At 47.8% G+C, this 60498-nt stretch overlaps 1 protein-coding gene across 1 annotated transcript; it reads right to left on the bottom strand.

Moving 5' to 3' along the window:
* Positions 1-2665: 2665 nt before the first annotated feature.
* BTG4 (BTG anti-proliferation factor 4) lies at positions 2666-13539 on the bottom strand. The gene is made up of 4 exons (XM_038754689.1): positions 13234-13539; positions 5725-5862; positions 3187-3382; positions 2666-3025 (listed from the first exon to the last, which is right to left on the bottom strand). The coding sequence occupies exons 1-4, from the start codon at positions 13404-13406 to the stop codon at positions 2840-2842; spliced, it is 693 nt and encodes a 230-aa protein (XP_038610617.1). The 5' UTR covers positions 13407-13539; the 3' UTR covers positions 2666-2839.
* Positions 13540-60498: the final 46959 nt, after the last annotated feature.

The raw sequence follows: 60498 nt of genomic DNA on the forward strand, positions 1-60498 counted from the left end.
CCAAAGCCCGGGCTCTTTCCACTGAGCCACACTGCTTCAATAGTACTGATGGTATTTGTTAGGCGCTTACTCTGTGCCAAGCACTGTTCTAAGAGCTGGGGGTAGATACAAGGTAATCAGTTTGTCCCACGTGGGGCTCACGGCTTTACTCCCCATTTTGCAGTGAGGTGACAGGCCCAGAGAATAATAATAATAATAATAATAATGGCATTCGTTAAGCACTTACTATGTGCAAAGCACTGTCTGAGCGATGGGGAGGATACAAGGTGATCAGATTGTCCCACGTGAGGCTCACAGTATTCATCCCCATTCTACAGATGAGGTAACAGGCACAGAGAAGTTAAGTGACTTGCTCAAAGTCACACAGCTGATAGGTGGTGGGGCTGGGATTAGAACCCACAACCTCTGACTCCTCTGCGCTTGCCTCTTAGTCACGCTGCTTCTCTAAGAGGGCAGCCCACAGATCAGCACATGCCCCGCCATCCCCTCCCCGCAACCCGGAGGAGCCGGAGGGGTGGGGGAGAAAATGGGAGATAAGCACTGTGGCCTAGTGAATAGAGCATGAGCCGAGGGGTCTGAAGGACTTGGGCTCCAACATGGCATAGTGGACAGAGCACAGCTCTGGGCTCATATAGGTTCTAATCTCAGCTCCACCACTTTACTGTGTGGCCTTAGGCAAGTCACTTCACTTCTCTGAGCCTCGGTTACCTCATTTATAAAATGGGGATTGAGACTGTGAGCCCACTGTTGGGTAGGGACGGTCTCTATATGTTGCCAACTTGTACTTCCCAAGCGCTTAGTGTAGTGCTCTGCACACAGTAAGAGCTCAATGAATACGATTGAATGAATGAATGAATGAACAGCTACTGTATCAAACCCGATTTGCTTGTAATAATAATAATAATAGCATTTATTAAGTGCTTACTATGTGCAAAGCACTGTTCAAAGCGCTGGGGAGGCCACAAGGTGATCAGGTTGTCCCACGGTGGGCTCACAGTCTTCAACCCCATTTTACAGATGAGGGAACTGAGGCACCTCCCCAGAGCTTAGTAATAATAATAATAATAATAATAATGATGATGGCATTTATTAAGCGCTTACTATGTGCAAAGCACTGTTCTAAGCACTGGGGAGTTTACAAGGTGATCAGGTTGTCCCATGGAGGGCTCACAGTCTTAATCTCCATTTTACAGATGAGGGAAACTGAGGCCCAGAGAAGTGAAGTGACTTGCGGACAATTGGCAGAGTCGGGATTTGAACCCATGAACTCTGACTCCAGAGCCCGGGCTCTTTCCAGTGAGCCACGCTGCTTCTCCGTGGTGCTTCTCTCTCTTAGTACACTGCCTGGCACGTAGTAAACAATACCACATTTAAAGCAGTGTGGCTCAGTGGAAAGAACACGGGCTTTGGAGTCAGAGGTCATGGGTTCAAATCCCTGCTCCGCCAATTGTCAGCTGTGTGACTTTGGGTGAGTCACTTCACTTCTCTGGGCCTCAGTTCCCTCATCTGTAAAATGGGGATTAAGACTGTGAGCCCCCCGTGGGACAACCTGATCACCTTGTCTCCCCCTTCTAGACTGTGAGCCCACTGTTGGGTAGGGACCGTCTCTACGTTGCCAACTTGTACTTCCCAAGCGCTTAGTATAGTGCTCTGCACACAGTAAGTGCTCAATAAATATGATTGAATGAATGACCTCCCCAGTGCTTAGAACAGTGGTTGGCACATAGTAAGCGCTTAAATGCCATCACTATTCCAGCACTTAGAAAAGTGCTTTGCACATAGTAAGTGCTTAATAAATGCCATCGTTATCATTATTATCATTATTATCTCTACCACCTGACTGCTGGGTGTCCTTGGGCATGTCACTTCACATCTATGTACCTCAGTTACCACATCTGGAAAAGGGGGATTAAAACTATGAGACCCATAGGGGCCGTGGATCTCCCCCTCTAGACTGTAAATTCATTGCGGGCAGGGAATGGGTCTGCTTATTATAATGTACCCTCCTAAGTGCTCTGCACACAGTAAACACCCAAAAAAGCACTCGGAAGAGGCATGGCTTAGTGGAAAGAGCACGGGCTTGGGAGTCAGAGGTTGTGGGTTCTCATCCCGGCTCCGCCGCTTATTGGCGGTGTGACTCTGGGCAAGTCACTTCCCCATTTTACAGATGAGGCAACTGAGGCACAGAGAAGTGATTAAAACTGAGTCCCACGTGGGACAACCTGATAACCTTATATCTCCCCCAGCACTTAGAACAGTGCTTTGCACATAGTAAGTGCTTAATAAATGCCATCATTATTATTATTATTAACATACCATCATTATCATTAATAAATTTCACTGAATGAATGAATGACTATCAAACCTGATTGCTTTTTATCTACCGCAGCGGTTAGAACAGTTCTTGGCATGGAATATATGCTTAACAGTACAGGAAAAATAATAAAAAGTAAAAAAAGGAGGGGGAGGGCTCAATCTCCTCAATTCCCTGCTCCCGCACGAGTCCCTTTCGCCTTCCAGGGAGCAGAAACACGAGTGTCGGGCGATGATGGGGGCACAGCCCCCCATCCCAGGCCCATTAAGTCCTTGCCGGGATGAAGCCCCCCTCACCAGGCCCCAACCCATGACACCGGCTAAAAGTCACATGCCATTTATTAGTGTCCATTTTACTTTTCACCCGTAGCTGGGGTTGGGGGTAGGCCGCCCTCGCCCACTACCATACAAACATCGTACGTAAAATTTCATTTAAAAAAGCATCTCTTCAGTTTAAAACCGTCTCCCATCCCGCCAGGGCCCGATCTTCACCCCCCGCCCTAGGTGGGGAGGCTCGGCCACAGTCTCAGTGATTGGCGTTGACCCAATGGTACCGATCGAGCCGGGGTCCGGCCAGCGCAGGGGTCACTCGGTGGCCCTTGTAGCAGACGCAGCTGGGCCCAACCGAGGCATGCGGGTGGCCTTCGGGCAGTCCCTCCCGGCGGGAATACAGGAGCCACGGGTGCGGGGTGGGTAGGGCCAATGTGTTCACCTGGCAGACAATCGTATTTATTGAGCGCTTACTGTGTGCAGAGCACTGTACTAAGCGCTTGGGAAGTACAAGCAGAGGGGATTTGCCCAGGCCTCGGCGTCCCCCCCCCCCCCCCAGGGCCGGGCACCATCCAGGCACGTGGCAGAGCGGGCTGGTCTTACCTGGTACACGCTCTTGGGGTTGCGGACCTTGGGGATGACCCGCGGCTCCCTGCTGTACGTTTCCTCGTCCGAAGAGGAGCCGGAACCGTAGTCCGCCGTGGCCCTGTCGACGGCCCGGCTGATCTGCTGGGCTACCTGCCACCGGGCCCTGCCGGCCAGATCGGCCACCGGGAAGGGCGGGTTTTTCTCCCCGAACCTGGTGGACGGAAGGGAGGCGGTTCCAGGCCTCTTAACCACCCCCTTTCATTCCTTAAATTGCATTTGAGCGCTTCTGGTGTGCGGAGCACTGGACGAAGTACTTGGGAAGAGTACAATACGACGGCCTGGTGTAGCGGACAGAGCACGGGCCTGGGATTCGGAAGGTCATGAGTTCTAATCCCAGCTCCGCCCCTTGTCTGTTGTGTGACTTTGGGCAACTCACTTCACCGGGCCTCAATAACCTCATCTGTAAAAGGGGCTAGACACTGTTAGCTCCATGTGGGACGGGGACTGTATCCAACGGTATTTGCTTGTATCCACCCCAGCGCTTAGAACAGTGTTTAGCATAGGAGTCAGAGGTCACGGGTTTTAATCCCTCTTCTGCCACTTGTCGGCTGTGTGACTTTGGGCAAGTCACTTAACTTCTCTGGGCCTCAGTTCCCTCATCTGTAAAATGGGGATGAAGCCTGTGAGCCCTATATGGAACCCCCTGATTACCTTGTATCTAGACTGCAAGCCCACTGTTGGGTAGGGACCGCCTCTATATGTTGCCAACTTGTACTTCCCAAGCGCTTAGTACAGTGCTCTGCACACAGTAAGTGCTCAACAAATACAATTGATTGATTTCATCCACCCCAGTGCTTAGAACAGTGCTTTGCACATAGTAAGTGCTTTACAGACACCGTCATTATTATAGAGTTTGCACTTAATACCACAATCATCATGAACAGACACATTCCCTGCCCACAACAAGCTTAGAGTCCCTTCCCTTTGCTCCCCAACGAGGCAGGCAACTTGTACTTCCCAAGCGCTTAGTACAGTGCTCTGCACACAGTAAGCGCTCAATGAATATGACTGAATGAATGAATGAACTGTCCAGACCGGGACCCCTTAGGTAAGCGAGTGAGCGGCTGGGGATGAGGGCCTCAGTTACCTCATCTGTAAAATGGGATTAAGACTATGACCCCACGTGGGACAAATAATTTTGTATCTGCCCCAGTGTTCAGAACAGTGTTGGCACACAGTAAGTGCTTAATATTATTATTACGTCTCCTGGCTGCTAGGAAGTCAGCAGCACCAGAGGCTCCAACTTTCCTCCCAGCGCTGTTCATTCAATTTGTTCACCTGATTGTATCTGAGCACTCACTGTGCGCAAAGCACTGTAATAATAATAATAATAATGGTATTTATTAAGCACTTACTATGTGCAAAGCATTCATTCTTTCAATCGTATTTATTGAGCACTTACTGTGTGCAGAGCACTGCAGAACAGTGCTTTGCACATAGTAAGCGCTTAATAAATGCCATTATTATTATATTATTATAAGTACAAGTTGGCAACAGATAGAGAAGCAGCATGGCTCAGTGGAAAGAGCCCGGGCTTTGGAGTCAGAGGTCGTGGGTTCAAATCCCAGCTCCTCTAACTGTCGGCTGTGTGACTTTGGGCAAGTCACTTTACTTCTCTGGGCCTCAGTTACCTCATCTGTAAAATGGGGATGAAGACTGTGAGCCCCTCGTGGGTCAACCTGATCACCTTGTAGTCCCCCGTGCTTAGAACAGTGCTTTGCACATAGTAAGTGCTTAATAAATGCCATTATTATTATAGATATGGTCCCTACCCAACAACAGGCTCACAGCTTAGAAGGGGGAGACAAAAAAAAAAAAGACATGTGAACAGGTGTCTAGTCATCACAATAAATAGAAGTAAAGCTAGATGCACATCATTAACAAAATAAAATAGAATAGTAAATATGTACAAGTAAAATAGAGTAATAAATCTGTACAAACATATACAGGTGCTGTGAGGAGGGGAAGGAGGATGGGGAGGGGAAGGAGAAGGAGGGGGCCAAGCACTGTTCTAAGCACTGGGGAAGTTACAAGGTGATCAGGTTGTCCCACAGGGGACTCAAAGTCTTAATCCCCATTTTACAGATGAGGTAATTGAGGCCCAGAGAATAATAATAATAATGATGATGATGGCATTTAATAAGCACTTACTATGTGCAAAGCACTGTTCCAAGTGCTAGGGAGTTTACAAGGTAATCAGGTTGTCCCACATGGGGCTCACAGTCTTAATCCCCATTTTCCAGAGGAGGGAACTGAGGCCCAGAGAAGTGAAGTGACTTGCCCAAAGTCACCCAGCTGACAAGTGGCGGAGCTGGGATTTGAACCCCTGACCTCTGACTCCAAAGCCCGAGCTCTTTCCACTGAGCCATGCTGCTTCTCCTGTTGGCAGAGGCGGTATCTGAACCCATGACCTGTGACTCCAAAGCCCATGCTCTTTCCACCGAGCCACGACTAAGCCGTTGCCCTGCTTGGGGGTCGGTTTGGTGGGCTCACCTGCAGCACACCTGCAGTGGGTCCACCCAGATGGTCATCTCCCTCGGCAGGCCCAGGTGGGCAAAGTCCACGCGGCTCTCGGCACAGGCGCGCTCCAGGAGGGGGTCGACCTGCTGGTGGTGGTTAATCCGGATGCACCTGGAGGGGACAGCATGTTACTCCCCTCCTCAAAAATCACCAGTGGCTGCCTGTCAACCTAGGCATCAGGCAAAAACTCCTCACCCTGGGCTTCAAGGCTGTCCATCCCCTCGCCCCCTCCTACCTCACCTCCCTTCTCTCCTTATCATCAATCGTATTTATTGAGTGCTTACTATGTGCAGAGCACTGTACTAAGCGCTTGGGAAATACAAATTGGCAACATATAGAGACAGTCCCTACCCAACAGTGGGCCCAGCCCGCACCCTCCGCTCCTCTGCCCCTGCTCACCTCCTCACTAGGCCTCATCCTCACCTGTCCCACTGTTGACCCCTGGCCCACATCCTCCCCCTGGCCTGGAATAATAATAATAATAATAATAATAATAATAGCATTTATTAAGCACTTACTATGTGCAAAGCACAGTTCTAAGCGCACATCCTCCAAGCTAGCTCTCTTCCTCCCTTCGGAGCCCTACTAAGTGCTCACCTCCTCCAGGAGGCCTTCCCAGCCTGAGCCCCCTTTTTCCTCTCCTCCTCCCCACCTCCTTCCCCTCCCCACAGCACCCATATATATAATAATAATAATGGCATTTATTAAGCGCTTACTATGTGCAAAGCACTGTTCTAAGTGCTGGGGAGGATACAAGATGATCAGGTTGTCCCACTGGGGGCTCACAGTCTTAATCACCATTTTCCAGATGAGGTAACTGAGGCACAGAGAAGTTAAGTTGGAGAAGTTGGAGAAGCAGCGTGGCTCAGTGGAAAGAGCCTGGGTTTTGGAGTCAGAGGTCATGGGTTCAAATCCCTGCTCCACCACTTATCAGCTGTGTGACTTTAGGCAAGTCACTTCACTTCTCTGGGCCTCAGTTCCCTCATCTGTAAAATGGGGATGAAGACTGTGAGCCCCCCCGTGGGACAACCTGATCACCTTGTTAACCTCTCCAGCGCTTAGAACAGTGCTTTGCACATAGTAAGTGCTTAATAAATGCTATCATTATTATTATTATTCAGTGACTTGCCCAAAGTCGCACAGCTGCCAATTGGCGAAGCCGGGATTCAAACCCATGACCTCTGACTCCAAAGCCCGGGCTCTTCCTACTGAGCCACGCTGCTTCTCTATATGTTTGTACAGACTTATTACTCTATTTTACTTGTACATACTTACTATTCTATTTATTTTGTTAATGATGTGCATTTAGCTTTTCTTCTATTTTTTCTGACGACTTGACACCTGTCCACATGTTTTGTTGTCTGTCTCCCCGTTCTAGACTGTGAGCCCATTGTTGGATAGGGACCGTCTCTATATGTTGCCAACTTGGACTTCCCAAGTGCTTAGTACAGTGCTGTGCACACAGTAAGCGCTCAATAAATACAATTGAATGAATGAGTGAATGAGAGGGGCGAACGGGGGAGGGGGGCTGCCTCTGCTCAGACCCCACTCCTCCCCGACACCTTCATTCATTCAATCGTATTTATTGAGTGCTTACTGTGTGCACAGCACTGTACTAAGCGCTTGGGAAGTACAAATTGCATCACCCTCCGGCACCAGGCTCCACGCAATGAGACGCGCCTTACGTTGGGCAGGGCCGATGTTCATCACAACCCCGTCACCCTTACAACACCCTCCCACAACACCCCCTCACAACTCCCCGCTTAGAGAAGCAGCGTGGCATAGTGGAAAGAGCCCGGGCTCTGGAGTTAGGGGTCATGGGTTCAAATCCCAACTACGCCAATTGTCAGCTGTGTGACTTTGGCCAAGTCACTTAACTTCTCTGGGCCTCAGTTACCTCATCTGTAAAATGGGGATTAAGACTGTGAGCCCCCCGTGGGACAACCTGGTCACCTTGTAACCTCCCCAGCCCTTAGATCAGTGCTCTGCACTGTTGCACATAGTAAAGCGCTTAATAAATGCCATTATTCTTCTTCTTCTTATTATTATTACTTGTCTGCTGTGTGACCTTGGGCAAGTCACTTCACTTCTCTGGGCCGCAGTTACCTCATTTGTAAAATGGGGATGGAGACTGAGCCCCACGTGGGACAGCCTGATCACCTTGTATTCCCCCCAGCGCTTAGAACAGTGCTTCGCACATAGTAAGCGCTTAAATACCAACATTATTATTCTCTGGGCCTCAGTTCCCTCATCTGTAAAATGGGGATGGAGACTGATTCCCACGTAGGACAACCTGATCACCCTGTATGCCCCCCAGGGCTTAGAACAGTGCTTCTCACATAGTAAGCGCTTAAATACCAACATTATTATTCTCGACCTCAGTTCCCTCATCTGTAAAATGGGGATGGAGACTGATTCCCACGTGGGACAACCTGATCACCTTGTATCCCCCCACAGCGCTTAAAACATCAGTTCCCTCATCTGTAAAATGGGGATGGAGACTGATTCCCACGTGGGACAACCTGATCACCTTGTATTCCCCCCCCACCCCCCCAGGGCTTAAAACAGTGCTTCGCACATAGTAAGCGCTTAATAAACGACACTTATTATTAGTATTATTGTTATAACCCCCATCACAACCCCCCGCCCCCTCACAAACCCCGCCCTCCCCTCGCAACCCCCCCAAGACCCCGCCCCCTAAAAAAACCCTCCCAAACCCCGCCCCCTCACAAAACCCTATTTATTTTATTTGGACATATTTATTCTAGTCATTTTATTTTGTTCACATGTTTTGTTTTGTTGTCTGTCTCCCCCTTCTAGACTGCGAAGCCCACTGTTGGGTAGGGACCGTCTCTATATGTTGCCAACTTGTACTTCCCAAGCGCTTAGTACAGTGCTCTGCACACAGTAAGCACTCAATACGATTGAATCAATGAATGAAAGTCGGCAACATAGAGAGATGGTCCCTACCCAACAACGGGCTCATAGTCTAGAAGGGGGAGACAGAAAACAAAACAAAACATGTGGACAGGTGTCAAAGTCGTCAGAATAAATAGAAGTAAAGCTAGATGCACATCATTAACAAAATAGTATAGTAAATACGTACAAGTAAAATAGAGTAAAAAATCTGCACAAACATACAGGTGCTGTGGGGAGGGGAAGGAGGTAGGGCGGGGGATAGCTTAGAGTCTTGATGGGGAGATGAGTCGATAAATATATAAAAAAAGATATGGACATAAGTGCCTTGAGGTTGAAGGCAGGGTGAATATCAATCAATCGTATTTGAGCGCTTACTGTTTGCAGAGCACTGTACTAACCGCTTGGGAAGTACAAGTTGGCAACAGATAGAGACGGTCCCGACCCAACAGTGGGCTCACAGTCTAGAAGGGGGAGACAGAGAACAAAATGAAACATATTAACAATAGAATAGATATGTACAAATAAAATAGAGTAATAAATACGTACAAACACATACACATATATACAGGTGCTATGGGGAAGGGAAGGAGGTAAGGTGGGGGGAATGGAGAGGGGAAGGAGGGGGCTCAGTGTGGGAAGGCTTCCTGGAGGAGGTGAGCTCTCAGTAGGGCCTTGAAGGGAGGAAGAGAGCTAGCGCAGCGGATGGGCAGAGGGATTGGGGGCATTCCAGGCCCGGGGGAGGACGTGAGCCGGGGGTCGAGGGCGGGACGGGCGAGAACGAGGCCCAGTGAGGAGATTAGCGGCAGAGGAGCGGAGGGTGCGGGGTGGGCTGGAGAAGGAGAGAAGGGAGGTGAGGTAGGAGGGGGCGAGGTGATGGGCAGCCTTGAAGCCCAGGGTGAGGAGTTTCTGCCTGATGCGTAGGTTGATTGGTAGCCACTGGAGATTTTTGAGGAGGGGAGTAATATGCCCAGAGCGTTTCTGGACAAAGACAATCAGGGCAGCGGCGTGAAGTATGGATTGAAGTGGGGAGAGACACGAGGATGGGAGATCGGAGAGGAGGCTGATACAGTAGTCCAGACGGGATAGGATGAGAGATTGAACCAGCAGGGTAGCGGTGTGGATGGAGAGGAAAGGGCGGATCTTGGCAATGTTGCGGAGCTGAGACCGGCAGGTTTTGGTGATGGCTTGGATGTGAGGGGTGCAGGAGAGAGCGGAGTCGAGGATGACACCAAGGTTGCGGGCCTATGAGACAGGAAGGATGGTAGTGTCGTCAACAGTGATGGGAAAGTCAGGGAGAGGGCAGGGTTTGGGAGGGAAGACAAGAAGTTCAGTCTTGGACATGTTGAGTTTTAGGTGGTGGGCAGACATCCAGATGGAGATGTCCTGAAGGCAGGAGGAGATGCGAGCCTGGAGAGAGGGGGAGAGAGCAGGGGCGGAGATGTAGATCTGGGTTTCATCAGCGTAGAGATGATAGAGGAAGCCGTGGGAGCGAATGAGGTCACCAAGGGAGTGAGTGTAGATCGAGAACAGAAGGGGACCGAGAACTGAACCTTGAGGAACCCCCACAGTAAGGGGATGGGAAGGGGAGGAGGAGCCGATGCAGGCCCTTTTCAATCGGCGGTATTTTGTGAGCGCTTACAATAATAATGATGGCATTTATCAAGCGCTTACTTTGTGCAAAGCACTGTTCCAACCCCACCCTCAGGCCCCCAAAGCCCTCCCCCTCACAAACTCCCCCTCCCCTTCCAAAACCCCTCACAAGACCGTCCCCCTCACAACCCCCAAACCCCGCCCCCGCAGAAACCCCTCGCAAACCCCCCTCACAAGACCCCGCCCCTAACAAAACCTGACTGTGACACACACACACACACACACACACACACACACACACACCCCGTCCCGTGGGACAACCTGATCACCTTGTAACCTCCCCAGCGCTTAGTACAGTGCTTTGCACATAGTAAGCACTTAATAAATGCCATTATTCAATTCAATCGTATTTATTGAGCACTTACTGTGTGCAGAGCACTGTACTAAGCGCTTGGGAAGTCCAAGTTGGCAACATATATAGAGACAGTCCCTACCCAACAGTGGGCTCACAGTCTAGAAGGGGGAGACAGACATCATTATTATTATTATTATTATAGACTGTGAGCCCACTGTTGGGTAGAGACTGTCTCTATATGTTGCCAACTTGTATTCATTCATTCAGTCGTATTTATTGAGCTCTTACTGTGTGCAGAGCACTGTACTAAGCGCTTGGGAAGCACAAGTTGGCAACATATAGAGATGGTCCCTACCCAATAGTGGGCTCACCATCTAGAAGGGGGAGACAGACATCATCATCATTATTATTATTCTAGACTGTGAGCCCACTGTTGGGTAGGAACCGTTTCTATATGTTGCCAACTTGTATTCATTCATTCAATCGTATTTATTGATCGCTTACTGTGTGCAGAGCACTGTACTAAGCACTTGGGCAGTACAAGTTGGCAACATATAGAGACAGTCCCTACCCAACAGTGGGCTCACAGTCTAGAAAGGGGAGACAGAACAAAACATTAACAAAGTAAAATAAATAGAATAAATATGCACAAATAGAGTAATAAATTCATACAAACATATACATGACATGTACATTGTATTTCCCAAGCGCTTAATATAGTGCTCTGCACACAGTAAGCGCTCAATACGATTGAATGAATGCATGAATGAAAAGATGGGGGCGAGTGTGCCCCCCGGGCATCACAGCGTGGCTGGAAAGGGGCTGTCTGGGGGTCCGAAGGGGGCAGAGCTGTGAGCCTTCTAGACTGTGAGCCCACTGTTGGGTAGGGACCATCTCTATATGTTGCCCACTTGTACTTCCCAAGCGCTTAGTATAGTGCTCTGCATACAGTAAGAGCTCAATAAATACGATTGAATGAATGAATGACCATCTTTATATGTTGCCCATTTGTACTTCCCAAGCGCTTAGTACAGTGTTCTGCATACAGTAAGCGCTCAATACGATCGATTGAATGAATGACCATCTCTATGTGTTGCCCACTTGTACTTCCCAAGCACTCAGTACAGTGCTCTGCACATAGTAAGTGCTCAATAAATATGATTGAATGGCTTGGCTTAGTGGAAAGAGCCTTGGGAGCCAGAGGTCAGGGGTTCTAATCCCGGATCCACCACTTGTCAGTTGTGTGACTTTGGGCAAGTCACTTCACTTCTCTGTGCCTCAGTTCCCTAGTCCGTAAAATGGGGATAAAGACTGCAAGCACCACGTGGGACAACCTGATCACTGTTGGGTAGGGACTGTCTCTATATGTTGCCAACTTGTACTTCCCAAGAGCTTAGTACAGTGCTCTGTACACAGTAAGCACTCAATAAATATGATTGATTGATTGATAGTATCTATCCCAGTGCTTAGAACAGTGCTTGGCACAGACTTCTAGACTGTGAGCCCGTTGTTGGGTAGGGACCATCTCTATATGTTTCCTACTTGTACTTCCCAAGCGCTTAGTCAGTGCTCTGCACACTATTGATCAAGAAGCAGTGTGGCTCAGTGGAAAGAGCCCGGGCTTTGGAGTCAGAGGTCAGGGGTTCAAATCCCAGCTCCTCCAATTGTCAGCTGTGTGACTTTGGGCAAGTCACAACTTCTCTGGGCCTCAGTTCTCTCATCTGTAAAATGAGGATTAAGTCTGTGAGCCCCACGTGGGACAACCTGATCACCTTGTAACCTCCCCAGCGCTTAGAACAGTGCTTTGCACATAGTAAGTGCTTAATAAATGCCATTATTATTATTATTCATTCAGTTGTATTTATTGAGTGTTTACTGTGTGCAGAGCACTGTTCTAAACACTTGGGTAGTACAAGTTAGCAACATCTAGGGACGGTCCCTACCCAACAGCGGGCTCGCAGTCTAGAAGGGGGAGACAGACAACAAAACATATTAACAAAATAAAATAAATAGAATAAATATATACAAGTAAAATAGAGTAATAAATTATTATCTCTATACGTTGCCCACTTGTACTTCCCAAGCGCTTAGTACAGTGCTCTGCATACAGTAAGCACTCAATAAATACGATTGAATGAATGAATGACCATCTCTATACATTGCCCACTTGTACTTCCCAAGCGCTTAGTACAGTGCTCTGCACACAGTAAGTGCTCAATAAATACAATTGAATGAATGAATTAAAACCCCTCACGAAACCCCGCCCCTGAGCCCGGCCTCCTTCCCCCGAGGCGCGGATCAATCAAATTTATTGAGCACTTACTGTGTGCAGAGCACTGTACTAAGCGCTTGGGAAGTCCAAGTTGGCAACATACAGAGACAGTCCCTACCTAACAGTGGGCTCACAGTCTAGAAGGGGGAGACAGAGAACAAAACCAAACATATTAACAAAATAAAATAAATAGAATAGATATGTACAAGTAAAATAGATAAGTAAATAGTGTAAAACATATGTACAAACATATATACAGGTGCTGTGGGGAAGGAAAGGAGGTAAGACAGTGGGGTTAGAGGACGAGGGGGAGATCGTCGTCATCGGGTCCGGGTTCAAGTCCTACCTGAAGGCCTGTCCGCGGCAGGGCTGGTGGCGGTACCAGTGGGCTTGGTAGGCGTCCAGCAGTAGTCTGCTCAGCCGGCCGGCAAACTCATCCAGCCGCTCCTGGCTCAGCTGGCCGTGCCTCCTCGCCAGCCGCGTCACGAAGAACACGGTGGCGGCAATCTCGTCCCTCATGCCCACGGGACCCACGGACACAGTGACCCTCACACTCCAGCTGCTCTTCTGGGGCTCGGCCACCAAGTCCCCACAATCGATTGATCGATCAATCAATCAATTGATCCCCTCCACACACACACAGGGGTCACACGAACTAGGCCCAAAGCCCTCTTTGACCACCCCCTCTCCCTCTGGCAGAACCACAACCCTTCCTCCCCCAGCCCCCAAACCTGGGCTTTATAGAAACCAAACCCTTAAGGCTTGAAGTCGCCGACCAGCTGCCAACCATTGACATTCAATCATTCAATCCTATTTATTAAGCGCTTATGAGGTGGGGGTGGCCAACCAGCTGCCAACCATTGACATTCAATCATTCAATCCACTGTTGGGTAGGGACTGTCTCTATATGTTGCCAACTTGTACTTCCCAAGCGCTTAGTACAGTGCTCTGCACACAGTAAGCGCTCAATAAATACGATTGATGATGATGATGATTTATTAAGCGCTTATGAGGTGGGGGTCGCCAACCAGCTGCCAACCATTGACATTCAATCATTCAATCCACTGTTGGGTAGGGACTGTCTCTAGATGTTGCCAACTTGTACTTCCCAAGCGCTTAGTACAGTGCTCTGCACACAGTAAGCACTCAATAAATATGATTGATTGATTGATTAAGCGCTTCTGAGGTGGGGAAGCAACGTGGCATTCTGGTGGTATTGACAGCTGTCTACTTTCATTCATTCGTCCAATCGTATTTAGTCATTCGTTCATTCAATCGTATTTATTGAGCGCTTACTGTGTGCAGAGCACTGGACTAAGCGCTTGGGAAGTACAGGTTGGCAACCTAGAGAGACGGTCCCTACCCAACAGTGGGCTCACAGTCTAGAAGTCTAGTCGACTTGTACTTCCCAAGTGCTTAGTACAGTGCTCTGCACACAGTAAGTGCTCAATAAATATGATTGAATTGAATTGAATAGAAGGGGGAGACAGAGAAAAAAACAAAGCTTATTAACAAAATAAAATAAATAGAATCAATAAGTACAAATAAAATAGAGTCGTCCATTCAATCGTATTTATTGAGCGCTTACTGTGTGCAGAGCACTGGACTAAGCGTTTGGGAAGTACAGGTTGGCAACATATAGAGACGGTCCCGACACAACAGTGGGCTCACAGTCTAGAAGGGGGAGACAGAGAACAAAACAAAACATATTAACAAAATAAAATAAATAGAATCAATAAGTACAAATAAAATAAATTGAGTAATAAATACGTACAAACGAATATACATATATACAGGTGCAGGGGGGATGGGGAGGGGGAGGAGGGGAAGAGGAAGGAGGGGGCTCAGTCTGGGAAGGCCTCCTGGAGGAGGTGAGCTCAGTAGGGAAAATGGGGGAGGATCCCCCCCACCCCCGGCCCAAGGCCTGAGGCCCACTCTGCCCACCTGCATCTTACTGTGTGCAGAGCACCGAACTAAGCGCTTGGGAAGTACAAATCGGCAACAAATAGAGACGGTCCCTACTCAACAACGGGCTCACAGTCTAGAAGATTCATTCAATTGTATTTGAGCGCTTACGGTGTGCAGAGCACTGGACTGAAGGTTTGGAAAGTACAAATCGGCAATAGATAAAGATAATCCCTACCCAACAACCGGCTCACAGTCTAGAAGATTCATTCAATCATATTTATCGAGCAATTACTGCGTGCAGAGCACTGGACTAAGAGCATGGGAAGTGCAAATTGGCAACATATAGAGATGGTCCCTACCCAACAACGGGCTCACGGTCTAGAAGATTCATTCAATCGTATTTATTGAGCGTTTACGGTGTGCAGAGCACTGGACTAAGCGCTTGGAAAGTACAAATCGGCAACAGATAGAGATAATCCCTACCTAACAACGGGCTCACAGTCTAGAATATTCATTCAATCGTATTTACTGAGTGCTTACTGTGTGCAGAGCACTGGACTAAGTGCTTGGAAAGTACAAATCGGCAACAGATAGAGATAATCCCTTCCCAACAATGGGCTCACGGTCTAGAAGATTCATTCAATCATATTTATTGAGCGCTTACTGCGTGCAGAGCACTGGACTATGCGCATGGGAAGTACAAATCGGCAACATATAGAGATGGTCCCTACCCAACAACGGGCTCACAGTCTAGAAGGGGGAGACAGAGAACAAAACGAAACAAGTAACAGGCGTCAATACCATCAGAATAAATAATTATAGCTATGTAAACATCATTAATAAAATAGAGTAATACTACTTGTTTTGTTTTGTTGTCTGTCTCCCCTTTCTAGACTCTGAGCCCACTGTTGAGTAGGGACCGTCTCTATATGCTGCCAACTTGTACTTCCCAAGCGCTTAGTACAGTGCTCTGCACACAGTAAGCGCTCAATAAATACGATTGAATGAATGAATGAATGAATGAATGAATAAATGCGATTGAATGGATGAATAGTGGCTAGCAAATGAGCCTGGGAGTCAGAAGGTCAGGGGTTCTAATCCAGGCTCTGCTACTTATTTGCTGGTGGCCTTGAGCAAGTCACTTCACTTTCCTGTGCCTCAGTTACCTCATCTGCAAAGTGGGGATTAAATTGCGAGCCCCATGTGGGACCGAGGCTCGGTCCAACCTGATTTGCTTGTATCCACCCCAGTGCTTAGTACGGTGCCTGGCATGTAGTAAGCGCTTAAAAAATGCCACAATAATTATTATTACTCTGTGCAGAGCACTTTATTAAGTATCTGGGAAAGTACAATACAGCAATAAACAGTGACAATCCCTGCCCACAGTGAGCTCATAGTCTAGTGGGGGGAAAGAGGCATCAATACAAATAAAGAGATAGCAATATAAATAAATAAAATGACAGATATATACATAAATACTGTGATTGCCTTGTTCTTGTAGCCACTCTGTCTTGGTTCTCTCCCCAAGATTTGGAGACCAAGGAGTTGTGGGACAGGTGTAAACTCCCCCTGCAAAGGTGACACCCATCCCCTTCCCCCTCCCTTTCCCTCCTCGAACCCATTCATTCAATCGTATTTATTGAGCTCTTGCTGTGTGCAGGCACTGTACTAAGCACTTGGAAAATACAATACAGCAAAAAGAGAGACAATCCCTGCCCACATGGGGCTTACAGCCTGGTTGGCTCCTGATTCCAAACAATCTATCGGTGGTGTTTATTGAGCACTTACGATGTGCTGAACTTGGACTTCCCAAGCGCTTAGTGCAGTGCTCTGCACATGGTGGGCTCTCAATAAATACGACTGAATGAATTCCCCCCCTTACTTCCTTCCCCTCCCCACAGCACCTGTATATATGTATATATATTTGTACGTGTTTATTACTCTATTTTGTTTGTACATATTTATTTTATTTTGTTAATATGTTTTGTTTCGTTCTCTGTCTCCCCCTTCTAGACTGTGAGCCCACTGTTGGGTAGGGACCATCTCTATATGTTGTCAGCTTGGACTTCCCAAGCGCTTAGTACAGTGCTCTGCACACAGTAAATGCTCAATAAATACGATTGAATGAATGAATGAATGCTGAGCCCTCTAGTAAACGAGGAGCGGGGCTCAGTGGAAAGAGCACGGGTTTGGGAGTCAGAGGTCCTAGGTTCGAATCCCGGCTCCGCCACTTGTCAGCTGTGTGACTTTGGGCAAGTCTCTTAACTTCTCTGGGCCTCAGTTCCCTCATCTGTAAAATGGGGATTAAGACTGTGAGCCCCATGTGGGACAACCTTGATCACCTTGTATCCCCCCATCGTTTAGAACAGTGCTTGGCACATAGTAAGTGCTTAACAAATACCACCATTATTATTATTATTGGGAGAGTCCACTACAACAGAATCAAAGGATGTGTTCCCTGTTGTTCATTCAGTCGTATTTATTGAGTGCTTATTGTGTGCAGAGCACCGTACTAAGCGCTTAGGCCCTACTGAGAGCTCACCTCCTCCAGGAGGCCTTCCAAGACTGAGCCCCCTCCTTCCTCTCCCCCTCTTCCCCCTCTCCATCCCCCCCACCTTACCTCCTTCCCTTCCCCACAGCACCTGTATATATGTATATATGTTTGTACATATTTATTACTCTATTTATTTTACTTGTACATATCTATTCTATTTATTTTATTTTGTTAATATGTTTGGTTTTATTCTCTGTCTTCCCCTTCTAGACTGTGAGCCCACTGTTGGGTAGGGACCCTCTCTATATGTTGCCAACTTGTACTTCCCAAGCGCTTAGTACAGTGCTCTGCACACAGTAAGCGCTCAATAAATATGATTGATTGATTGATTGATTGATTGAAAGTACAGTGCAACAATAGTGACAATCTCTGCCCACAGTGAGCTCACAGTCCGGGGGTGAAGACAGACATCAGTACAAATAAATAAAATGACAGATCAATCAATCAATCAATCAATCGTATTTATTGAGCGCTTACTGTGTGCAGAGCACTGGACTAAGCGCTTGGGAAGTACAAGTTGGCAACATATAGATACCCAACAGTGGGCTCACAGTCTAAAAATATATACATATACATAAAAATATATACATAATATATACAAAAATATATACACAGTCTTATATATGCATAAGTTCTGTGGGGCTGGTGGGGGTAGTGGGGGAGAACAAAGGGAGCAAGACAGGGCGATGCAGAAGGGAGTGGGAGATGAGACAAAGTGGGGCTTAGTCTGGGAAGGCCTCTTGGAGGAGGTGGCCCTTCAATAAGGCTTTGAAGCGGTAGAGAGTAATTGTCTGTTGGATTAGAGGAAGGAGGGTGTGCCAGTGGTTGGCGGCGAAACAAGTAAATCAATAAATACAATTGATGATGATGATGAAACAAGTGTGATGGAGGCCCAGGGAGAAGGTTAGCGGCACCAGAGGAGTGAAGTTTGTGGGCTGAGTTGTAGAAGGAGAGAAACGAGGTGAGGTAGAAGGGGGCGAGGTGATGGAGAGCTTTAAAGCCAGAGGTGAGGAGTTTTTGTTTGATACCGAGGTGGATGGGCAACCACTGGAGATTTTTGAGGAGGTGGGGGTGACATGTCAATCAATCAATCAATCGTGTTTATTGAGCGCTTACTGTGTGCAGAGCACTGTACTAAGCGCTTGGGAAGTACAAGTTGGCAACATATAGGGACAGTCCCTACCCAACAGTGGGCTCACAGTCTAAAAGGGGGAGACAGAGAATAAAACCGTACATACTGACAAAATAAAATAAATAGAATAGATATGTACAAGTAAAATAAATAAATAGAGTAATAAATATGTACAAACATATATACATATATACAGGTGCTGTGGGGAAGCGTTTAACAGATACCACAATTATTAATACAATTATTAGTACATCCACACAGACCACCACTCTTCCTACTTCCAAAGCCTTTTTAAAATCACATCCTCAACCAAGAGGTGCTACCCAATTAAGCTTTCATCTTCTCTCCCCCCTCCCTCTCCCTTCTGTGTCACTTACGCACTTTGAACTTTACCCTTAATTGATTTTACTGTCCGTCTCCCCCTCTAGACTGTAAACTCCTGGTGGACAGGGAACATGTCTACCGACTCTGTTGTAGCGTACTCTCCCAAGGGCTCAGTACAGTGCTCTGCCACTGACTGACTGACCGATTACATGTCCTGAACGTTTCCGTAGAAAAATGATCCAGGCAGCAGGGTGAAGTATGGACTGGAGTGGGGAGAGACAGGAGGCTGGGAGGTCAGCAAGGAGGCTGATGTAGTTATCTAAGCGGGATAATAATAATAATAATAATAATAATGATGGTATTTGTTAAGGGCTTACTATGTGCGCGCTGGGGTAGGTACAAGGTGATCAGGTTGTCCCACGCGGGGCTCACAGTCTTAATCCCCATTTTCCAGATGAGGTCACTGAGGCACAGAGAAGTTAAGTGACGTGCCCAGGGTCACACAGCAGACAAATGGAGAAGGCGGGATTAGAACCCAAATCCTTTTGGCTCCCAGGCCCACGCTTTTTCCACTGAGCCATGCGGGGATAATAATAATAATGTTGGTATTTGTTAAGCACTTACTATGTGCCAAGCACTGTTCTAAGCACTGGGGGGGATTCAAGGTAATCAAGGTTGTCCCACGTGGGGCTCACAGTTTTAATCCCCATTTTATTCATTCATTCATTCATTCAATTGTATTTATTGAGTGCTTACTGTGTGCAGAGCACTGTACTAAGCGAAACGGAGGAAACTGAGGCATAGAGAAGTTAAGAGACCTGCCCAAAATCACACAACTGACAAGTGGCGAAGCCAGGATTAGAACCCCTGACCTCAGACTCCCAAATCCGTGCCCTTTCCACTGAGCAACGCTGCTTCTCTAAGGGTAGGATAAGTTATTGTCCATAATGCATTTATAGTCTAGAGGGAACTTGGAGTCTGCAGGGCTTGTGAGGCAACTGTTCTTTCTCCCTTAAAAAGTCTTTTAGACTGTGAGCCCACTGTTGGGTAGGGACTGTCTCTATATGTTGCCAACTTGTACTTCCCAAGCGCTTAGTACAGTGCTCTGCACACAGTAAGCGCTCAATAAATACGATTGATTGATTGGTTAAAAAGGGAGCTAAAGTCGTTTACTAACTGCTGTCTCCTTGCCAATTCGGTTGCGCTGTTAATTCGGTTGGCACCGGTGGCCAGACTCGGCGACTGAGCAGCCCGGGTCTCCTTCTCATGGCACGATCCAGCGCAACAGGCTGACTAATAATAATAATAATGATAGCATTTATTAAGCGCTTACTATGTGCAAAGCACTGTTCTAAGCGCTGGGACTAGCCAGCAGTGTGCCCGCAGCCCTGCCTCTCCTCCCTCTCCTTCCCTTCAGACCCAAGTTTGGTTTTGCTTATGGCATTTGTCAAGCTTACTGAGTGTTTATTGTGTGCAGAGCACTGTACTAAGCGCTTGGAAAGTACAATTTGGCAACAAATAGAGACAATTCCTACCCGACAATGGGCTCACAGTCTAGAAAGGAGAGACAGACAAGAAAACGAAGCAAAACAAGTAGACAGGCATCAATAGCATCGATATAAATAAATAGAATTATAATAATGATGGTTTTTATTAAGCGCTTACTATGTGCAAAGCACTGTTCTAAGCTCTGGGGAGGTTACAAGGTGATCAGGTTGCCCCACGGGGGTGCTCACGGCCTTAATCCCCATTTTACAGCTGAGGTCACTGAGGCCCAGAGAAGTGAAGCGACTTGCCCAAAGTCACACAGCTGACAATTGGCAGAGCCGGGATTTGAACCCATGACCTCTGACTCTAAAGCCCGTACTCTTTCCACTGAGCCACGCTGTTTCTTCTAGATTATAGAATTATAGATATATACACACCATTAATAAAATAAATAGAATAATAAATATGTACATATATACATAAGGGCTGTGGGGCGGGGATGGGGGTAAAGGAGAGGGAGGGAGTTGGGGCGATGGGGAGGGGAGGAGGATATATTTTGTTTTGTTCCCTGTCTCCCCCTTCTAGACTGTGAGTCCGTTGTTGGGTAGGGGCCGTATCTATATGTTGACGACTTGGACTTCCCAAGCGCTTAGTACAGTGCTCTGCACACAGTAAGCACTCAATAAATACGATTGAATGAATGAATGAGGAGCGGAGGAAAAGGGGGGGGCTCAGTCTGGGAAGGCCTCCTGGAGGAGGTGGCCCAAGACTATTGGTAAGGATAGCATCAGAATGGCCTAGTGGAAAGAGCATGGGCCTGAACATCAGAGGACCTGGGTTCTAATCCTGGCTTTGCCAGTTGTTTGCTGTGTGACCTTGGGACAATCATTTCTCTGTGCTTCAGTTTCCTCAACTGTGAAATGGACCTTAAATTCTACTCCTCTATATAGACTGTGAGCCCCATCCAGGGCAGGGACTGTGTCCAACCTGATAAACTTGTATCTACCCCAACGCTTACAACATTGCTTAATAATAATGGTATTTGTTAGATGCTTACTATGTGCCAGGCACTGTTCTAAGCACAGAGGTAGATACAAGATAATCGGGTTGGACACAGTTCCTGTCTCACATAGGGATCATAGTCTCAATCAAGGGAAGCAGCGTGGCTCAGTGGAAAGGGCCCGGGCTTTGCAGTCAGAGGTCAGGGGTTCAAATCCCTGCTCCGCCAATTGTCAGCTGTGTGACTTTGGGCAAGTCACTTCACTTCTCTGTGCCTCAGTTACCTCCTCTGTAAAATGGGGATTAAGTCTGTGAGCCCCCCGTGGGACAACCTGATAACCTTGTAACCTCCCCAGCGCTTAGAACAGTGCTTTGCACATAGTAAGTGCTTAATAAATGCCATTATTACTATTATTATTAATCCCCATTTTACAGATGAGGGAACTGAGGCCCAGAGAGGTGAAGTGACTTGCCCAAGGTCACACAGCAGACAAGTGGCCGAGCCGGGGTTCGAACCAATGACCTTCTGACTCCCGGGTCCCTAGTCTACCCGCTAGATCACACTGCCAGTGGTTGACAAATACCATAACAAAGCAAAAATGAAGAGCTGGATTCAAGCTCCAACTGGTTCATTCATTCATTCAACCGTATTTATTGAGCACTTACTGTGTGCAGAGCACTGGACTAAGCGCTTGGGAAGTACAAGTGGGCAACATATGGAGACGGTCCCTACCCAACAGCGGGCTCACGTGAATTTCTGCTTCCTGGTTGAACTACCGTTGGGTTTGGAGTTGTTGACCTACATCGGTTGATGGGATTTGGAATAGACCCCTCCTGTTACTACTTCCACAGGCCCGGGCAAGCCCTGGGCGTTCGGAAGCGGGGTAGTCACATAGTAACCGAAGCGGGGTAGTCACATAGTAACCGGCTCTGGATTCTCCAGAGGAACGGTCAGTCAGAAGCAAATTTTCCTGCCCCACATCCCTTCGTTCCGGCTATTCGACCCACCTTGATCGAAGCAGCTGTTTGCATTTGGCAGTTAAAACACCACCTGCCACCCCATAGAAACAAAGCTGGTGTTTGGATTCCCGTGGAAATGGCCAAAAGTATCGACTTCCACCTATATCGTGGAAGCTAAGGATGGAAAGAGCCGCCTCTATAGTTCACTGCTTGAATTTTTTTTTTTTTACTTCTGCAAGTAAGAATAAAAATGCTCATCTCTGTTCAGAATTTTAAAAATAGAGATAAATTCTCTTCCCACTCAAATCCATCAAATCACAGCCCTCCCCACTTTCAAAGCCTCCTAGAAAGCTGCCCCCTCGGAAAGCTTTTCTGCGTCATCAATCGATGGTATTTATTGAGCACCTACTATTCACTCATTCATTCAATCGTATTTATGATTGAATGATCGTCTTCCCCTTTTAGACTGTGAGCCCACTGTTGAGTAGGGACTGTCTCTATATGTTGCCAATTTGTACTTCCCAAGCGCTTAGTACAGTGCTCTGCACATAGTAAGCGCTCAATAAATACGATTAATGATGATGATGATTTATTGAGCGCTTACTGTGTGTGGAGCACTGTACTAAGCACTTGGGAAGTATAAGTCGGCAACATATAGTGACGGTCCCTACCCAACAACAGGCTCACAGTGTAGAAGGGGGAGACAGACAACAAAACAAAACATGTAGACAGTTCAGAGCACTGTACTAAGCGCTTGGGAGAATACAACAGAATTAGCAACCATGTTCTCTGCCCACATTGAGCTTTCAGTCTAGAGATTTACAGTCTAAAATAATCCCTATCTTATCCCATTCACCGCCTTGACCGCCAATGTACCATGGGTGTACCTTTAATTCTATTTGTTCTGAAAGCGCTTAGTACAGTGCTCTGCACACAGTAAGCGCTCAATAAATACGATTGAATGATTGAATGATTATCTTGACACCTGTCTACATGCTTTGTTTTGTTGTCTGTCTCCCCCTTCTAGACTGTGAGCCCGTTGTTGGGTAGGGGCCGTCTCTATATGCTGCCGACTAGTACTTCCCAAACGTTTAGTACAGTGCTCTGCGCACAGTAAGCGCTCAATAAATATGAATGAATGAATGAATGAATGAGAGAAGCCGTGTGGCTCAGTGGGAAGAGCACGGGCTTTGGAGTCAGAGGTCATGGGTTCGAATCTTGGCTCTGTCAGTTGTCAGCCGTGTGACTTCGGACAAGTCACTTCACTTCTCTGGGCCTCAGTGACCTCATCTGTAAAATGCGGATTAAGACAGTGAGCCCCACGTGGGACAACCTGATCCCCTTGTATCCCCCCCAGCGCTTAGAACAGTGCTTTGCACATAGTAAGCGCTCAATAAATACGATTGAATGAACGAATGAATGAATGAATGATGAGCTTTTGCCTTGTCTTATGCTGTCGAGTCGTGTCCGACCCATAGCGATGCCATGGACACGTCTCTCCCAGAACACCCCACCTCCACCTGCAATCGTTCTTCTAGGCAATCGTTCTTCTAGGGTATCCAAAGAGTTTTCCGGGTAAAAATACAGAAGTGGTTTACCACCGCCTCTTTCCGCGCAGTAAACCCAAGTCTCCACCCTCGACTCTCTCCCGTGCCGCTGCTGCCCAGCACAGGTGAGTTTTGACTTGTAGCAGATTGCCTTCCACTCGCTAGCCACCGGCCAAGCTAGGAATCATCATCATCATCATCATCAATCGTATTTATTGAGCGCTTACTATGAGCAGAGCACTGTACTAAGCGCTTGGGAAGTACAAATTGGCGACAAATAGAGACAGTCCCTACCCGACAGTGGGCTCACAGTCTAAAAGGGGGAGACAGAGAACAAAACCAAACATACTAACAAAATAAAATAAATAGAATAGATATGTACAAATAAAATAGAGTAAAAAATATGTACAAATATATATACATATATACAGGTGCTGTGGGGAAGGGAAGGAGGTAAGATGGGGGGGATGGAGAGGGGGATGGGGGGAGAGGAAGGAAGGGGCTCAGTCTGGGAAGGCCTCCTGGAGGAGGTGAGCTCTCAGCAGGGCCTTGAAGGGAGGAAGAGAGCTAGTTTGTAGGAATGGCACATGTAGGCCTCTGCTTGACTCTCCCTTCCATAGTCGAGACTAATAGAGGACTGGAAACTCTCCAGGAGTGACCCTGAGAGGGGGTTGATGATCTTACCCTTCATATTATCACATTTATCCATGCTCTTCCCCTTCTACTTGTTGCATTCTTGCAACTTATGTTTACTCATGCCCCAGCCCATTAAACGGAGAAGCAGCGTGGCTCAGTGGAAAGAGCCTGGGCTTTGGAGTCAATCAATCAATCAATCAATCATATTTACTGAGCGCTTACTGTGTGCGGAGCACTGTACTAAGCTCTTGGGAAGTACAAGCTGGCAACTTATAGAGTCAGAGGTCATGAGTTTGAATCCTGGCTCCACCACATGCCTGCTGTGTGACCTTGGGCAAGTCACTTAACTTCTCTGAGCCTCAGTTACCTCATCTGGGAAATGGGGATTAAGACTGTGAGCCCCACGTGGGACAACTTGATCACCTTGTATCCCCCCAGCGCTTAGAACAGTGCTCTGCACATAGTAAGCGCTTAACAAATGCCATCATTATTATTATTATTTATAGTCAGAGGTCATGGGTTTAAATTCCGGCTCCGCCAATTGTCAGCTGTGTGACTTTGGGCAAGTCACTTGACTTCTCTGTGCCTCAGTTCACTCATCTGTAAAATGGGGATTAAGACCATGAGCACCCCCATGGGACAACCTGATCACCTTATAACCTTCCCAGTGCTTAGAACAGTGTTTTGCACATAGTAAGTGCTTAATAAATGCCATTATTATTATTATTATTATCTCTTTGGTCATAGAGACGGTCTTTTACTTCATTTCTATTGTACGTTCCCAAATGCCTTATACTCTTCAATGAGCAGGTGCTCAGTTCGGGGTTATCAATCAGTCAGTGGTATTTATTGAGCACTTACTATGTGCAGAACACCGTCCTAAGTGCTTGCGAGAGTACAATATAACTGAGTAAGCAGACACATTCTCTGCTCACAACGATCTTACAATGTAGAGCTATGCATTCGTTCGGCATACAGTGGGAGCTCAGTAAATTCTGATGGTGGTGGGGATGTACAAATCTCTTCAGGAACATCGCCTTTAACATCTTAACGACTAATCAAATAATTTTGTCTTGTGGTGGTTAGTCCAGATAGGGTAACTAAAGATATTTTAGTACATATTTTAGTGCATTTTAGGACACCTGTACTTCCCAAGTGCATTGTACAGTGCTCTGCACACAGTAAGCGCTCAACAAATATAATTGAATGAGTATCCAGCTAGAATGTTTTTTGGTTAGTAAGAAATTCAGCTTCCTCTCAGGATTGTACCTGGAGAGTTTCCAATCCTCTAACAGTCTCGGCTATGGGAGGGAGAGTCAAGCAGAGGCCTATCTGTTTTATTCCTAGCTTGGCCAGTGGCTAGCGAGTGGAAGGCAATTTGCTACAAGTCAAAATTAATCCGTGCTGGGCAGCAACGACATGGGAGAGCGTCGAGGGTGGAGACTTAGGTTTACTGTGTGGAAGGAGGCAGTGGTAAACTACTTCTGTATTTTTACCAGGAAAAAATCTTTGGATACACTACCAGAACGATTGCAGATGGAGGTGGGGCGTTCGGGGAGAGATGTGTCCATGGCATCACTATGGGTCGGTAATGACTCAACAGCATAAGACAAGGCAAGAAATTCAGAGTACCATTGCTTCTGCGTTAATACAGGCACTGCACTTTTGACAAACCCCAGATTTAAGCAGTTAGTACAGTGTTCTGCACACATTAAGCTCTCAACAAATACGACTGACTGAATTCAGGAAAATTTGCATTTTAGTGCACATGCCATTTTAATATACATGGGCAAGGAGGTTGAAATTCTGCTCCTCTAATCACAGTACCCTACTGATCTTCGTTTTTTTGCCTTTGTGTTGTTAGTGTTTTATTTCATCTTTTCCCACATGTCGACCACCGGGTCCCTTCTCCCTCTTTTTATTTTCAGATCCATCGCCCCCTCCCCCAGAGAGCCAGAGACCATGTCTAATTCCCAGCTGTGTATTCTTGCCCAGTGCTTACTACAGTGCTTTGCACCCAGCTCTTAATAAAGTTGGAAGGCTTGGGTTCTGATTCTACCTCTGCCACTTGTGACCTTGGGCAAATTATTTCACTTCTCTGTGCCTCGGTTTCCTCATCTGTTAAGTGGGGATTCAGTATCTGGTCTCCTTCTTACTTAGACTGTGAGCTCTACAGGAACTCATATCTGTTTGTCTTGCATCTTCTCTAGTGCTTAGTGCAGTGCTTGGCACATAGTAAGTGCTTAACAAATACCGCGATTATTTTTATTCTGACTACCAACATCACATCACATCGTATTCAGGGAGAACAATGTTCTCTCATTCCCCAACAACATTCTACCCAAAAGACTTAAAAACACGAGTTTTAGGAGAACAGACTATATCCTAATCCCTTCTATATCCACCGTATCCTAATCCTTTCAGCCCCAGAGCACTTTTGTACATATCCTTATTTATTAATTTATATTAAAGCCTTTCTCCCCTTCTAGATGACAAGCTCCCTGTGGGGAGGAAACGTGCCTACCAACTCTGTTATATCACACTCTCCCGAGCACTTAGTACAGTGCTCTCCACGCAGTAAGCGTTCAATAAATACAATTGATTGATTCATGGATTCTAGATGCCCAGTACATCTTCAGGGGACCCTCCTCCCCCATTTTGGGAGTGTATTAGACAAATTTCGTAAGTTGACTTATAGAGGTGTATTGTATACACTGTCTTGTTCTCTACAGGGGGCAAATATATTCCAGAGTATCCTGTTATTTGCCCCCACCTCCTACTATTTTGCTCTCTTCGTATCCTGTCCCCCGACCAGTGTTGACAAGTGCCATATTTCCCAAGCTGATCTGCTGCCTCTGGGAGCTCTCTGTAATTCCTGGGAGGTTCCAAGGGTGAGGAAGTGCTTCCAGAGTTGAGGAACAGTAAAGCAGATCATTCACAGCTGCCCTCTCAAAGGTCAACAATGACCTTCTGCTTGCCAAAACCAATGGCTCCTACTCTACCCTAATCCTCCTCGACCTCTCAGCTGCCTTCGACACTGTGGACCACCCCCTTCTCCTCAACATGCTATCCAACCTTGGCTTCACAGACTCTGTCCTCTCCTGTTTCTCCTCTTATCTCTCCAGCCATTCATTCTCAGTCTCCTTTGCAGGTTCCTCCTCCCCCTCCCATCCCCTTACTGTAGGGGTTCCTCAAGGGTCAGTTCTTGGTCCCCTTCTGGTCTCTATCTACACTCACTCCCTTGGTGACCTCATTTGCTCCCATGGCTTCAACTATCATCTCTACGCTGATGACACCCAAATCTACGTCTCTGCCCCTGCTCTCTCTCCCTCCCTTCAGGCTCGGGTCTCCTCCTGCCTTCAAGACATCTCCATCTGGATGTCTGCCCACCACCTAAAACTCAATATGTCCAAGACTGAACTCCTTGTCTTCCCTCCCAAACCGTGCCCTCTCCCTGACTTTCCCATCACTGTTGACGGCACTACCGTCCTTTCCATCTCACAAGCCCGCAACCTTGGTGTCATCCTCGACTCTGCTCTCTCGTTCACCCCTCACATCCAATCCATCACCAAAACCTGCCGGTCTCACCTCCACAACATCGCCAAGATCTGCCCTTTCCTCTCCATCCAAACCGCTACCCTGCTCGTTCAATCTCTCATCCTATCGCGACTGGATTACTGCATCAGCCTCCTCTCTGATCTCCCATCCTCCTGTCTCTCCCCACTTCAATCTATACTTCACACTGCTGCCCGGATCATCTTTGTGCAGAAATGCTCTGGGCATGTTACTCTCCTCCTCAAAAATCTCCAGTGGCTACCAATCAACCTATGCATCGGGCAGAAACTCCTCACCCTTGGCTTCAAGGCTCTCCATTCCCTTGCCCACTCCTACCTCACCTCCCTTCTTTCCTTCTACAGCCCAGCCTTCACCCTCCACTCCTCTGCCGCTAAGCTCCTCACCGTGCCTCATTCTCGCCTGTCCCGCTGTCGACCCCCGGCCCACGTCCTCCCCCTGGCCAGGAATGTCCTCCCTCCGCACATCCGCCAAGCTAGCTCTCTTCCTCCCTTCAAAGCCCTACTGAGAAGCTCACCTCCTCCAGGAGGTCTTCCCAGACTGAGCCCCCTCCTTCCTCTCCCCCTCCCCATCCCCCCACCCTGCCTCCTTCCCCCCCCCACAGCACCTGTATATATGTCTGTACAGATTTATTACTCTATTTTACTTGTACATATTTACTATTCTATTTATTTTATTTTGTTAATATGTTTTGTTTTGTTGTCTGTCTCCCCCTTCTAGTTTGTGAGCCCACTGTTGGGTAGGGACTGTCTCTATATGTTGCCAACTTGTACTTCCCAAATGCTTAGTACAGTGCTCTGCACACAGTAAGTGCTCAATAAATACGATTGAATGAATGAATTCACAGGATGGAGAGAAAAAGGATTAGCACAGGAATTTTTCGAAGAACAGTGTCTGTGGAGCCTAGGCGACGAGGCTGGTGGGTCCACACTGGAGCCTGAACCTAACAACAGAGGTTCTTGTGAAAAAAAGAATGAAAATAATACCGTAAATCTCTGTATTCGTGGCAGAGTCACCTGAGGAAGCAACAAGGCACCAGGAAGATGTTTCGTATCCTTGTGAAAGAAAGGTTATGCACCTGGAAAGATCAAGGAAGAGCTGAATTTCATGGTTAACTTAATTCTTGGCAACTTGAAATTTATCCCAAAAGGTTATGCAATATTTGGCTAGGTCATCTTTGATTTACTTAAAGGTTGGGACACCTAAGCACTTAAATACTCACCCTCCCCTTAGCACTTCATGCACATATCCTCTACTCTTTATTACTTCTAAAACTCTGTGGCTAAACTAGTAGAACGATTGCTGATGGAGGTGGGGCATTCAGGGAGAGATGTGTCCATGGCACCACTGTGACTTGGAGACGACTCAACAGCATAAGACAAAACAAGACAATCTACGATGTATTTTAATGGCTGTTCCCCCTCCACCCCCCCACTCTTTTGAAAACTACTTGAGGGCAGGAATTACATCTACTAATTCGATTGTACTCTCCCAAGCATTTAGTACAGTGCTCTGAACACAATAGGTGCTCAATAAATACTATTATTTATTGATCTACAATCTGTAAGGGTGCATGGTGTGGTCAGCACTGGGGGTCTTGCATTAATCTTTTCAGCTACACAGAGATGAACTTTATTGTCAGTGGCATCTTAGAATTCAGTGGACATATGGAGATACATTTTGTTATAGTAGAAGTTCACTGAAAGTTTCTGGATGGAAAATTTTTAATGACCAGCTAATTCAGCAGTCCAGAGGCATGTCTTTAAATCAGAGGGGAAAGCTAAAAGTAGGGAATTTAAAAACTCAGTGACAGACCATTGCATTTGGGTGGAAAATTACTTTTCTTAGTCATTCATTGATTTCTGGTTCTTTAAAGGGCCCAATGTTAACTTCAATACCGCCCTACTTCCACACATAAAGAAATATATCCTTATTCAGTAACTCAAATCCACATGATCCTTCCTTCTAGAAAATATTTTTTACTTTAATGTACCACTAACAGAGGCCTCAGAATCATGGTATCTGGAGAAAATACTATACATATTGCTGGAAAAAAAACAAAATATCTCCCAACCAAATTGGTAGGAAGTTTTAACATCCAGGGATGTGATTAATCAGTCAATCATATGCTGACTTGTACTTTCCAAGCACTTAGTACAGTGCTCTGCACACAGTAAGTGCTCAATAAATACAATCGAATGAATGAATGAATGAATTTACTGAGTGCTTACCGTGTGCAGGGCACTGTACTAATAGCTTGGGTGAGTACAATGTAACAGAGTTGGTAGACACTTTCTCTACCCACGACGACTTTATAATCTAGAGGAATTAACGTTCTTGCTTAATGCTTGTGAGTTGCACCCTGGCTTCTTCTTCTCTTCTCCAAACATTTCCACAAGCAATTAAATAGCTGCAGAAGGAGGACTTCATAGTTTTGCCTGAGAAACATGCAACCTTCCTTTTGGGCATCTAAAGCACCACAGGCATTTTTACTTAGATTAAATTCTGGGTCTCCCTGACTTCAGGCAAGCCTAGGCTTGACCCATAAAGGGAATGTCTCCCTCGGAGTTTCTCTAGTAACTACAGGCCAAACAACCTCAGATTGAGAGTTCCTTTTCTTAACATTTAGGGCTAGGCCACACGCATTTCTGTGATTGTTTCATTGTATAGTGCCTGCTATACTGTAAACAAACTGCATTATTTTGGATTATTTTAATTCGCCTTTACACCATTGCACCTTGGTGGGTTCTTTTTTTTTTCAAGTTTAGATTTCCTATTTTATTTTTCTTTGCTTGGAAGAACTGATTTCTATGTAACTTGTCAAGTCATCTATCCATATCAGCGCCATGGGCAGGGCATGGCAATCACAGCAGGTAAGACTCCTTGAGATAAACTAAAAATGCAACATGTTAGAAAAAATATTTAGAGAAAGACTAAGAATATGAGGGAGAGTTGTTTCCCAAAGATGTGGTTTAGGGGACCTATTAGTTTGTTATAGTTGCTAGGCTGTAGGTTACTTAGGTTGGAAGCAGCATGATGTGATGGATAGAGCACCAGTCTAGGAGTCAGAAAGTCATGGGTTCTAATCCCGGCTCTGCCTCTTGTCTGCTGTGTGACCATGGGCAAGTCACTTCACTTCTCTGTGCCTCAGTTACTTCATCTGTAAAATGAGGATTGAGACTGTGAGCCCCACGTGGGACGGGGACTGTGTCCAGCCCCATTTGCTTGTATCTAGCACAGAGTACAGTGCCTGGCACATAGTAAGTGCTTAACAAATACCATAATTATTCATCATCAATCGTATTTATTGAGCGCTTACTATGTGCAGAGCACTGTACTAAGCGCTTGGGAAGTACAAATTGATTAATTAATTATTACTAGAAGCAGCATAGCCTAGTGGTAACAGCACGGGCTTGAGAGTCAGAGGACCTAGGTTCTAATCCTGGCTCCATCACTTGTCTGCTGTGTGACCTTGGCAAGTCAGTTCACTTCTCTGTGCCTCAGTTACCTCATCTATAAAATGGGGATTAAGACTGTGAACCCCACATAGGACAACCTCATTACCTTGTTTCTACCCCAGGGCTTAGAACGGTGCTTGGCACCTAGTAAGCGCTTAACAAACACCATAATTACTATTATCATTATCAGTGCAGTGTGTAGGTCAAGGGCGGCTGCCTAAGAGCGTGAGCAGTATCCGAGTTAGGAATGGGGCTAGTGCACAACAATAAGGTCATTTCACAAAGGAGTTGACCACAGCCCCACCCTGTAGTGAGCTGTTTGCCAACCAGGGCAACCAAACGTACAGATCTGCAGGAGTCACGGAGGGCAGAGCTGGTGGGAGAGAGGGAGGCTGTGGGGAGGAGGAGGAGGAGGAGGGAATGCTTTGGGTAGGGCTCTCTCCGGGCTTTCTGCCTTTGAGGAAAGCCTGTCTTTCCCTTGCTGGGCCCAGCAGAGAACATTTTCTGCTCGAGGCACTGGGGGAGGAGAGGACCCTGCCCTGGTTCTGGATTCTGAACAAACTCAGGGTTGAAACCTGACTCTGGGTTCTGGACTGTCCCCTGGGGTCCGTTTCCCTTTGGGCCGAGGGCAGGGGTTGGGGAAAGGCTCTGTGGGAGGCATCGGGGGCTGTTCTCTGAGGGATGTGGGCCAAGGTGGTGATCGGTCCCCCCTTCAGGTTGCCCCTCCTCACCCCCGCGACCCCATGATCCCCTTGGTGGCTGGGTCCCTTTTCTGAAATGGCACCGGGTGTTGCGACTGGCATCCGTCGGAGGCCTGACCCACACTCGGGACCTACCAGCAATGGCCAGACACTTGGCTGAGGGAAGATCAGGGATGAGGTCACCATGCCCGCAAGACATTCCGCCCGTTGGCCCCCTACCCTTCCCCTGGACCCCGGGCATGCTCCTTTTCCCCTCCCCAGAGTTGCCTTGGTACTTCCACCTGCTCTGCAACGTACCAGCCCCGCCCTGGAGCAGGTTCATCAGCCTTTGAGGGAGGTGTCTGTCAGTGGGTGGGGGGAGAGGGAGGCCGATTTGTCTGAAAGAGGGGGAGGTAAAGGCCAGTATTGGGGATGAGGGGAAAGCAGCATGGCCCAGTGAATAGAGAACAGGTCTGGGAGCCAGAAGGTTCTAATCCCAAATCTGCCATTTGCTTGGTGTGTGACCTCGGGCAAGTCACTTCACTTCTCTGGGCCTCAGTCATTGAGCCCATTGTTGGGTAGGGACTGACTCTATATGTTGCCGATTTGTACTTCCCAAGTGCTTAGTACAGTGCTCTGCACACAGTAAGCGCTCAATAAATCCGATTGAATGAATGAATGAATGGCTTTGAGCCTGACATGGGACAGAGACTGTGTCCAACCCGATTTGCTTGTATCCATCCCAGTGCTTAGTACAGTTCCTGGTACATAGTAAGTGCTTTAAAAACCCACAATTATTATTATTATTATTGCAATTAAGAAGAAAGGAAGCTGGAAGGAGAGGGTCCCGTGGGCCAAATTCAGGGGTCGGTCCCCAGGCTGAGGAGAGAAGGGACCAGAAGAAAGCGGGCTGAGAGGAAGGAGATGGCCGAGGGGCCTGAGGCCGTCGAAGACCCGAGGTCGGGGGCCTGAGGAGACAGGCTGGGGCTTAGGGCCGAGGGATCGGGTGGCTACAGGAGGGAGGTGAGAACGGGGCGCTGTCCCCGTGTCGCCCCTGGAAACGATCGCGCTCCCCGCAAGCTGGGGGGGCTCCGGGCCCTGGGCGGCCCCCGCCCCACCCGGTGACCATGGCTACAGGGGTATACAAAGGCCCCGGGCTGGGCTGGGGGCCAGTGCAGCCTGGGGCCAAAGCAGAGGCCGGGCTGGACTCCGCATGGACAAGACCACCAGCTTCTGGGATCCACCCGGACCCTTCTCCTCCCCCTCCTGGAGCCCCCAGCCCCCTCGGGGAGTGGTGGAGCTGCCCTAGAGGCCAGTGCTCGGTTTGTAGGCAGTATAGTTAGCTGATTGGACCATCCCGCCTGCAATCACTAACTCCACTGCCATCAAAACAAGGCACAACCTCACCTCCCGTGCCCAGATTTTAGGTAAGTTGGAGGCCGGGCCCTGTTATGTCCTGTAACTCCGCCAACCTCTGTCCAGAGGCATCTTTCCCAGTGTCGCGACTGCCTGCCTGACTACCTGACTTACCTGACTGCTTGCCTACTGGCCTATCTGCTGGCCGCCCCTCACATGTCTGCTCACCTGCTTTCTCCTCCTCATTACTGTTATTATTATTATTGTCGTTGTTGTCGTTGTTAGTAGTCGTAGTAGGGGCAGGAAGTGTGTCCATTATATTGTACTTTTAGACTGTGAGCCCACTGTTGGGTAGGGACTGTCTCTACATGTTGCCAATTTGTACTTCCCAAGCGCTTAGTACAGTGCTCTGCACATAGTAAGTGCTCAATAAATATGATTGATGATGATGATGATGTACTCTTCCAAGCACTTAGTATAATGCTCTGCACACAGTAACTCTGGCCTAGTGACAAGAGCACAGGCTTGGGAGTCAGAGGAGGTGGGTTCTAATTCTGGCTCTGCCACTTGTCTGCTGTGTGACCTTGGGCGAGTCACTTCACTTCTCTGGGCCTCAGTTACATCATCTGTAAAATGGGGATTAAGACTGTGAGCCCCATGTGGGACAGGGACACTGTCCAGCCTGATCACCTGGTATCTACCCCAGCGCTTTGAACAGTGCTTGGCACATAGTAAGCACTTAGCAAATGCCACAATAATAATAGTAATTGTTATTATTATTGCATTATTATCATTATTATTAATTAATACAATTAATTGACTGACTAGTAGAAGTACATTTGCTAAGCGCTTACTGTATGCTGAGCAGCTCTGGAGTGCACAATAATAATAGTAATTGTTATTATTATTGCATTATTACCATTATTATTAATTAATACAATTAATTGACACTAGTAGAAGTACATTTGCTAAGCGCTTACTGTATGCTGAGCTGAGCTCTGGGGTTGATGCAAGTTAATCAGTTGATATACAGTCCGTGTTCCACCTGGAGCTCACCATCTTCTCTCCCTTCTCCCTTTTTCTCTTTCTCTGGGGATAATAACAATAATAATAATGATGACATTTGCTAAGCGCTTACTACGTGCCGAGCACTGGACTAAGCACTGGATGCCAGGTGGATTTGCTGAAGGAGCTTTGGCTGCCAACCGACAACAGAGACAGTGATAGTCGTGGTGATTTAGGTTATTCAAGTTTTAAGCTAGAAGCTCTGAATTCATCTGTTACCTTTTTCTTCCAAAAGAGCTTTAGAAATAAAAAAAATTAAGGATCGTAATGGTCGAAGAAACCTACTAAACTCTTTGAGTGGCTTGGAGAAGTGATGCCGTAGTAATACAGTGGATTTAGGATGGACTGCACTGGAAACAGTTTCATTGCCATTAGGGATATTGTGATTCAATCCAGACACTGGGTGGGGCTGCGAGACAAAGGACAAAATTTCACCTCCTGTTTAATTCACATTTTCTTCCCAATTTAGGATTATTGGCGTCTTCGACATCAAAGTCTCTAATGTCGAAAAACAACTGGATTTTCCATCAGTCTAGTTACTAGGCAGTGTAGTTAGCTGATTGCTATTAACACCAATCACTAGCCACACAGCCAGGTAAAAAGACCTGCAATTCATCTCAGCGAACAGACGGTAAAAGACTCCTAAAACTTTAGGTAAAAGGCTAAAGGAAATATTTATGATGTGAACAGTGCTTGATACATAGTAAGGGCTTAACAAATACCATTATTATTATTATAATGCCATCAATTAAACCCAGCCAAGAGAAAATTAAACACTTTCCTTCTTAGATGTATGGATGCTATTAATCTTTAATTAGTGGTTTATCCCAAATTCCTCTGGTGAACCTGGTTACTACAGTAATAGTAAAAGTGTTTATTCATTCATTCATTCAATCATATTTATTGAGTGCTTACTGTGTGCAGAGCACTGTACTAAGCGCTTGGGAAGTACAAGTTTGCAACATATAGAGACGGTCCCTACCCAACAGCGGGCTCACAGTCTACTAAGCGCTTACTGAGGTCCCAAAAGCGAGTTATGATTTTCCCTTGGAGATATATATATACATTCATATATAAAATATATAAATGAATTGTCAACAGAGACAGTGACAGATATATCTTCTGGTTTTCCATGTGAACCGTCTGCCTCTGTGTGAGCATGGTTGTGTACAAGTATTCCTCTCTAAAACACCGATTTACTCAGGTTAATGTGCACGTTGTGTCTCAGGTCAAATGAAATCTAATTAAAGTACCTCAAACGTAAAAATGCATAAATCATTTGACCCACAAATTGATCTTAACTGAAGCTTAACTAATCTCAGCGAATACCAAGCTGTTCTTAAGAGTGGGAATTGAAATTATTTCCTTCCCAAATAATAATAATAATGATGGTGTTTGTTAAGCGTTTACTATTTGCGAAGCACTGTTCCCAGAGAATGAATCCGGATGCACCTGATGCTTCCAGAAAGATGGGTTTGATTAGATTATCCCCCTTGAAATATACCACTTTTTCAAAATGTATTTGAACATCCAAGAAGCTTTTAGCCTAGATCCTTTATCAGGGGGCAAGGGGGTGACAACTTTTAAGGTACCATGTGTCCGACAACTTTGACATCTCTCAAACCCCGAATTGCAATCAGAAGAAGGGGAGACAGAGCGCAGTCAGTTAGCTTGCCCAACTGACTGAAGGGAGAGCTTCCTCTAGACTTTAAGCTCGCTGTGGGCACTGAATGTGTCTGCTACATTGTTATATTGTACTCTCCTAAGCACTTAGTAGAGTGCTCTGCGCACAGTCAATAAGCATGGAGAGAGCACAGGCCTGGGAGTACGAAGGTCCTGGGTTCTAATCCTTGTCTGCTGTGCTCAATAAATACGATTGAGAATGACGAATGAATGTACTTGTACTTCCCAAGCGCTGAGTACAGTGCTCTGCACACAGTAAGCACTCAATAAATACGAATGAATGAGTGAATGTTTGTACATATTTATGACTCTACTTGTACATATTTACTCTTCTATTTATTTTATTTCGTTAACATGTCTTGTATAGTTGTCTGTCTCCCCCTTCTAGCCTGTGAGCCCGCTGTTGGGTAGGGACCGTCTCTATGTGTTGCCAACTTGTACTTCCCAAGCGCTTAGTGCAGTGCTCTGCACACAGTAAGCGCTCAATAAATACGATTGAATGAATGATCGAATGAATGATCGAATGGTGAGGGAGGCCTTGGCGGGTTATCGGGTGCCATCCGGTGCCATCCGATGCCACCCGGGCCGGGGATTGAGGCCCGAGGGCAGCCCGTCCGTGCCCACCCCAGTGGGAGCCGAATCCGCCCCCCTCGCCCCCCTCCTTCCTCTCCCCCTCTGTCCCCCCTCCTTATCCCCCCCGCCTTACCTCCTTCCCCTCCCCACAGCACCTGTATTTATGTACATGTGTTTCTATGTATTTATTACTCTATTATTTGTACGTATTTATTGTATCTCCCTCTCCACCCCCCCTCCTTACCTCCTTCCCCTCCCCACAGCACCCGTATATATGTACATGTTTCTATCAATCAATCAATCGTATTTATTGAGCGCTTGCTGTGTGCAGAGCACTGTACTAGGCGCTTGGGAAGTACAAATTGGCAACATATAGAGACGGTCCCTACCCAACAGTGGGCTCATCATCATCATCATCATCATCAATCGTATTTATTGAGCGCTTACTATGTGCAGAGCACTGTACTAAGCGCTTGGGAAGTACAAATTGGCAACATATAGAGACAGTCCCTACCCAACAGTGGGCTCACAGTCTAAAAGGGGGGCTCACTATGTATTTATTACTCTATTATTTGTACGTATTTATTGTATCTCCCCCTCCTTCCTCCCTCTCCATCCCCCCATCTTACCTCCTTCCCCTCCCCACAGCACCTGTATATATGTGCATATGTTTCTATGTATCTGTTACTCTATTATTTGTACGTATTTATTTTATTTTGTTAATATCTTGTGTTCTCTGCCTCCCCCTTCTAGACTGTGAGCCCGCTGTTGGGTAGGGACCGGCTCTATGTGTCGCCAACTTGTACTTCCCAAGCGCTGAGTACAGTGCTCTGCACACAGTAAGCGCTCAATAAATATGACTCCTCTCCCCCTCGTCCCCCTCTCCATCCCCCCAGCTTACCTCCTTCCCTTCCCCACAGCACCTGTATATATGTTTGTACATATTTATTACTCTATTTATTTATTTCTTTTACTTGTACATATCTATTCTATTTATTTTATTTTGTTAGTACGTTTGGCTTTGTCCTCTGTCTCCCCCTTTTAGACTGTGAGCCCAATGTTGGGTAGGGACTGTCTCTAGATGTTGCCAACTTGTACTTCCCAAGCGCTTAGTACAGTGCTCTGCACATAGTAAGCGCTCAATCAATTTGATTGATTGATGACTGAATGAATGACTGATAGATTGAGGGCGCGGCCTTCTGGGAGGGGCGGGCCTTTCTGGAATGTGGGCGTGGTCTCGGGGTAGTGGAGGCGTGACGTCATGCGACAGGGGCGTGGCCTCATGTGATTGGGTGTGGCCATGGTGATGGGGGCGTGGAAGTCTTGCGATGCCGAGCCCTGGGAGCATCCTTCGTTGCCATGACGACAGGCGGACGCGAGCATCAGGGCGGCTCCGCGGCCGCGGCCGAGGAGATGCTGCTGTTCGCCGGCTCGGCCCCCCGGGACGTGGCCCTGGCCAAGCTGTTCTGGCTCTCGGCCGCCCTGCCCTCGCCCTCACCCTCGCCCGACGGGCTCGTCCTCCTGCCCCAGCCGGCCGGACCCAGCCCCAGCCCGACGCCCGCAGGTAATAATAATGATGGCATTTGTTAAGCTCTTACTGTGTGCCAAGCACTCTTCTTAACGCTAGTAATAGTCATTATAATAATAATAATAATGATGGCATTTATTAAGCACTCACTGTGTGCAAAGCACTGTTCTAATCAATCAATCAATCGTATTTATTGAGCACTTACTGTGTGCAGAGCACTGGACTAAGCGCTTGGGAAGTCCAAGTTGGCAACATATAGAGACAGTCCCTAACCAGCAGTGGACTCGCAGTCTACAAGGGGGAGACAGACAACAAAACCAAACATACTAACAAAATAAAATAAATAGAATAGATCATCATCATCATCATCATCAATCGTATTTATTGAGCGCTTACTGTGTGCAGAGCACTGGACTAAGCGCTTGGGAAGTCCAAGTTGGCAACATATAGAGACAGTCCCTACCCAACAGTGGGCTCTCAGTCTACAAGGGGGAGATAGAGAACAAAACCAAAAATACTAACAAAATAAAATAAATAGAATAGATCATCATCATCAATCGTATTTATTGAGCGCTTACTGTGTGCAGAGCACTGGACTAAGCGCTTGGGAAGTACAAGTTGGCAACATATAGAGACGGTCCCTACCCAACAGTGGGCTCACAGTCTAAAAGGGGGAGACAGAGAACAAAACCAATCATACTAACAAAATAAAATAAATAGAATAGATATGTACAAATAAAATAAATAAATAAATAAATAGAGTAAAAAATATGTACAAACATATATACATATATACAGGTGCTGTGGGGAAGGGAAGGAGGTAAGATGGGGGGATGGAGAGGGGGACGAGGGGGAGAGGAAGGAAGGTGCTCAGTCTGGGAAGGCCTCCCGGAGGAGGTGAGCTCTCAGCAGGGCCTTGAAGGGAGGAAGAGAGCTAGCTTGGCGGATGGGCAGAGGGAGGGCATTCCAGGCCCGGGGGATGACGTGGGCCGGGGGTCGATGGCGGGACAGGCGAGAGCGAGGTACGGTGAGGAGATCAGCGGTGGAGGAGCAGAGGGTGCGGACTGGGCTGTAGAAGGAGAGAAGGGAGGTGAGGTAGGAGGGGGCGAGGGGATGGACAGCCTTGAAGCCCAGGGTGAGGAGTTTCTGCCTGATCACCATCATCAATCGTATTTATTGAGCGCTTACTGTGTGCAGAGCACTGGACTAAGCGCTTGGGAAGTCCAAGTTGGCAACATCTAGAGACAGTCCCTACCCAACAGTGGGCTCACAGTCTACAAGGGGGAGACAGAGAACAAAACCAAACATACTAACAAAATAAAATAAATAGAATAAATAGACTAGATATGTTCTAAGAGCTGGGGAGGTTACAAGGTGATCAGGTTGTCCCACGGGGGGCTCACAATCCTATTCCCCATTTTACAGGCGAGGGAACTGAGGCAGAGAGAAGTGAAGTGACTTACCCAAAGTCACACAGCTGACAATTGGCCGAGCAGGGATTCGAACGCATGAACTCTGACTCCAAAGCCCATGCTCTTTTCACTGAGCCATGCTGCTTCCCCATTTTAATGATAATAGTATTTATTCAGCGCTTACTTTGTGCAAAGCACTCTTCTAAGCGCTGAGCGCTGTCCTGTAATAGTCAGGATCATGGTACTTAAGCGCTTACTATGTGTCAAGCACTGTTCTAAGCGCTGGGGGAGATGCAAGCTAATCGGGTTAGACACAGTCCCTGTTACCCATGATAATAATAATGATGGTATTTGTTAAGCGTTTACTATGTGCCAAGCTCTCGTCTTAGCACTGAGCGCTGTCCTATTATAATCAGGATCATGGTACTTAAGCGCTTACTATATGTCAAGCACTGTTCTAAGCGCTGGGGGAGATGCAAACTAATCGGTTTAGACACAGTCCCTGTCCCCCATGATAATAATAATGATAGTATTTGTAAAGCGTTTACTATGTGCCAAGCACTGTTCTAAGCATTGAGCGCTGTTCTTTAATCATCATGATCGTGGTACTTCTTAATAATAACAAAAATGATAATAATGATGATGATGACATTTATTAAGTGTTTACTATGTGCAAAGCACTGTTCTAAGCACTTGGGAGTTTACACGGTGATCAGGTTGTCCCACGGGGGGCTCACAGTCTTAATCCCCATTTGACAGATGAGGTAACTGAGGCACAGAGAAGTGAAGTGACTTGCCCAAGGCCACACAGCAGACATGCGGCAGAGCCGGGATTCAAACTCATGACCTCTGACTCCAAAGCCCATGCTTTTTCCACTGAGCCACACTGCTTCTCATAAGCGCTTACTATGTGCACTGTTCTAAGCGCTGTGGGAGATGCAAGCTAATCGGGTTAGACACAGTTCCTGTCCCCCGTGATAATAATAATGATGGTATTTGTAAAGCGCTTACTGTGTGCCAAGCACTCTTCTAAGCGCTGAGCGCTGTCCTGTAATAATCAGGATCATGGTACTTAAGCGTTTACTATGTGTCAAGCACTGTTCTAAGCGCTGGGGGAGATGCAAGCTAATCGGGTTAGACACAGTCCCTGTCCCCATGATAATAATAATGATGGTATTTGTTAAGCATTTACTATATGTCAAGCACTCTTCTAAGCGCTGAGCACTGTCCTATAATAATCAGGATCATGGTGCTTAAGCGCTTACTATGTGTCAAGCACTGTTCTAAGCGCTGGGGGAGATGCAAGTTAATCGGGTTAGACACAGTCCCTGTCCCCCATGATAATAACAATGATAGTATTTGTAAAGCGTTTACTATGTGCCAAGCACTCTTCTAAGCGCTGAGTGCTGTTCTATAATCATCATGATCATGGTACTTCTTAATAATAATAATAATAATAATAATGGCATTTATTAAGCACTTACTATGTGCAAAGCACTGTTCTAAGCGCTGGGGAGGTTGCAAGGTGATCAGGTTGTCCCACGTGGGGCTCACAGTCTTCATCTTTTAGACTGTGAGCCCACTGTTGGGTAGGGACTGTCTCTATATGTTGCCAACTTGTACTTCCCGAGCACTTAGTACAGTGCTCTGCACACAGTAAGCGCTCAATAAATACGATTGATTGATTGATTCATCCCCATTTTACAGATGAGGTAACTGAGGCACAGAGAAGTTAAGTGATTTGCCCAAAGTCACACAACTGACAATTGGCGGAGCTGGGATTTGAACCCATGACCTCTGACTCCAAAGCCTGTACTCTTTCCACTGAGCCACGCTGCTTCTCATGAGCGCTTACTATGTGTCAAGCACTGTTCTAAGCACTGGGAGAGATGCAAGCTAATCGGGTTGGACACAGTCCCTCACCCCCATGATAATAATAATGATGCTATTTGTTAAGCATTTACTATGTGCCAAGCACTGTTCTAAGCACTGAGCGCTGTCCTATAATCATCATGATCATGGTACTTCTTAAGCGCTTACTATGCATCAAGCACTGTTCTAAGCGCTGGGGGAGATGCAAGATAATCGGGTAGGACACAGTCCCTGTCCCCCATGATAATAATAATGATGGTATTTGTAAAGCGCTTACTATGTGCCAAGCACTGTTCTAGGTGCTGGGGGAAGATACAAAGTTATCGGGTTGTCCCACGAGGGGTTCACAGTCTTAATCCAGCGCTTAATCCATAGTAAGCGCTTAATCAATGCCATCATTATTATTATTATTAATCCCCATTTTACAGATGAGGTAACGGGGGCACAGAGAAGTGAAGTGACTTGCCCAAAGTCACACAGCTGACAAGTGCTAAAAGCGGAATTAGAACCCACATCCTCTTGCTCCCAAGGCCAGTTTCTTTCCACTAAACCATGCTGCTTCTCTTGGGGCTCACAGTCTTCCTCCCCATTTTGCCGATGAGGTCACTGAGGCACAGAGAAGTGAAGTTGTTGGGTTTTTTTTCCTTGTTAAGTGTTTACCATGTGCCAAGCACTGTTCTAAGTGCTGGGGTAGATACATGGTAGTCAGGTTGGACACAGTTCCCGCCCCACAAAGTCTTAATCCCCATTTTACAGTTGAGGTAACTGAGGCCCAGAGAATAATAGTAATAATAATGATAGCATTTATTAAGCACTTACTCTGTGCAAAGCATTGTTCTAAGCGCTGGGAGGTTACAAGGTGATCAGGTTGTCCCACGGGGGGTTCCCAGTCTTCATCCCCATTTGACAGATGAGGGAACTGAGGCCCAGAGAAGTGAAGTGACTTGCCCAAAATCACACAGCTGACAAGTGGCAGAGCCGGGATTTGAACCCATGACCTCTGACTCCAAAGCCTGGGCTCTTTCCACTGAGCCACGAAGTGACTCTACCAAGGTCACACAGCAGAGAAGTGCTGGAGCGGAATTAGAACCCAGGTCCTTCTGACTCCCAGGCCCGAGTCATTCAGTCGTATTTATTGAGCATTTACTGTGCTGTACTAAGCACTGTACTAAGCGCTTTGGAGAGGATTAATTCCTTCATTCATCCAATCATGATTTATTGAGTGCTTACTGTGTGCAGAGCACTGTACTAAGCACTTGGGAAGTACAAGTCGGCAACATAGAGAGACGGTCCCTAACCAACAATGGGCTCACAGTCTAGAAGGGGGAGACAGACAACAAAACAAAACATGTAGACAGGTGTCAAAACCGTCAGAATAAACAGAATTATAGCTATATAATAATAATAATGATGATGATAACATTTATTAAGTGCTTACTATGTGCAAAGCACTGTTCTAAGTGCTGGGGAGGTTACAAGGTGATCAGGTTGTCCCACATGGGGCTCACCCAATTTTAATCCCCATTTTCCAGGTGAGGTAATTGAGGCACAGAGAAGTTAAGTGACTTGCCCAAAGTCACACAGCTGACAATTGGTGGACCCGGGATTTGAACCCATGACCTCTGACTCCAAAGCCTGGGCTCTTTCCACTAAGCCATGCTGCTTCTCTCAGCAGCGTGTTAATGCACATCATTAACAAAATTGAGTAGTAAATATGTACAAGTAAAATAAATAGAGTAATAAATCTGTACAAATATATACAAGTGCTGTGGGGAGGGGAAGGAGGTACATATTTATTCTATTTATTTTATTTTGTTAATATGTTTGGTTTTGTTCTCTGTCTCCCCTTTCTAGCCTGTGAGCCCACTGTTGGGTAGGGACCGTCTCTATATGTTGCCAACTCGTACTTCCCAAGCGCTTAGTCCAGTGCTCTGCGCACAGTAAGCGCTCAATAAATACGACTGAATGAATGAGAAGCAGCGTGGCTCAGTGGAAGGAGCCCAGGCTTTGGAGTCAGAGGTCCTGAGTTCGAATCCTGGCTCCGCCACATGTCTGCTGTGTGACCTTGGGCAAGTCGCTTCACTTCTCGGAGCCTCAGTTACCTCATCTGTCAAATGGGGATGATGATCATCATCATCAATCGTATTTATTGAGCGCTTACTATGTGCAGAGCACTGTACTAAGCGCTTGGGAAGTACAAATTTGCAACATATAGAGACAGTCCCTACCCAACAGTGGGCTCACAGTCTAAAAGGGGAAGAATGATGATGACTGAGGAATGATGAAGGATGATGACTGTGAGCCCTACGCGGGACAACCTGATCACCTTGTATCCCTCCAGTGCTTAGAACATAGTAAGTGCATAGCAAATGCCATTATTATTATTAATGAATGAATGAATGGGGAGGAGAAGAGAAAAAAGGGGGCCTGGTGCATCATCATCATCATCAATCGTATTTATTGAGCGCTTACTGTGTGCAGAGCACTGTACTAAGCGCTTGGGAAGTCCAAGTTGGAAACATATAGAGATAGTCCCTACCCAACAGTGGGCTCACAGTCTAAAAGGGGGAGACAGGGGAAGGATGGATCCCCCTCTCCTCGCCCCCCGCCCCTCTTTCTAGCCTGGGCTGGGGGTCGCGGGGGGGTGGGGAGTCCTAACCCTGCAGGACCCCAGAGTCCCGGCCTCCGCTGCCCCGTTGGTGAGGGGATGGAGAGGCCACGTCTGGATGAACTGACTGGCCCTGCTTATTTTTCTAGAGAGAAATCGGGCCCATTCGCTCTCCATGCTGGACCCCAGTAAGTGCCTCGACTGCTGGCCACGTTCCTGGAGGGGCGGCGAGGATGCTGGGCCAGGCTGGACTGGACTGGACTGCCTCCGGCCCTCACTGCCACCTTAGTGCCCCTCCAAAGAGGAAACCTAGCTCCCGCCGGGCACAGAAGGAGGAGGAGACGGTATTTGTTAAGCGCTTACTATGTGCCAAGCACAGTTCTAAGCGCTAGGGTAGATACCAGGTGATCAGGTTGTCCCACGTGGGGCTCACAGTCAATCCCCATTTTACAGATGAGAAGGCCCCGAGAAGTGACTTGCCCAAAGTCACCCAGCTGATGAGTGGCGGAGCCAGAATTCGAACCCACAACCTCTGACTCCCAAGCCCGGGCTCTTTCCACTAAGCCACGCTGCTTCTCGAGGGATCGTGACCCCGGGGTCCCCGCTGAGAGGGCGAAGCCATGGCTGTCAGGACTGGACTCTCAGCTTCGCCCCCTCACCAAACCTCAAGGAGTTTCCAAGACGGGCTGGAAAGATCCGCCTCTTGTCAGCTGTGTGACTTTGGGCAAGTCACTTAATTTCTCTGTGCCTCAGTTACCTCATCTGTAAAATGGGGATTATGACTGTGAGGCCCCCGTGGGACACCCTGATCACCTTGTATCCGCGCCAGCGCTTAGAACAATGCTTTGCACATAGTAAGTGCTTAACAAATGCCATTATTATTATTATTTTATTATTATCCAAAAGCTCCTGGCTGCTATTCCAAGTCTTTCCCAGGCTTTCTCCCCTCTCCCAATCCCTCCGCCGTTCCCCTCCCCACCTCCCTTTCACAACGCCCAGTGGGGAGGGGGCTGGCCCTTCCTGACGTCCCCTTTTGAAGCATTTAGAGCAAAAAGGCCCCTTTTTAAATGAAAGGAGTGTGGTGACCATCCTAAACAGGATTAGCTTCAAACAGAAAAGTGTTCTTTTGGATTCATAGCTAGTAAGTAGTAAGTCCCTTCCACTCCCAGAGTCAGAGGTCATGGGTTCTAATCCCAGCTCCGCCACTTCGAGGCTGTGGGACTTTGGGCAAGTCATTTAACTTCTCTGTGCCTCAGTTACCCCATCGGTAAAATGGAGATTGAGATTGTGAGACCCACGTGGGACAACCTGATCACCTTGTACCCTCCCAGCACATAGTAAGCGCTTAACAAATACCATAATAATTATTATTATTTTAATGAGCCGTTCCCCCCCTCCCCCCGACCCACCTCCCCAGCCCCTTGGGAGTCCCTGGGTTCTGGACATCCTGACATACCCTTTTAGAGGGTCCAGCAAAGTCTCCCTGAAGCCCCAGTGAGGACACCCCAATCCTATCGGACACTGCTTCTATTGAGGAGCAGCGTGGCTTAGTGGATAGAGAATGGGACTGCGAGTCAGAATAATAATAATAATAATGATAATTACTATTATTACGATATTTGTTAAGCGCTTAACTATGTGCCAAGCACTGTCCTAAGCACTGGGGGAGATACAAAGTAATCAGCTTGTCCCGTGTGGGGTTCACAGACTTAATATAGAAGCAGCATGGCTCAGTGGAAAGAGCCCGGGCTTTGGAGTCAGAGGTCATGGGTTCAAATCCCAGCTCCGCCACTTGTCAGCTGTGTGACTTTGGGTAAGTCACTTCACTTCTCTGGGCCTCAGTTACCTCAACTGTAAAATGGGGATGAAGACTGTGAGCCCCCTGTGGGACAACCTGATCACCTTGTAACCTCCCCAGCGCTTAGAACAGTGCTTTGCACATAGTAAGCGCTTAATAAATTCATCATCATAAGCGCTTAGTACAGTGCTCTGCACATAGTAAGCGTTCAATAAATACGATTGATGAATCCCCATTTTATAGATGAGGTAACTGAGGCACAGAGAAATTAAGTGGCTTGTCCAAGGTCACACAACAGACAAACAGCGGAGTAGGGATTAGGACCCACACCTCTGACTCCCAAGCCCGGGCTCTTTCCACTGTAAGCCACGCTGTTTTGCACATATCTTCTGTGTGACCTCGGGCAAATCACTTAACTTCTCTGGGCCTCAGTTATCTCAATCTGTAATATGGGGATTAAGAGTGTGAGCCTCGTGTGGGACAGGGATTGTGTCCAACTTGATTAATTTGTCTACCCCAGCGCTTAGAACAGTGCCTGGCAAGTACTGTAATTGTTATTATTATTATTCAATTGATTAGGCAGTTGGATTTAGAGTCCTGGGCCCGTTCAATATCAGCCCTTGACTGGTCCCTGGAAATGGAAACCCAAGCCTGGGCCCACTGTCCTCTTCCTGGCAGTCAAGCCATGTCCCCATTCATTCACTCAATCATATTTATTGAGCGCTTACTGTGTGCAGAGCACTGTACTAAGTGCTTGGGAAGTACAAGTTGGCAACATATAGAGGCGGTCCCTACCCAACAACGGGCTCACAGTCTAGAAGAAGCAGCGTGGCTCGATGGAAAGAGCCTGGGCTTTGGAGTCAGAGGTCATGGGTTCGAATCCCAGCTCCACCACAAGTCTGCTGTGTGACCTTGGGCAAGTCACTTAACTTCTCTGAGCCTCAGTTACCTCATCTGTAAAAATGGGGATTAAGACTGTGAGCCCCACGTGGGACAACTTGATCACATTGTATCCCCCCCCCCAGCGCTTAGAACAGTGCTTTGCACATAGTAAGCGCTTAACAAATGCCATCATTATTAAAATTATTAGAAGGGGGAGACAGACAACAAAACAAAACATGTGGACAGGTGTCAAGTCGTCAGAACAAATGGAATTAAAGCTAAATGCACATCATTAGATGCACATCATTTTAGACTGTGAGCCCACTGTTGGGTAGGGACTGTCTCTATATGTTGCCAATTTGTACTTCCCAAGCGCTTAGTACAGTGCTCTGCACACAGTAAGCGCTCAATAAATTCGATTGATGGTGATGATGATCATTAACAAAATAATAATAAAAGGTTCTGATTCTGACTCCTTCCTTTAGAGAGTGCACAGGTCATCGTGGAAGCCCACCGGGCCCAGGAAGAGGAAAAGAAAGAACGGTATTTTCAGAAGGTAGGGTCACATTACGGAACTCACGAGGCTTAGCGGAAACAAACTCACTCTGGATTAGCACTCATTTCTTCCACTCCGGGCACGCAGGGAGAGCCGCCGTCACCGGGACAGGGATGGTGGGACTGCCCTGGGGGTGTTGGTAAAGCACCACCCAGCCGAACCAAGTCAGAAGGTCGTGGGTTCTAATCCCGGCTCTGCCACTTGTCTGGGTTGGGACCTTGGGCCAGTCACTTCACTTCTCTGGGCCTCAGTTACCTCATCTGGAAAATGAGACTGTGAGCCCCGCAGGGAACAGGGAGGGACTGTGTTCAACCCTATTTGCTTGTATACACCCCAGCGCTTAGTATAGTACCTGGAACATAGTAAGCGCTTAACAAATACCGCAATTAAAATGATCTTCCCATGCTTTTCTCTCTACTTTGAGTATGTGACACAGAGCCACCATCCCCAAGTGGTACGTATTTGGCAACCAGGGGTGCTCGGGAGGGGAGGGGGCTGCTGCGTGCCTGGTATAGACCCTCCCTGCAGTTAAACCAAGCACCCCAGGAGTGGAGAGAGTGGTTCAAGCGCTTAGTACAGTGCTCTGCACACAGTAAGCACTCAATAAATACGATTGATTGACTGATTGATTGGAGAATGCCACTGGAGTGGAGAATGCCAGTTGGAGGCTCAGGCCCCTGCCCTGCTCGCACCCACTCCCTCGCTTGACTCCGCGGGGTGATTTCCACCCTCTTTGAATTGACTGGGGAATAACTCCCTGCTTTAGTTCATTCTCAATCAGTGGTATTTATTGAGCACTACTGTGTGCAGAGCACTGTACTAAGCACTTTGGAGAGTACAATGTAACAGAATTGGTAAATAGATTCCCTGCCCACAAGGAACTTACAGTCTAGAGGGGGAGACAGACTGAGCCCCTTCCTTCCTCCCCCTCTCGTCCCCCTCTCCATCCCCCCATCTTACCTCCTTCCCTTCCCCACAGCACCTGTATATATGTATATATGTTTGTACATATTTTTTACTCTATTTATTTATTTATTTATTTTATTTGTACATATCTATTCTATTTATTTTATTTTGTTAGTATGTTTGGTTTTGTTCTCTGTCTCCCCCTTTTAGACTGTGAGCCCACTGTTGGGTAGGGACTGTCTCTATATGTTGCCAATTTGTACTTCCCAAGCGCTTAGTACAGTGCTCTGCACATAGTAAGCGCTTAATAAATACGATTGATGATGATGATTAAGAGAAATGGATAAATTATGAATATATATGTAAGTGTTGTGGGTCTGAGGGAGGGGCGAATGAAGGGAGCAAATAATAATAATAATGGCATTTGTTGAGCACTTACTATGTGCAAAGCACTGTTCTAAGTGCTGGGGAGGTTACAAGGTGATCAGGTTGTCCCACAGGGGGCTCACAGTCTTCATCCCTATTTCACAGGTGAGGTAACTGAGGCACAGAGAAGTTAAGTGACTTGCCCCAAGTCACACAGCTGACAAGTGGCGGAGCCGGGATTTGAACCCATGACCTCGGACTCCAAAGCCCGGGCTCTTCCCACTGAGCCACGCTGCTTCTGCAAATCCAATTGCAAGGGCGAGGGGGCGCGGAGGCGGCAGCAAGGTCAGCGGAGGTAGTGGTGTCCAAAGCAGCGGAGCAGTCGGGGGGAAATGGAAGTTACAGGGATGGATTGGAATAGAAGAGGTTATGAGCCGAGCGCAGGGAGGGTGAAGGGCGAGGAGAGGTTGAGGGAGGTAAAGAGGGGTGATCGCTTGGGGCAGGACTTGTTTTAATAATTAAAAAAGATTCTATTTGTTAAACAATGATTATGTGCCAAAATCTGGACCAGGAGCTGGAGTAGATACACGATAATCAGGTTGGACACAGTCCCTGTCCCACATGGGGCTCACAGTCTAAGTAAGAGGGAGTAGAATTGAATCCCCATTTTACAGATGAGGAAACTGAGGCCCGGAGAAGTAATAATAATAATGATGATGGTATTTGTTAAGCGTGTACTATGTGCCAAACACTGTTCTAGGCACTGGGGTGCCTAGAGACAACTTTTCAGGTTCATCGCTGGGCTTTGGAGGGCAAATCAGGATGGAACTTGAGAATGGAGTCAGGAAGGCTGCAGGAAATTAATGGGTCCAAAACACCTAATTTGGAGTCTTCACCCTGCTGTGAAGCTCTCAGGCCTTGTCAGAGCCATGGGGTGAGCAGGACTAGAGTCATCCTCTAGACTGTAATACTAATAATGATGATGGCATTTGTTAAGCCCTTACTATGTGCCAGGCATTGTTCTAAGCGCTGGGGTAGATACAAGCTAATCAGGTTGGACACGGTTCTTGTCTCACATGGGGCTCAGTTTGAATCCCCATTTTACAGATGAGGAAACTGAGGCCCAGAGAAGTGAAATAACTTCCCCAAGGTCACCCAGCAGGCACGTGGAAGAACTAAGATTACAACACAGGTCCTCTGACTCTCAGGCCTGGGCTTTTTCCACAAAGTCACGATGCTGGAAAGGAAAGCGGTTGGGTGTAAAGTTTCTAGGGGTAGTAGAGGAGTGAAATTCACTCCTCTGGTGGGAAACTTCCGTCCCCACGTTTGCCAGTTTGTTCCCACAAAGTGGCTCACTGACCAGGGGGCAATTGGGGTGATCTACAGGTAGGGAGGGGCTACGTGGGAGCAAGAGGAGGAGTGTGTAAACTCTTTGAGGACAGGGAAGGTGTCTGTTTATTGTTCTATTATACTCTCCCAAGCGCTGAGTACAGTGCCCTGCACACAGAAAGTGCTCAATAAATGCAACTGAACAAATTCAGTGAAGATGCACTCGGTCATCACATTTTGAGGCAGGGCAGGATTCACCGACTGCATGGAGATGGTCACAGACCTGGATAAGGAATGGTTTCCTTGGTCTGTTATGATGATATCAAGTATCACGAGAAAACTTTTCAGGTTCATCGCTGGGCTTTGGAGGGCAAATCAGGATGGAACTTGAGAATGGAGTCAGGAAGGCTGCAGAAAATTAATGGGTCCTAAACACCTAATTTGGAGTCTTCACCCTGCTGTGAAGCTCTCAGGCCTTGTCAGAGCCATGGGGTGAGCAGGGCTAGAGTCATCCTCTAGACTGTAATACTTAATAATGATGATGGCATTTGTTAAGCACTTACTATGTGCCAGGCATTGTTCTAAGCGCTGGGGTAGATACAAGCTAATCAGGTTGGACATAGTGCTTGTCCCACACATGGGGCTCACAGTCTTGATCCAACTTGTACTTCCCAAGCTCTTAGTACAGTTCTCTGCACACAGTAAGCGCTCAATAAATACGATTGATTGATTGATTGATACTCATTTTACAAATGAGGTAACTGAGCCACAGAGAAGTTAAATGACTCGACCAAGGTCTCACAGCAGACAAAGTGGCCGATCCGGGATTAGAACCCAGGTCCTTCTGACTCTCAGACCCGTGCTCTAGCCACTAGACTAAGCTGCTCGTTGATTCATTCATTCAATCATATTTATTGAGCACTTACTGTGTGCAAAGCACTGTACTAGGTGCTTGGGAAGTACAAGTTTGCAACATATAGAGACGGTCCCTACCCAACAGCTGGCTCACAGTTAGAAGGGGGAGACAGGAAACTCGTTGTGGGCAGGGAACGTGTCTACCAACTGTTATAGTATACTCTCCCAAGTGCTAAGTAATAATTATAATTATGGTATTTGTTAAGCGCTTACTATATGCCAAGCACTGTTCTTAGCGCTGAACACTGTTCTAAGCGCTGATGTGCTCCGCACCCAGTAAGCACCCAATAAATACGATTGATCGATTGATCGGTCACGAGCCCCATCGCCACTGCATAGCTGGCACCTGTAGCAGTTACATAGCTATTATTTATGTACATATTACGGGACTGAGAGTCTAAAGTGCTGAGCTGGAAATTGTATCCTGATTACTGCTGAGCAGTTTGGCCCAGATTTAACTTCCCTCAGCAACTAATGTGGGGATTTATGGAAACAATTTACTGGGATAATGGTCCAGTTCCATTCCCGCTACTGACCCTGTGACCCAGAGCGAGATGGACAGCCCCGATTTGGCTTCTAGCATTCTCAATCCCTCGAGCTATTGGCAACTCTGATGGGTTTATCAGGAATTCACATTAAGTTTCCATCCCTTACTCTCTCCCTGATCCAGCGGGGACCATTGGACATCCCTGGCTCTTCCCCCTCCATCTGACACTTTCCCTAGTGACTCAGCATGGACCACCCACCTCCCTGAATGTTCCCCTCTCCACCCCTGACTCCAGCGTGGATCTCCTGTCCCTGGATCTACCAGCTACTGTCGGGCGGGGGATGTGTAATCGATCCCCTTTTTGGGAGAGAAACCGAGTCGGGCTCTGCCCTGGTCTCCTAGCCCAGAGATACTCCCCGGCAATAGGCCACAGGTGTTAGAGTCTTCATTTTCAGTGAAAAATTCAGTTAGCCATTCATTCATTCATTCATTCAATAGTATTTATTGAGCACTTACTGTGTGCAGAGCACTGTACTAAGTGCTTGGGAAGTACAAGTTGGCAACATATAGAGACGGTCCCTTCCCAACAGCAGGCTCACAGTCTAGAAGGGGGAGACAGACAACAAAACAACACATATTAACAAAGTAAAATAAATAGAATAGTAAGTATGTACAAGTAAAATAGAGTAATAAATCTGTACAGACATATATACAGGTGCTGTGGGGTGGGGAAAGAGGTAGGGTGGGGCGGGATGGGGAGAAGGAGAGGAAAAAGGGGGCTAAGTCTGGGAAGGCCTCCTGGAGGAGTTGAGCTCTCAGTAGAGCTTTGAAGGGAGGAAGAGAGCTAGCTTGGCGGATGTGTGGAAGGAGGGCATTCCGGGCCAGGGGAAGGACGTGGGCCAGGGGTCGACGGCGGGACAGGCGAGAATGAGGCACAGTGAGGAGGTTAGCGGCTGAGGCGTGGAGGGTGCGGATTGGGCTGTATAAGGAGAGAAGGGAGGTGAGGTAGAAGGGGGCGAGGGGATGGACAGCCTTGAAGCCGAGAGTGAGGAGTTTTTGCCTGATGCGTAAGTTGATTGTTAGCCACTGGAGATTTTTGAGGAGGGGAGTAACATGCCCAGAGCGTTTCTGCACAAAGATGATCCGGGCAGCAGCGTGAAGTATAGATTGAAGTGGGGAGAGACAAGAGGATGGGAGATCGGAGAGGAGGCTGATGCAGTAATCCAGTCGCGATAAAATGAGAGATTGAACCAGCAGGGTAGCGGTTTGGATGGAGAGGAAAGGGTGGATCTTGGCAATGTTGCAGAGGTGAGAACGGCAGGTTTTGGTGACAGACTGGATGTGAGGGGTGAACGAGAGAGCAGAGTTGAGGATGACACCAAGATTGTGGGCTTGTGAGACAGGAAGGATGGTAGTGCCGTCAACAGTGATGGGAAAGTCAGGGAGAGGGCAGGGTTTGGGAAGGAAGTCAAGGAGTTCAGTCTTGGACATATTGAGTTTTAGATGGTGGGTAGACATCCAGATGGTGATGTCTTGAAGGCAGGAGGAGACCCGAGCCTGAAGGGAGGGAGAGAGAGCAGGGGCAGAGATGTAGACTTGGGTGTCATCAGCATAGAGATGATAGTTGAAGCCGTGGGAGCAAATGAGTTCACTAAGGGAGTGAGTGTAGATAGAGAACAGAAGGGGACCAAGAACTGACCCTTGAGGAACCCCTACAGTAAGGGGATGGGAGGGGAAGGAGGAGCCCGCAAAAGAGACTGAGAATGAACGGCCGGAGAGATAAGAGGAGAAGCAGGAGAGGACAGAGTCTGTGAAGCCAAGGTTGGATAGCGTGTTGAGGAGGAGGGGGTGGTCCACAGTGTCGAAGGCAGCTGAGAGGTCGAGGAAGATTTAGGATAGAGTAGGAGCCGTTGGATTTGGCAAGCAGGAGGTCATTGGTGACCTTTGAGAGGGCAGTTTCGGTGGAGTGTAGGGGACGGAAGCCAGATTGGAGGGGGTCGAGGAGAGAGTTGATGTTGAGAAAGTCGAGGCAGCGGGTGTAGACGACTCGTTCAAGGAGTTTGGAAAGGAATGGTAGGAGGGAGATAGGGCGATAACTAGAAGGGGAGGTGGGGTCAAGAGAGGGTTTTTTTTAGGATGGGGGAGGTGTGGGCATGTTTGAAGGCAGAGGGGAAGGAACCAGTGGTGAGTGAGCTGTTGCAGATGGAGCAAGAGATTTCATAAGATGAGAGGGAATGTGGTCTGAAGCACAGGTGGCCGGAGTAGCACTTGAGAGGAGGGAGGAGATCTCATCTGAGGATACTGCTGGGAAGGATGAGAGAGTAGCAGAGAGGGTTGAGAGCCAGGGGGTTGGAGTTAGTTAGTTAGCCGGGGGGTCAGTTACTATGTTCAGAGAACTGTACTAGGAGGTTGGAAGAGTACGATATAACAATAGACACACTCCATGCCCACAACGAGCTTACAGTCTAGAGGGGGAGACAGAGGTTAATGTACATAAATAAATTACAGATATATACATAAGTTCTGTGGGGCACGTTCAGGCACACTGAGATATATTGAGTCTGAAACGAAGCCCACTAGTATAAAGTCTGCTGCCCCAGCCATTATTTATATTAATATCTGCCTCCCCCTCTAGACTGTAAGCTCATTGTGGGCAGGAAATGTGTCATTTATATTGTGCTCGTCCAAGTGCTTCGTACAGTAAGCTCTCAATAAATAATAATAATAATAGTGGTAATTGTTAAGTACTTACTGTGTGCCAGGCATGGTACTAAGCTCTGGGGTGGTTACAAGTAAATTGGGTTGGACAGAGTCCCTGTCCCACATGGGGCTCACAGTCTCAATCCCCATTTTACAGATGAGGTAACAGAGGCCCAGAGAAGTGAAGTGACTTTCCCGAGGTCACACAGCAGGCAAGAGGTGGAGCCAGGTTTAGAAGACAGATCCTTCTGACCCCAGGCCCGTGCTCTAGCCAATCCAACTGACCAACTGTCCTTCATAACAGACTGCCTCTTCTTTCAGAGGCAGCGGGGCTGGGCAGCATTCAAATTGGGGGGTTTGAGCCTCAGACTATGTCAGGGGCAGGGTGGGCTTATTTGAAAAGTAAAACCTAATTTGACATGGTCACAAGAAGCATCAGGCAAGACCTAGCAGATTCCACCAACCCTCACCAACAGTCAAATCAAAGGAGACCGTTTGTGGTTACATTGGATGGTGTGTGTCAAGCGGTTTTACAGTTGTACAGATTCCGGTCCCAGAAATTCCGTGAGGCTCCGGAGAACGTTATAAGGAATTGGGACCAAGCAGCAACTTCTCTTCGTGCCAGAGCATCAGCAATGGCGTGGGTTTTTCCATTGGAAGACGACTCCGCTGACTGAGTGGGAGTCTGAGGGTTGCTGAGAGAAATCTTGCACACTTGCACACGGTGTCCACAGAAAAACAGATGCGCTCCTTATCGGTGCTCCTTACAATTTGGGTGTGCAGTGCTCAGTGAACGATGGTTCAGAGAGCAAGGGGGATGTCCTAAGAGTTGTTTTTGCGGACCCGGTGATGGTTTGTGCTGAGCCATCCACACTCTCTCGTCTGATGTCCCAGAATTCAGGCTGCTGTCTGTTTCTCTGTCTCTCTCTCTTTTTTTTTTTTGTTTGCTGACAGCGATGCAGACTAGTATCCCAGTCTCCTCAGTTAAATTTCTCCTGCTTATTGCCTCCCCACCCACACTGGCCCCGCGGAAATTTGTTCCAATTCAGTCCTCCCGGAGAGTAACCCTTTCTGGCTAGCTCCCATCTACGTCCGGCATCCCAGGCAGTGCAGATGGCCATGATGACAGGGGTGGGGGAATTGTTCCATGAAGGGTAAAGGACTTTCAAATGGCAGGCTGTGGGGACACTTATTAAATGGCCACCCTGGGGGTCTGTCTAGAAATATTTTGGTTGGTGTGGGTACAGAGTCTGCCTCTCCAGCCCAGCTGTCTCTGGCTTCCTTGCCCATAGAACCTTCCATTCAACGGCCTTGTCATTCATCAGGTATGGCCCTCCCCGCCCCCGGCCCCCCGGCCTCCAACCTCCAGGAGGGGTGGAACTAAAATTTTCAGTGGTTTCTGAGAACAGTCTGGAGCACACCACTGTTTATCCCAGTCTGAGAGTCTGTTATTCATTTCCAGGAAGCATGTCCAGGAAACAGAAGCCAAACAGCATTTCATGAGGATTTTTATAAGCGTAGAGAACTGGCGCCTGGAATCTGCCCGAGGGGCCAGTGGGTAGCACCGAACCCCAGGAAATTGAAACCTGGCAACTGTCCCGCCTGCGACATGGTTAAGAAGCAGCTCCTGGGCCCAAGGTGGGAGGGGTCACTTTCTCCCAGGACTCCCCGCAGCCCGGGGAAGACCCGAGCCGGCCCCGGGACAGCTGGTTGAGCCAGGGCGTCAAGTCAGACGTCTCTTTGGCCGCCTGCCTCCTGGCCCGAGGCCTGAATCCTGGACTGGTATTGAGGGAACTCTCCTCCTCCAGAAAGCACAGGATGGGGAATCAGGAGACCTGGATTCGAAGCAGTGTGAATAGAGAATAGAATAGAGTAGAACACAGCCTTGGGAGTCAGAAGGACCTGAATTCTAATCCCGGCTCTACCAAAAGTCTGCTGTGTGACCTTGGGCAAGTCACTTCGCTTCTCTGGGCCTCAGTTCCCTCATCTGTAAAATGGGGATTGAGCCTGTGAGCCCCATGTGGGACAGAGACTGTGTCCAACCTGATTAACTTGTATCTACTCCGGAGCTTAGTACAGTGCTTGGCACATAGTAAGTGCTTAACAATTACCGTTATCATTAATAATAATAATAAGAGAAGCAGTGTGGCTCAGTAGAAAGAGCATGGGCTTGGGAGTCGGAGATCATGGGTTCTAATCCCGGCTCTGCCACTTGTCAGCTGTGTGACTTTGGGCAAGTCACTTAACTTCTCTGGGCCTCAGTCACCTAATCTGTAAAATGGGGATTAAGACTGTGAACCTCACGTGGGACAACCTGATCACCCTGTATCCACCCCAGCGCTTAGAACAATGCTTCACGCATAGTAAGCACTTAACAAATTTCATCATTATCATTAGTAGTAATAATAATAATAATCCCAGATCCAACACTTACAGCAGAGATCTATCACTTAACTGCTGTGTGACCTTGGGCAAGTCAAAACTACTAAGTATCTGCCCTTCCTCCCCCTTAAACTAAAAGCCTCATGTGGGATGGGGATTAGGTCTGATCTGATTATCCTGTGTCTACCCTAGTGCTTAGCACAGTGCTTGGTGCCTAGTAAGTGCTTAACAAATGCCATGATTCCAGGGAGGGCAATCAGGAGTCTGCTAGCTCATCCCAGCCTGTGTGGGCCAGTGCTTCGGGAGTCAGGAAGAGGTCAGGGCCGAGGGATGGTCACTATGCTCAAGCCCACCTGTGACCCGAAGGACCCTGAAGCTACAGGAGTCCTCCCCTCCCCGCAACACACACAAATACACAGACACACAGACACACACACACTCTCTCTCTCTCACTCTTCCTGTCTCCACAAACTAAGCTCCCTGGAATTAAAGTACAGAGGTTTTTAATCAGTGTCCCTAAAACCTCACCTCCCCACGCCCAACCCTTTCTGCTTTTCCTCTTTGCAGGCGAAGCAAAGGGAAGATATTCTGGCTCTCCTGAGAAAACAGAGAGAAGACAGGATCAGGGTGAGGCTGGTGGTCCACAGGGGGCTGTCCTGGAGGCTGACCACGGGGTGGTGGGGTGGGTTTGTCGGGATTAGGCCCCCATTGATCAGTTCTGGGGATGAGATGGAGCAGTGAAGACCCAACCCGAGTCCAGTGAGAGTGGATTTGGGGCGAAGTGAAACTTTCCTTTTCAGAAAGAACAACTTGCCTTCCGGCAGAAGCCCAACCTGAAGGTCATGGAAGCCAAGTAAGTTAAAAGCCAAGCCACCTCCCCCAAATCTGGTCTCCGTCCCCTAGCCGGCAGATTGGAAAACGAGTATTTCAGACCCCAGTTGGTATTTAGTGATACTATTTGTTTAAGGGCCTACTAGGAGCTGAGCCCTGCGCTAAGCTCTGGAGTAGCTCAATCAGTCAATGGTATTTATTGAGCACTTACTGTGTGCAGAACACTGTACTAAGCACTTGGGAGAGCACAATACAACAAAGTAGATAGGCCAAGAACTCGGTCCTCAAGGGGCTTATATAGCACAGTAGCTACAAGTCGATGAGGTGAGCCACAACCCACGAACATAGAGGCTGAGGGAAGGAGACCAGAAGCCCTGACCTGTCGATCCCTCCAGGCACCTCATCCCGTTTTTCTGTTTCCATCTATTTCTGCCCATTCAAATCCTTGAGCAGAATTTCACATCAATCAATCAATCGTATTTATTGAGCGCTTACTGTGTGCAGAGCGCTGTACTAAGCGCTTGGGAAGTACAAGTTGGCAACATGTTAGAGACGGTCCCTACCCAACAGTGGGCTCACAGTCTAGAAGATGGAAACATAATAATAATGATTATGGTATTTGTTAAGTGCTTAGTGCCAAGCACTGTTCTAAGCCCTGGGGTAGATACAAGGTAATCAGGTTGTCCCACATGAGGTTCACAGTCTTAATCCCCATTTTTCAGATGAGGTAACTGAGGCACAGAGAAGTTAAGTGGTTTGGTCACACAGCAGACAAGTGGCAGAGCTGGAATTAGAACCTATGTCCTCTGACTTCCAAGACTAGGCTCCTGCCACTAAACCATGCTGCTTGAGACTCTGGGGTCCATACTGGTGGCAGGGATCAGACCAGGGATGAGAAGCAGAGTGGCCTAAATGGAGTCAAAGAACCTGGATTCTCGTCCCAGCTCTGCCACTTGTCTGTTGTGTGACCTTGGGCAAGTCACTTCACTTCTCTGTGCTTCAGTTACCTCATCCATAAAATGGGGATTAAGACTGTGAGCTGCCTGTGGGACATGGACTATGTCCAACCTGATTAGTTTGAGTAAACCCCTGCGCTTAGTACAGTGCCCAGTACATAGTAAGTGCTTAACAGGTACCATTTAAAAAATTAAAAAAAAGGCCGGAAGGAACAGGATCTCATGGGGAGTCCTCGGCTCCACCCAAGGGGATGCAGAGAGCTGAGAAAATGGGGCTGTACCCATTGGGAGGGGTCGGAGAGCGTGACAGTGGCCAGGAACCTCGAGTTCCAGCTCCAGAGTAACTGCCCGTCCTTCCGCTGATCCTGCCAGCTGGGAATCCGGGACCGGCCGGCCGGGAAACTTCTCAACAGGAAATCCAGGATTCTGCTCTGGCGGCAGCTAGCGGCTGTGGGGCAGGCAAAGTGGAGAGAGGGGGTGCCCCGCCTGCCCCTGGGAGGATCCCAACCTGATTTATGTCTCCACTTCGGGCCAAAACCAACTCAAAATGAGATGTTTTCCTGGGTTTGTCCTGACACCCCTCCCGGGACTACAACACAAAGGGGATTAGCGGAAGCCCCAGGACAGGCCGATCCCAGAGGCAGCCCCATTTCCTGGCCTCCTGGGAAACTCCGACCCCCGACTTCCCTTCTGGTGACCCCAGTTTGGGCCTCTCGCCCATGGGGGTCTTCAGAGTCGCGAACCCGGGACCACTTCCAGCGCGGCTTCCTGGGTGGTGGTGCTGATTAGCTCCCTCCCAGCGAGTTCCTCAAAGAGAGGAGGCTTTGACTGGAGCGGGTCCGGGCTGGCCTTTCATTAATTCACTCAATCGGATTTATCGAGCGCTTACTGTGTGTGGAGCACTGAACTAAGCGCCTGGGAGAGTACAGTAGAATAATAGACACATTCCCTGCCCGCCGTGAGCTTACAGTCTAGAGGGGGCCCGTGGGTGTTCTCCGACCCTGACCCTGTGTTGCTCACAGGACGGCGGCAGCTGTTTCAGATGGCGAAGAACAGCAGGCGGTGGAGGCCCTGGAGAAGTTTGAGACAGGTGGAGCAGCAAAGCTCCGTGTCCTACCAAAACAACCCCGTGGCCTGAAGCCTGGACACTCTCCCTAACTCTTGCTTGCAGCTCTTCAAGTTTGCCCATCTGAGGCAGGGCCACCGGGGTGGGTGGACTCCCGCCTGCAGCTTCCGCCTGTCTCTGGGTTAAGTCAGAGCAGCCACTGTCCATCCCACTTTAAAGAGAGCTTCACGTACTGTCTGGTCTGGACCGATCGGGCTGGCACGGGACCGGACTGAGGGTGGACTTGGTTTGGGTACCGAGCCTGGAACATAGTAAACGTTCAACAAATAATATCATAATTATTTGGGCTGACTGGACCAGTTACCCCCACAGAGCTCTTCCAGGCAGCACCAGGCCCCCAGCCCCTTCATCCCCTTTCACATTGGCTTTGCCGCTCCTTCTCCACCTGAAGCCAGTGGTGCCAGAGATGTTGAGGACAGCGTCTGCTGCTGAACCACTTCCTACCCCGCAGACGGATGGTCAGCGATTCCCAACCGCAGACTCAGCGGTTCCAGTGTCTCCTCCGCAGCTGGCCCCATGCCAGGCTGACCCTCCCCCTCTCCTTCCTCCCCAAGAGAAGCCCCTCCCGGGAGGGAGCTGACTCACTGGCTCTGGACCCCAGCTAGGGTGACGGAGCTCCCAGGAGGGAGATGACTAGGCTATGTAGCTGTGGAATTGATGAATCTCTCCAATAACCGTGGTATTCGTTAAGCTGTGCCCGTGTGCCAAGCACTAAAATACCAGGCAATTAGGGCAGACAAAGCCCCTGTCCCATATGGGACTTGCAGGCTAAGAGGGAGGGAGCAAAGGTCTTTCATCCCCTTTTTATAGATGAGGAATCAGAGACCCAGATTCATTCATTCATTGTCGTATTTATTGAGTGCCTACTGTGTGCAGAGCACTGTACTAAGCGCTTGGGAAGTACAAGCTGACAACATACAGAGACGGTCCCTACCCAACAACGGGCTCACAGTCTAGGAGGGGAGGCAGACAACAAAACAAAACATGTGGACAGGTGTCAAGTCGGCAGAACAAGTAGAAA

This window comes from Tachyglossus aculeatus, chromosome 11 (genome assembly GCF_015852505.1).
Source record: "Tachyglossus aculeatus isolate mTacAcu1 chromosome 11, mTacAcu1.pri, whole genome shotgun sequence".
Classification (NCBI taxonomy): domain Eukaryota; kingdom Metazoa; phylum Chordata; class Mammalia; order Monotremata; family Tachyglossidae; genus Tachyglossus; species Tachyglossus aculeatus.

Bases quoted from the DNA above. Each gene is read 5' to 3' on its own strand.
- BTG4 (XM_038754689.1), bottom strand. From the start codon at position 13,406: ATGAGGGACGAGATTGCCGCCACCGTGTTCTTCGTGACGCGGCTGGCG. The intron at 5,863-13,233 runs GTAGGACTTGAA...TGTCCCCTCCAG, and splicing joins TGCCGCGGACAGGCCTTCAG to GTGCATCCGGATTAACCACC. The intron at 3,026-3,186 runs GTAAGACCAGCC...ATTGTCTGCCAG, and splicing joins ACCCCAAGAGCGTGTACCAG to GTGAACACATTGGCCCTACC.